We start from the raw sequence: 72,089 nt of genomic DNA, 5'->3' as shown, positions 1-72,089 counted from the left end.
GTGCCGAATTGGTCTTAGGTGTAAACACGAAAGTTGTAGGTATGGATGTTAGCTTTCTAATGCCGTTGGTCTCACGTCAATAGGATTTATAGAGTTTGAGTTATGGTCAAATTACTACACGTAGGTCACAGTGAATTTTTATGGACTTTCAGCACAACTTTTCCGAATTTAAAATAAAAACTGGTATTGATCGGTACAGAATTGGTCTTAGGCGTAAACATGAAAGTTTTAGATAATTTTGTTAGCTTTCTAGTGACTTTGGTTTGACGTGAAAATAATGTTTGGTCTTTGAGTTATGATTAAAATACTACAGGGAGGTCTTAGCGAAATTGTACGGTGACAGCATTCTCTGTTTCATGTTTTTGCGTTTTGTTCATATGTTTCTGTTTTGAATTGATCTTTGTTCTAAACATGAAAGTTGTTGATATTTGTGATATCTTTCCAGTAGCTTTGGTTTGACATGAAAATATGTTGTGGATAATTTATTATGTTTTTACAAAGATACATAGTGAATTATTGTCGATGTTTAAATACGATGTTATATGAAGTTGTTTATGATTGATGAATATGATGTTTTAAGATGTTGTTTATTATCATTTGATATTGTTATATTATGATATGACATGAATTATTTATGTGATCCATATGTTGTCAAGATGTTAAGATGTTAAGACGTTAAGATGATAAGAGTTGTTAAGTCGTCGAGTCGTTATGAAGTCATCAAGTTGTTAAGATGTTATGTTGTCAAGATATCAAGATGTTAGGATGTCATAGATGTTCATAAAGTTTCTAAGACGTAAGATGTTGAGTCCATGCATACTCATTTAAAGATGAGGGCTCATGCCCTGGAGCTTTTGCTCAACCACGACGATGGAGCTTTTGCTCAACCACGACGATGGAGCTTTTTGCTCAACTACGACGATGGAGCTTTTGCTCAACCACGACGATGAGGGCTTATGCCCTAGGAGTATATTTATGCTCAACCACGATGATGAGGGCTTATGCCCTAAAATGGTACCACATGCATTTGCATTTTCATGATGATCAAAGATGGTTTAAGACGTTAAGAGTTGCATAGTCGAGTCTAGATGCATTGTCAGGTCAAGTTGTTAAGATGTCAAGTTATCGAGATGTTAAGATGTCAAGTTGATGAGCTATTAATGAAGTGTTTTATGAATGATTATGATGCTTAAGATGATGAATGATTATGATGTGTATGATGATTGATTACGAAGTTGCTTATGATGATTGATTATGAAGTTGTTTATGATAAGATGCTATGTGATTTATGATAAGATGCTATGTGATTTATGGTATGATGCTATGTGATTTATGATATGATGCTACATGTTTACTAATGATGATATGTGATGATGTATGTGATATTATTGATAATATAAGATGACGTATATGACTAATATAGGAAGAATAGTGACACTAGTTAAGAAAGTTTAAGTTGTTAGATATGATTAATGAATTATAAGATGTTTAAGTTGTTGAATGTACTTTATATGATTTATATGCTTTATATTATTGTTTGAGAAATCTCACCCCTTCTGCGTATATGTTGCCTCGACCGTGGGTAATGTGCAGGTAATAAAGATTAGAAGTGTTCGTGAGAGGACTCCTCACTTGTGTCTAGGTGCTCTGATATGTAACGGGATGGGGCTTGCTTTCATGAACTTTTTATGAATAAACATTAACTAAAACTTATGAGATTTCTGATAAGGCCTGTGTGCCAAGACTTTTATTATGTCGAATAATTTCCGCTGCATGATTATAGATTTTGACGTTGAATTTTGAAAGATAATTATTATTATCTATTTTGTGGTTTTAAGGAAGTATGTGACATTCCGTTTGTGATTTAAATACTCTGATTTATGATGAAATTTTCAAGTTGGGAAAACGGGGTGTTACAACGTACGTTCTGCCTAAAAACTTTTCTCAACCTAACTCCTTCTATTTATAACCTCATTCTAATTTCTCTTTACACCTCTAAAAAAATACTCTTTTCACACCACAGCCCAAATTCTAATACTTTTATTTTATTTTCGTATCTTATTTTATTTAATAATAAAATAAGTCATAACAACATAACAACTCCACAACATCATATACTCCTCATAATCTTATTTATTTCTAAATTAAATATATCTCTCACAAATAACAATTATATTTCTACACCAAATGACAAATATATTCACATAAATACATCACATAAATATCACGGCACATAAACCATATAAAATCACATAAATGTTCTCACCACATAAAATCATACGAAATCATATATTATTCACACAAATATCACATCATAACACATAAATATCACAGCACATAAATCATATAAAATCATATAAATATACACATCACATCACATAATTTATATAAACATATAAGTCCTATAAATATTCACATCTCATCACATAATTCATATAAATATATATAAATATATTTCTAGGCTCAATAAATAAACCAAATAAATGAAGTAACAAGGAATAAATCAAGTAATTAAAAAGTGGGTGTTACAACTCGAGGATCGCGTTATACTATTGAATTGTATGTATAACTTAATCGAACAAAAGGTTACATGGTTTGTTTTATCGCAATATTGAAAATTGAGCAAAGTAAATATGGTTCAAATTTAATAAGAGAAAAGTGTTGGGGATGAGTTTTACTGGATGACTATTTCATGTTAACAACCTAATTATCGCTATTGAATCGACTCATCTAATTGCTACCGAATCCTCTATAAAATTCTTGCCCTAATTCCTTAGTGATAGAAACGTTAATTCTAAAATAAACACCTAATTCCTTAGTGAGTTTTAAGATCAGAATTAAGCATGAACGAACAAGGATTCTCGAATGATTCCAAGGGTTTGCATCTATTCCTAGATTACAAAGGCAAGGATTTCTTATCTCAAAGTGTTTATAAATTCCACATCCGTTTCACAAAATAAACCGTAAATCCATTTAAAGGTGATCAATCAATAAAAGCAGTAAGAACAGAGATAAGAAAAGCAATTCAATGAGTTTCATCAATAATAAAAACTAGGTCATACGACAATCATGTTCATATAGGTTACTTATCCCCAACAATGGAGGGTTTAGTTACACATAGCAATTAAACAAGAGAAAGGGATAAAAGAAAGATTACAAGAACAATTCATGAATGATTCTTGCTCAAAATCTCCTCCAATGTTGCTCTGGATCTCTCCTTATGTGTTTCTATGTCTTTTTATCTCCAAAAACGTGAACCCCTAATTCAGAAAACACCTCTTTATATTTATAAGAAGCTAAAAATCGGCCACCGCGCTCCAAAATCGGTGGCCGATTTCGTCAACACGCGTGCCCAGAATGTCCAAATTGTAACACCCCGTTTTCCCAACGTAAAAATTTCTTAAATAAAATCAGAGTTTTTCATCATAAAACGGAATGTCACATTTCTTAAAAAAACGTAAATGGAATAATAATTTATCCTTCAAAAATATAACAACATAATCTTTAAAACTTCGCAGCGGAATAGTTTGACAACTTAAATAATCTTTGGCACAAGGGCCTCAATATAAAATTTCATAAAACTTAGTTCAACATCAATTCTTGAAAGATTCATAAAGTAATACGTAAGGAACAGAAAGTAAAGACATAATCCCATCCCGTTACGTATCAGAGCACCTAAGACACACTTGTGAGGAGTCCACTCACGATCGCAACTAATCCTGGTTACCTGCAAGTTACCCATACGAAGAGCAACATTTCCAAGCAGAGGGGTGAGATTTCTCAAACAATAATATTAAGCATATAAATCATATAAAGTACATACAACAACTTAAACATCTTATAATTCATTAATCATATCTAATAACTTAAACTTCCTTAACTAGTGTCATTATCCTTCCTACATTAGTCATATACTTCATCAAGTAATCTCAATTATTATTCATAAAATATCTTATCTTAAATCATGATCATAAGCATCAATATCTAACACCAAATATAATCGTAAGCATCATCATATAATTCACATAAGTATCATTATCAAAACATAGCATTTATCGAAAACAACTTCATAATCAAGTTCATAATCAACTTCATAAACAAACATCATCATTAAATCATAATCATCAAATCACAATCAAACTTCATAATCAAACCTCACTTAACTCGACAATGCGACTCAACTCGACTATGTAACTCTTAACATCTCAAATCATCTTAGCATCTTGACAACTTAACAACTTGACAACTCGACAACTTCACATCTTAAATCATCTTAAAACTTCTTGATATGCAAATGCATGTGGTACCATTCAACAACATAAATGAGCGTAATTAGGCTCTTCAACATGTGAGCATAAAGCTGCCGGGCCTAAAGCCCCCAACGTAGTTTGAGCACAAAGGCTGCCGGGCCTAAAGCCCCCAACTTTAATGAGCACGAAGGCTGCCGGGCCTAAAGCCCCCAACTTTAATGAGCACGAAGGCTGCCGGGCCTAAAGCCCCCAACTTTAATGAGCACGAAGACTGCCGGGCCTAAAGCCCCCAACTTTAATGAGCACAAAGGCTGCCGGGCCTAAAGCCCCCAACTTTAATGAGTATGCAATGGACTCAATCTCTCCTACAACTTAGACAACAACGTGATTATCTTATACAATTCCATTAAAATGGACAACTTCTTAAATCATGACAACTTAAACCGACTCATGCAACTTCAAGACATTAACAGTCAACAACAAAAAAACAGTAGCAAGATACAGCATATAATAGTACTTGAATGCATCAACGTCATTTAAGGAATGGGTTACATCAACATAATTCACTATGTATCTTTGTAAAAACATAATAAATTATCCACAACATATTTTCATGTCAAACCAAAACTATTGGAAGGATATCACAAATATCAACAACTTTCATGTTTACAACAAAGATCAATTCAAAACAGAAACATATGAACAAAACGCAAAAACATGAAACAGAGAATGCTGTCACAGTACAATTTTGCTAAGACCTCCCTGTAGTATTTTCATCATAACTCACAGACCAAACATCATTTTCACGTCAAACGAAAGCCACTAGAAAGCTAACAAAATTATCTAAAACTTTCATGTTTACTCCTAAGACCAATTCTGTACCGATCAATACCAGTTTTTATTTTAAATTCGGAAAAGTTGTGCTGAAAGTCCATAAAAATTCACTGTGACCTACGTGCAGTAATTTGACCCTAACTCAAGTTCTATAAATCCTATTGACGTGAGACCAACGACATTAGAAAGCTAACATCCATACCTACAACTTTCGTGTTTACACCTAAACCCAGTTCGGAACTTAAACTTGTCAAACTGAGACAATAAAAACGCGTTTTGCACATTGACAGCAAAATCGAAGTTCAGCTGCGATTTCGCTTTGGGGAAATCTTTTCCACTTCTTATTCGATCCAATACTCTCCAAACTTGACCCTAATCATTACCCTATGATTGCCCTATCATTAGAACACTAATTATTCATCAACTTACTGTATGCAAATTCAAAGGGTTCTCAAATCTATTAACAACCTATTACAATTATTAAACCCTAATTCTTAAACTCACCAACATCTCATCCAATTTCATGGTTTTAACCTCAAAACTACATCCAATAATCATCCTATGGGTTATCTAAGGACTGTATACAATTTCTACATCAATTCAACAAGTTTTCATCATCTAATCATCAAATCTCTCTCAAAACCCTAATTCTCAAATTCTCACAAACTTTCCCCAACTTGTTAGATGCAATCTAATGATTTAATAACTTAATATTAATGCAAGATAGTCTCACCCTCACCTTAGATTAATTCCTGAATCAGCGGCAGCGTTCTTCTTTCCTAAGGTCTTCTCCTCTTCTCTTGACTTTTCTCTCATCTTCTCTTCTTTCTTGTTCTCCTCTTTTCCAAAAAGCGGTTTCCGGTAAACTCTTTCTAACCTAAGCTTCTCTATTTATAATACTAAACGCTCTTCCTAAATCTATTTTGGCCCAACAACTTATTCTTCTTTCTATTCTAACCCCCTTCTTATTTCTCTTACACCTCAAAACTACTCTATTCCTCATAATCTTATTTATTTCTAAATTAAATATATCTTTCCCCCACTTAATAATAATAATACACCAATAACAAATATATCTCTAACAAATAACAAATATATTTCTACACCAAATAACAAATATATCTATAACAAATAACAAATATATTTCTACACCAAATAACAAATATATCTATAACAAATAACAAATATATTTCTACACCAAATAACAATTATATTATGCTAGTAAATACCAACATATAACATAAGAAAATATCACATAAATCATGTAAATCATAACAATCATATAAATATATTCTAAAACTAATTAAAATAATTAAATAAAAAGGAGGGCGTTACAACTCTCCCCAACTTAAAAGAATTTCGTCCTCGAAATTCAAGCACAAGAGAAAATAAATTTAATTATTGTTTCTTCAAATAAATCACAAAACCACATCAATGTTAGTCAGTTAAACATGATCGCATAATAAAACATAACTACTAACTAGAAAACATGACGACACGACACAACGACTCTTCTACTTGGCCGAACGGACCGACCTGCTCTGATACCAATTGTAACACCCCGTTTTCCCAACGTAAAAATTTCTTAAATAAAATCAGAGTTTTTCATCATAAAACGGAATGTCACATTTCTTAAAAAAACGTAAATGGAATAATAATTTATCCTTCAAAAATATAACAACATAATCTTTAAAACTTCGCAGCGGAATAGTTTGACAACTTAAATAATCTTTGGCACAAGGGCCTCAATATAAAATTTCATAAAACTTAGTTCAACATCAATTCTTGAAAGATTCATAAAGTAATACGTAAGGAACAGAAAGTAAAGACATAATCCCATCCCGTTACGTATCAGAGCACCTAAGACACACTTGTGAGGAGTCCACTCACGATCGCAACTAATCCTGGTTACCTGCAAGTTACCCATACGAAGAGCAACATTTCCAAGCAGAGGGGTGAGATTTCTCAAACAATAATATTAAGCATATAAATCATATAAAGTACATACAACAACTTAAACATCTTATAATTCATTAATCATATCTAATAACTTAAACTTCCTTAACTAGTGTCATTATCCTTCCTACATTAGTCATATACTTCATCAAGTAATCTCAATTATTATTCATAAAATATCTTATCTTAAATCATGATCATAAGCATCAATATCTAACACCAAATATAATCGTAAGCATCATCATATAATTCACATAAGTATCATTATCAAAACATAGCATTTATCGAAAACAACTTCATAATCAAGTTCATAATCAACTTCATAAACAAACATCATCATTAAATCATAATCATCAAATCACAATCAAACTTCATAATCAAACCTCACTTAACTCGACAATGCGACTCAACTCGACTATGTAACTCTTAACATCTCAAATCATCTTAGCATCTTGACAACTTAACAACTTGACAACTCGACAACTTCACATCTTAAATCATCTTAAAACTTCTTGATATGCAAATGCATGTGGTACCATTCAACAACATAAATGAGCGTAATTAGGCTCTTCAACATGTGAGCATAAAGCTGCCGGGCCTAAAGCCCCCAACGTAGTTTGAGCACAAAGGCTGCCGGGCCTAAAGCCCCCAACTTTAATGAGCACGAAGGCTGCCGGGCCTAAAGCCCCCAACTTTAATGAGCACGAAGACTGCCGGGCCTAAAGCCCCCAACTTTAATGAGCACAAAGGCTGACGGGCCTAAAGCCCCCAACTTTAATGAGTATGCAATGGACTCAATCTCTCCTACAACTTAGACAACAACGTGATTATCTTATACAATTCCATTAAAATGGACAACTTCTTAAATCATGACAACTTAAACCGACTCATGCAACTTCAAGACATTAACAGTCAACAACAAAAAAACAGTAGCAAGATACAGCATATAATAGTACTTGAATGCATCAACGTCATTTAAGGAATGGGTTACATCAACATAATTCACTATGTATCTTTGTAAAAACATAATAAATTATCCACAACATATTTTCATGTCAAACCAAAACTATTGGAAGGATATCACAAATATCAACAACTTTCATGTTTACAACAAAGATCAATTCAAAACAGAAACATATGAACAAAACGCAAAAACATGAAACAGAGAATGCTGTCACAGTACAATTTTGCTAAGACCTCCCTGTAGTATTTTCATCATAACTCACAGACCAAACATCATTTTCACGTCAAACGAAAGCCACTAGAAAGCTAACAAAATTATCTAAAACTTTCATGTTTACTCCTAAGACCAATTCTGTACCGATCAATACCAGTTTTTATTTTAAATTCGGAAAAGTTGTGCTGAAAGTCCATAAAAATTCACTGTGACCTACGTGCAGTAATTTGACCCTAACTCAAGTTCTATAAATCCTATTGACGTGAGACCAACGACATTAGAAAGCTAACATCCATACCTACAACTTTCGTGTTTACACCTAAACCCAGTTCGGAACTTAAACTTGTCAAACTGAGACAATAAAAACGCGTTTTGCACATTGACAGCAAAATCGAAGTTCAGCTGCGATTTCGCTTTGGGGAAATCTTTTCCACTTCTTATTCGATCCAATACTCTCCAAACTTGACCCTAATCATTACCCTATGATTGCCCTATCATTAGAACACTAATTATTCATCAACTTACTGTATGCAAATTCAAAGGGTTCTCAAATCTATTAACAACCTATTACAATTATTAAACCCTAATTCTTAAACTCACCAACATCTCATCCAATTTCATGGTTTTAACCTCAAAACTACATCCAATAATCATCCTATGGGTTATCTAAGGACTGTATACAATTTCTACATCAATTCAACAAGTTTTCATCATCTAATCATCAAATCTCTCTCAAAACCCTAATTCTCAAATTCTCACAAACTTTCCCCAACTTGTTAGATGCAATCTAATGATTTAATAACTTAATATTAATGCAAGATAGTCTCACCCTCACCTTAGATTAATTCCTGAATCAGCGGCAGCGTTCTTCTTTCCTAAGGTCTTCTCCTCTTCTCTTGACTTTTCTCTCATCTTCTCTTCTTTCTTGTTCTCCTCTTTTCCAAAAAGCGGTTTCCGGTAAACTCTTTCTAACCTAAGCTTCTCTATTTATAATACTAAACGCTCTTCCTAAATCTATTTTGGCCCAACAACTTATTCTTCTTTCTATTCTAACCCCCTTCTTATTTCTCTTACACCTCAAAACTACTCTATTCCTCATAATCTTATTTATTTCTAAATTAAATATATCTTTCCCCCACTTAATAATAATAATACACCAATAACAAATATATCTCTAACAAATAACAAATATATTTCTACACCAAATAACAAATATATCTATAACAAATAACAAATATATTTCTACACCAAATAACAAATATATCTATAACAAATAACAAATATATTTCTACACCAAATAACAATTATATTATGCTAGTAAATACCAACATATAACATAAGAAAATATCACATAAATCATGTAAATCATAACAATCATATAAATATATTCTAAAACTAATTAAAATAATTAAATAAAAAGGAGGGCGTTACACAAATCGGCGGCCGATTTTACAAATCGGTGGCCGATTTTATCAGAAGTTTTTTTTTAGCTTAGACTGTAGCAAAAATCGGTGGCCGATTTTCAGTCTTTAACAACTTCAATTTCTTCTCCTTTTGTACCTTGTAACCCCATGAATTCCAATGAATATGACCCAAAATGATATAAAAATGCCTAAGAAAAACTAAGATGACAGAGTGTCAGATTCGAACCCAGAATAGAACTATGACACTTCCAGTTAATCAATATATTCTCTTTCAATGGTGTCAGATACCATCCGAAAGTAATTGGAAGGCATGCAAGGTCTGCCTGAACCTGTTTCCCATCCCAGCCATTACTTGAAGTATCGAACCTACAATCAATGGTTAGGTCCGGGCCTACAATAACGAAATAGCCACGGCAATTCGGTGCAAACCTTGCAACATTAGCAAAAGAATAACGTGTAGAGATATACTGCATGAATTTACTTCCCAAACAACAAGCAAACACATTAAAAAGAATTCTAAGTACAAGCTCACTGTAATTTAGGCCAACATTCATGATTGTGAGCCATGCAATTCTTAACTCCATAAACTTGAAAGCAAAGGCAACAACATTGAATTTTCCATACAAGCGGACACTAGTAGGTTCTACTGTACCAGATGTGTCAATATCATCATGTACAAAATATTCATGGAATTGCATCTCAAATAGCAAACTAGTAAGAATGAACAAAGAGGTATTGGTGTTGAGGGAACTTTTATCAAACAGATGGTGGGAATCACCCGAGGACCCAATGTTGGTGGTATGGTCATTTGAATCTTGTGTTCCATACCCCACGAATACACCAGCCCTAACTATGGGAACAATAATAGGACACACATAAATTTGTGGATGAAATTCATGAGCAACAACTCTTGCATCTTGAGTTGAATTTTTCAGCAAAATGGTAATAAATTGAGGATCAATTGTTGTTAATCCCTCACGTTCAAATTGGAAAGAGTAAGGGAGATAGCTTACGGTGGTTAGTGGTGGTGAGTCGGTTGGTCCCGGATCATATGGATAGGTGTGTCCGAGGGACGCCATCGCCGTGAAAGAGTGAGTCGCATCACCTAGAAAAGGTATAACGACGATATCTTCCATCTTCGTGTATCTCGCAACAGCTGCTACCTCCATTGAAACTGAAATTGGATCGTTTGAGGATTCCTTAGAGGTAAGGAAATAATCCGGCACCGGAAGCGCAACATTCAACAACTTCGAAGCATCAATTGCTTCCTCTACGCATCCAAAAACTTCATCATGGACGTCATGTTCCTCAATTGGATCCACAGAGGAAGGAAAATCCTCCAAGACGTGAACTGTTGATGATTCTGAATCCGCAATCACCAAATCAAACTCCGAAACAGTAGCATCAATCAATTCAGAATCTGAAAGAGCAAGGTCAGCTGCTTCTGATTCCGATTCAGCAATCATTTCTGCAAGCAACTAAGATATAATGGCCAATTGATTTTGTACTGCACGACTTGATTCCATGAACCGTTGGTGCGATTCTTCCATGAACCGTTGGTGTGATTCTTCGTAAGCCATGGACAAAGAGGAGTTCATAGATGAAAGCACCAATGTAATGATCTCAAAATTATGAGTGTAATGAAATTGATAATTGTGAATTGATTATTGATTGAAGAGTAAAATTGATAGATTAGAACTCAATTAAAATTTATGTTTTTAGTACATAAAGGATAAAGGAAAAGATAGAAGAAATTACTCTACTAGAGAGTACCAAAGAGAGAGAGGAGAGACTTTCATCATTCTTCATTCTTACCCAATGTTAATCATCCTTTCCCTATTTATGCACAAATAAACTTCCTTAATTATTGGATCACTAGCCACATGTCCATTATTCTAAACCAATTATGTTATGCCATGTGTAATTCCTTATAGGTCATTTAGAATTTTTGACAAACAGGGGAAGAAAACAAACAAAAATTTGTGAGTGAATATACATATAAATAATTCAATCATGTATAGTTATCTCGATTGTCTTCTTTTTATATAAGTGCTTGTTGAAATATTTATAGTTTTTTTTTTTTTGGTACATATTTATAGTTATTTTAATATGTATAATTATATCGAAGTCATAGTGAGAATAGGTATATGCATATATTCGATTAAATATAATTGTTTGCTTTGATCGATCGTACGGATTATTTCTTGTGAATATGATTCAATTATCTTGTTATTTTGTGTATGTACATCGATGAGTCCATATGGTTTGTATCTACCAGTAACCAAAAACCATGTATTGATGCAATTAGTTATAAGTACATTACAAATAAGACTTGAAAAGTAATATTCTTGAAATCATTATTAATTGATCATTCAAATTCTAATGAGGTTGTCCATAAAAGTTATGTTGGTAGAAGGTCTATAGCTTTGTTCATACAGGTTTGCATTTGTCTTGAATTGCATTCAGGTATAAGGGAAGGATCCATTTTGGAATTTGTAAAGCAGACAAAGTTCACAGCTGGTGTGTGTTTTGTTTGATTGGATTGTGAAGACATCAATAGTATATATATAAAGTAAGGTTTTTTATGCCACATGTCACTTCCACATTCATTCTCAATATTTTTATTATTTTTTCTATTTTATTTGACATAAATATCTCAACAAACTTTTGATCTTATGCACTCAGTATTTTTTATCTCAATAAACTACACATCAATCAATCAATCAATAGTATATATATAAAGTAAGGTTTTTTATGCCACATGTCACTTCCACATTCATTCTCAATATTTTTATTATTTTTTCTATTTTATTTGACATAAATATCTCAACAAACTTTTGATCTTATGCACTCAGTATTTTTTATCTCAACAAACTACACATCAATCAATCAATCAATAGTATATATATATAAAGTAAGGTTTTTTATGCCACATGTCACTTCCACATTCATTCTCAATATTTTTATTATTTTTTCTATTTTTAAAAACCAATATTTTATTTAACAAAAATCGGGTTTTCGGGCTACTTGATCGGATTGCTCCGAAACATCCCCAGAAAATCAGAAAAAATTCAAGGACCATGACTCCCATAGAAGGGACTTCTTACGGGACTCCGCGCCCTCAAAATCCAAAATTCCATTGTTTAGACCCATTTTTCATTTTTATTAATTTTTCATATTCTCAGAAAAATCCGAAAAAATTTCCATTAGTTTTATTTGATTTTTAGAATTTTTTGGTACTATTTTTTTATTTTTATGATTTTATTTGACAGGTTTTTAGCTTTTTTTACTTAGTTTTTTGTTGTTTTTAAAAGGAAAACTCAAAACTATTGAAATGTGAGGGAGTCTGATGGCTGATTATACATAAGAATTGTCCGTATTATAAAATCCGAAATAGTAAACATGAATCCAAATTTTAAAATCCGGAATGCACAAGGGCATTTTTAGAAATTTTACAGGGCGCGGGAGAAGGCAATAGGGTGGGAAAGTAATAGTCCATGTTTAAAGGACCCAAAACTATTACCACTTGGACTAATTCATTATTGATTTTGTTACACTTTTTATTCTTGCATTGGACATTCATCTCATTATTTATATTTATTTTTAATTTTTTTTGAAATATTTATATTTATTTTTATGATATTATTATAATTGTAAATTTAAATAAATTCAATCTAATATACTGACACGTGTATTCGTGCACACAAACTTATAAAACTTATTTAATATCTAACCCGGGCAACGCCGGGTCTCTAAACTAGTTATAGATAGAAGTAGAGTATTTGCTTTTGTTTCTTCATGTAGCATTGTGGATGCTAAAGGAGGTTTCTCTTTCGTTTTTCTATTATATAGACTATTCCATATCTGTATGTACTATGGTTTTTAGATGGTGTAGATGGAGCTGAAAACAACAACAAAAATTTGCACTGTCAGGATTTGGTTATGAAGGAACCAGAAGGGACTAATTATTTTTTAATTTATAATAATTTATAATATATAAACATGGAGAAGTGGTGGATGCTGTCCTATATGACGTATGCCAATGCCGTCGGCAATGAATGAATTGTTTAAAAACTTTTGCTAGTAAATCATTCACAACGTGTATGTTATCTTTATAACAGGAATTCAAACATGGTTTTTTATCCCATGGTATGATTGTTCTTTTATATATCTCAATTAAAATTTATGTTAAAGGTAATTTACGAGTATTTAAAATCTTCAGGATGCGAAACATATTGAAAACTAGGCAACATATTCATATTTGTTCATTATGGTGGGGGCAGAACTAATACTCTATTTGTTGTTAGGGTATGATGTTGTCTTGACAGCATATGGTGTCCTATAAGCTTCATATGGAAGTGTAAGTTAACGTTTCTTTGTATATTTTATTTTCATCAGTTTGCATAGTGAAGCTTCCTTAATTTGGGTTCCTGGGTTTTTTAAACTAGCAGCATCATATAAAGGTCGCCGTCATTGCTCTGTCCTCACGCTGCTGCTGGTGTCTAACTCGATTCAGATTAATTATCTGTAAATATTATTTTATTGGCATTTCATTAATAATCAGTTTATTACTATAATGAGCTTACAGTTTATTAAGCTAAAGAGATTATTGTATGGAACCATCTTTCTGAAATCGTGACGCTCTCTATTGCTTATAGAATAGCTTGGAAGATCTATTCAGTCTCTTGTTTTTCTTGCGTGTTGACCCAATGAAACAATAAAACAAGGATTTCATGGTATTTATAAAGACAGATTCATGCTAAGGATGAGATTACCATGTTAAGATGCATTAATTGCTTTCATTGGCCAAGTCAGAACAGTCCAAAGTAACAGACAATGTCAGTTATAATTAGGTTAAGTCATCAAATAAGTGAAACCTACAATTCAATAGACTTGCAAATTGTTCAGGCAATTCTCTAAACTAATATAAGTACTTAAAATTAGATAGGTTTTGGCAAGAAACAAGTCTGAACATTGGCCCAATCTTCGGCCAAAGAAGCTTTCTTGGCCAGAGCAGAATGATACTTAGCTTCAATGGATGACAATTTGGCCATGAGATTGGCTCCTTTTAGATATTCCTCTTTGATATTGGACTCAATATCTTCACCAGATGTCGTGTTAGTGTTCATGTCAGCCAATATTGTAGCGAGTTCCTGTTGTGCTTCCTGAAGATCACGCTGAAGAACAGTGATACGACTATTAACTTGCAATTTTCTCTGGTTGAGTTCCTTATGCTTAACATCCACATTAATTCGACGCTGCTTCAATTCTTGAATACACCTACGAACTCCTTGTTTCTCTTGTTGAACATCATTATATTCGGAGAGAGCAAGTTTAATACTTGGGAAGTCACTCTTAAAACGACCAACAGCCATTTGGACTGCAGAAAAAGTACCAAAATCAGCAGGGTTGAGATGATCTTTAATTTTGTTTAATTCATTAACCAATGAAGATATCTCCCTGACAACACCAGCGGTCGACATGATTGAATCAAGATCCTTGCTCACCAAGACTTTCAATTTTTGTAGAATTAATTCAGAAATCTTTTGGACATTTGGCTTCTGAGAGAGAGCACTAGAAGAGCAGGCAGAAACTGGTGAACCCAAATTACTGGGGGCAGTTAGTCTTGATATGAGTTCATCAAGTTGATCATTTGAATAATTGCTCCTGCTAGCAGTATTCGTATCAGCATCCTTGGTTTCCCTCTTATTAGAAACAGTGAATTCTATTTCTTCGTGCTCAGTGGTTGAGACAATTTCCGATTCTACTGTCAGATTGTCTTCGACAACCAAAGCCATGGTTCCAGAAGGTTGAGGAAGAGCATCATTTTGTACGGACAATGACATGTTTGCAATACCAATTTCAATTGCAGTCAGAGAAATGTCCTTCTCCTTGTCCTTTAATTGATTATCCTCTTCCAAAATGAGATTGTGGCAAGGCAAAACATTAGCAGCTTGTTGAGTTGATGTCTGTTTTGGAGAAGTCTCTACACAATCTCTAGTGGAGAAGGTGATTGCTGGAATGTCCTTCGAAGTTTCAGAGGACAACTGCAGCACTTTCTGCAAATAGAAACATACAATGAACTCTAAGCAAAAACAAATAAAATAAAAGAATCTACATAGGGAGTGCATAAACATGGGTTTACGTACATTTTCATCTGGCTCATACCACTGATTCTTCTTTATGTCAATTGGTTCATCATATATAAGATAAATTGTTGTTTTCTTCACAATGAATTCATTTGTAAAAACAACCACCACCTTAATTTCGTTGCCAGGTTCTATATTTGATAATACTCTTTGCCACTCCTCCTCGTCAAAAGATGCTAATAATGCGTCTATCTTGTAGACCTGAATTGTGTTCTTTGTGCAATTTATCACCAACACAACTTTAATGCCTTCTGTTGTTGTATTGTCCGGGGAAGAATAGGCAATGCACATAATTGTCTTCAAAGAACGCCCGTCTACTTGAGGTACTTCGAAAGTTACACAAGAACTGTTACTATTGAAGGTTAGCCAATCAGGATAGTTGTCACCGGGGAGAGGCATTTTCTGTAACAGTCCATGTATATTAAGAAACAATTATTTGACCATTATGTAATCTATAAACAAGGTCAAGTAAAATGGCAATAAGTCAAAATTTGCTTAATTTTATAAATAATCATAATCCAAACAATGGGGGCTAAATATATATATATGGGGTTTGCTAACTTAGACCAACAAAAAACATGAAGGTCCAAGTTAGCAAAAGTGCACCTTTTCATTAGACAAAAATAACCTTCTTCTTTATGATTTAATACTAATAACTTGAGGGTTATATATAATGAGGCGGGATATATTGACTCCAAGAGTAACTCTTTTGAGTTACTCCAAATCACATCCCTCCATTTTGTTTTAATCTAACCATCCTAATTAATTATTAAATCATCTAACATGGTCAAGCACTATTATATCAGTTCCTTGTGGTCTGCAATAAAAATGGTTTGTGTCTTCTTCCTCCCACACCGCGCAATACATAAGAAACACATATTTGAACTCATGAATTAATCCAATTCATTGGTAACTCAACTTTTATTTTTATGGATAAAATTTTCAGATCTCTTTGTTTTGAATGTTACAAAGTGAGTACTCCTCAAATTATAAATTACAGTGTCCAGCACCATACACCCAACTACCTCTCACCTTTTCAATCAGAAATTTGTAAACAAAATAAAATTTGAGAATTCTATGTTATTCAAAGATAAGAAGAATGAAATTATTGGAATCTAATTAAAATTTTCGAAAGTCATTAGATTTTTATGAAAGCAATAAGCTTTGTGGGAATCCAATGATATAAAATAGACATTGAAATTGAAGGCATGGTTGTGCAAAAAAGAAATCGTGATTATTGATAATTAACGGGGAGATCTTTGAGAGCATGTTGTGAGTATTGAAGAAGAAGACCTAACTGTGTATTCATTTTTTGTGCGACGTCGCAACAGGGAATGATTTAATAGGGTTTGATCATAGGAAGATTATTTAATATATATATATGAGTTAGGATCCATTGACACCAGGTGTCAACGGATTCGTTGACACCAAATCTCAACCATTTATTTTTTTAATCTAAAGGTCCATAATTGTTTGTTGAATTTACTAAGCTGCTCTATTTTCACTTGATTTCCATCTCAATCGTCTTTAATTCTGCCATGACTGAAAGTGAAAGTGTGTGTTCTCCACCGATCCAAGTATCCAATCACAACATAATTCTTGATTATGTTGTCAATATGAGGCTGGCAGCAATTCAATTTAAATAATTCCCTTTTACCAAAACCATAATTCTTGAACGATAATACCCTAAGATAACCTAAAATTCTAAAAATTGGAAGCAAACACATCCAATCCAAAATACTATTATATTGATATCGTTATCACAAAATTTGAAAGACAAGAGTAATTGCAACAGGTGTGTGGGGCAGGGCGTAACAAAATTTCCCGATGAAAATAAGGATTATCACGAAGCAGCCATGATTTACGATCAAATCTGAGTTTTTCATTCATCGAATGCAATTACTAATGTATGACTCATAAAAAGGATCTGCACGAAATAGAAGGGTGGATTAATTATAGACCTTTAGATTTAAAACAATAAATGGTTGAGATTTGGTGTCAACGAATCCGTTGACACCTGGTGTCAACGGATCCTAACTCTATATATATATATATATATATATATATATACACACACACACATATATATATATATATATATATATATATATATATATATACACATATATATATATACACATATATATATATACACATATATATATATATACACACACATTATATATATATATATATATATATCAAACATAAAAAAATACAAATTATTGTGAGTGATTCTTTGGTTTTAACAGTCCCTTTCCCAAGGGAAAGAGGTTATGGTAATCCGAAATTCGACCAGAAGGTATATACATATATACACACATACTATTGAGGTGCATACCTAAAAATTATTTAAATTTATATATGTGATTCAATATATGCTAACTTTGACATGTGTATCGAACTTCGAGTGAGTTTGTGTAGATGTTTGTGATGTATAAAGAAAATATAGAGATGGTTGTGTTTGTGAATAAGGGAAGAAGAAAGAGATAACCTGCAAAATATTTTCTCTAAGAATGTTGGTGACATCGCAGCTCACTCCCATTTCAATCAAAAAGGAAGTTAATGAATTTTTTGAGCTTGAAATACAAACTTGATTGCGACAATGAGTTGATGCTGAAGTCTCGATATTTGACAATCCCTCACAATTTTGAATGTTAAAGCTATACAAAATACTTGCTACAGTTTGATTTAGTTGAGCTTCTGAATCGCATTTTAACCAAAGACGTTGAATATTTGGAAGATCTTCTAAAATGGATGATAGACAATAGAAACTATTATTTTGTTCATCTGTGAGATCAAGACATGAAGTTCCTGCAAATGCTTGAACTAGGGATAGAAGACTGAATAATAGAAGGAAACACTCTACGTGCGAATCCTTCATAGCCACAAAGAGAAATATATGCAATGCTTTTTGATCTTACTACTGCAAAGGGAACTCTTGTGATAGCAGTGTTATCCGCAACCAAGGTGGTTAAAGATCTCATTTGTTCTATATCCTCTTCCAACTTGTCAATTTTTGTACATCCAGACAGAATGAGTGTTTTAAGCGAGTCTAACTTATATATGCTCCTTGGAAGTTCTCGAAGGCCTGTACAATCTTTCAAATTTATTAAAAGAATCTTTTTGAGATGTCCTATATTAGAAGAAACCGAAGACAAACTGGGACAATCCTTAAGTATTAACTTTTCAAGATTTGGCAATTTTGAAAAGTCGGGGGTATGTCTCAAGTTGTGAGAATGACTCAGATTAAGAATTTTCAGCTTCACCAGAAACTGCAACAAAAGAAAATTTGAAGACATATATTAGAGACAAAATATACAAAAAAATAAATACAAGCAACTATAAATATTGAGAAGAATTATTAAAACACAACAATTAGTCATCCTCCCTAAACAATTTAAAATATTTAGAGGACTGCTTTAGCATATTGAAGTCCACATCATTTCTTTACTTTTATTGATGTGGAATTCTTTGATGATTCTCAAATTTTCACCTTAAAGGGTGAAGTACTCCACCCATCTACAATTTTACCTACTGCTTAACTCAATCCTCCAACCTCTAGCCCTCAAGATGATAGTGCTTGTCTTTGAACACCTATCATCACTGTCCTTGTGAACATCCAGCATCTTAACTGGAATCTGCCCATTGGTTTCATTGCCCGTTTCAGCATCTCAACCTTCTCTGAAGCAATCTTAATCTACTTCAGTTCTCTGCACTTGTAATCCTCATCGTATGTATAGTTTTGTAAGTTATCGTCATCAATTTTCTATTAAATAAGCTGTTAGTCTTTCTTTGTAGTATGTTTCTATTACTAAAAATTTTTGGGAAGCTCTTTCCCATATAAGATGGCAGTAGGAAATGATTAAGGAAGTGGAAATTTTGTCCTGGATCATGGAGATGTTTTATCTCTTGTTACAAAACACTGGCTTCATCTCAAGCCCTTCCATGTTCTATAAATGGATGCCATAAAAAAATTTCGTGCATGGAGACTTAATAGAATATGTATGGAGCAAACTCTTGGATTTGTTGCCTACGAGGAGTTAGGATAGATTTGTACACTTAAAAATCATTTAGGGTTGATTTAAGCGATTCAACTTTATATAAAAGTATTCATCTAGTTTGCCTGTCCTAAGGTTTATGTAGATTATATTGTCATAACATCAAGTTATCATATTGAAATTAAGAAATATGAAAACATATATTACACCATTTTGAAACAAAATACTAGGGTCAATTAAGATATTTTCTTAGAATTGAATGGAATGCTGAATAAAAAAAAAAATCAGTAGATGATTCTTGAAGAGAGGAATGGTTTTATAAAAAAATATAAGTGTGCCCCTGATATTCTTGGTGTTTTTGTCCATTTTAGTCTATTATTATGCAGTGCTTAAATTAACTAGGTCACAAGAGCAAAACAAATTGAATTTATACCTTAGACTTTCTCCACACTCGTTCCAGATTGGAATATTTCAAGACAACAGCAACTAGAGTATCTTGATGAAAGTCTGCAGGTATATATCTTAGAGGGAATCCATGCCAACAAAGCCACCTAAGTTCTTTTGAAAGATATTTGTAATCTCCATTAAGTTGTACGCCAGTAAATTGAAGCAATTTCAGCTTGTCCATCTTCTCGAATGCTTTGGTATCCAAATAAGTTGTTGAGTCCATTTTTGACATCTTTAAACTCAGTCCCTTAACAGCTAAGGTACTCTGTGAAGCAAAATGAAATGTAAAATAAAACACATAGCTTAGGTAAGTGTAAGTGGTAGTTAAAAATCTTCTAGTATAACTATATATAATAGTAAGGTTTGAAGCCAATGATCTGTTACAAGGAAAGAAGTAGCATTAAATGATTCACAATGAATCAAATTTTAATAACGAGAAAAATAAGCCAGCAAATGAATGGTAACAGCTAATAACAGATTTATCGATATTCACTTTTCATCCATCTATATTAGAGATCATATATTTTTGTTAGAGATATAATATAAAATCATTCATATAATTTTTGCTTGAAAGCTTAAGGTACAGAGACATTTCTGTCTTTGCGGTGTCTGATACAGTGCACAGAGGCAAAACACAACACAAGCAATGTAAAAAATAAAAGCATACATGAAGATCTTACAGTATCTTTTGGCAACTCATGCACGTCCTCATAACGCCATAATCTACTAGGCTCCTTGCCCGCATCTTTTGATACCTTGCGCACGATCTCTCTGCCCATGTCTCGTAACAAATCATGCATTCCAATCTTGTTTTCTCTATCAACAGTTACAAGACTTTGTTGTACGAGGATACTTATCCCAATTACTGAAAAATGTCCACATTCTTGTAGTATCTTTGTTACGTCCTCTTGGTCCATACCAATAAAGAAAAAAGCAATATCAAGGAATATATCTTTCACATCATCATCACTTAAACCATCAAAACTTATTCTCAGCTTCTCCAACACTTCATTATTGGGTATCAGTTTGAGTTTCTCCAGTACATTCTTCCACTCTGCTTTTATTTTCTTAGTCGACAAAAAGGACCCAATGACTTGAAGAGCTAGCGGCAGTCCTCCAGAGTACTTGACAACATCTCTGGAAATGTTGGTAAAACCTTCCCTAGATGTTGATTGCTTGAATGCATGCCAATTAAAAAGCTCTAGAGATTCACTGCTATCCATTTCCTTCATTCTGTATACATGGTCGACTTCAAGCCTACTGAGTAAATCAGCATCCCTTGTTGTGATGAGTATTCTACTTCCCTTACCAAACCATTTACGATCTCCACACAAAGCATTCAATTGATCCAATTTATTCACATCATCGATTACAAGAAATATCTTTTTCGAACAAAGTCTTTCCTGTAATATCTTTTTTCCTGATTCAACTGAGTCTATCTTTATCTTTGTAGTTTTAAAGATGTCAAAAAGAAGTCGTTGCTGTAAAGAAACTTTGTCATCGTCTACTTTCCAAACATCTCTGACATTGAACAGGAAGCTCTTTGCATCAAAATCATGACGAATTTTATTGTAAACGGCTTTAGCAAGGGTTGTTTTCCCAATCCCTCCCATGCCCCATATCCCTAGTAGTAGAGGATCTTTGGATTTTCGTCTGCTCAGTAGTTGAATAACATCTCGTACTCGTGATTCTAGTCCCACTGGATGGTCAGCAACAAATAATTCTGTCTTGTCTAGCAAATGAGTAACAAGATCAACTATTTTCTTGATATCCTCGCTTTCGTCGCTGTAAAATATGATCCCAATAATAAAAAAACAGTTATACAAGCATTGCAGAACATATACATTTTCCTGTTGTCTTGTGTGATCACTTTCAGTCGTATAATAGCATATGCAATCCATTGAAAGCTAAATTTTTATCACAGATGGTTTGAAATATATCATCAATTTAAAAGTGAATGACACAATGTAATTAGCTTTTATCAGGTACAGGTGCGTTGCATTTTTGAGCAGTTGAAACAGTGATAGTGCATTTTAGAGAATCCAGTGTAACAACAACTGATGATTGATTAAAAAATTAATGGTTGAAATTGTGGACCAAGTATAATTAAATTGAGGCACTACATTTTCAGTTGACTTCAAATTTTCAAATGAGGGTTTACTAAAATCTGAGAAAGCAATGCATAATGATGGGACCATAAAACATTGTTTGTTCTTATAAAAAAAAAAAAAAACACATTGTTTGTTTGAGGTGAAAGTGAAAAAATATTGTTTTGAATAACTTAATGTAGTATTAAACTTTTTGAAAAATCAAATGGATTAGGAACACCTATTTGTTAAAGAACTTATATTCAAGGAATACAAGTACAGAAACAATTAAAAGGATTCTCCAAACTTACCTGTTTGATAATATAACAAATTAATTAGTTAATAAGTAAATTACCTGGATTTTAAGATGACAAACCCTGCTATGCCACCAACTACATGGAGTGCTGTTTTCCAATTTCTCTGTGTGTATTCATCCACTGATTTTGTTGATAGAAGATCTTCAAAAGCTTTTCCAAACTCTCCTGTCTGATGACGTACTTCCGAGGGATCTACCTCATAGAACACTGGCACAACCACCGTACCATTGGTTCTACTGATTTCCACAATTCTCTCCAACTCTGTCATACACCATTTTGAATTAGCAAAGTTTCTAGACAGAACAACAATAGAAATTTTAGACTGTCCGATAGCTTGCATTAGTGCGACTGAGATCTGATCTCCTCGTTGAATCCCATCATCGTCTTTGAAAACATAAAGCCCAGAATTTTGAAGAGAGAAATAGAGATGTGAAATAAATTTTGAGCGAGAGTCTTCTCCTCTGAAACTCAAGAACACGTCGTACATCTTTGTCTGAAACAGAAAACCAAATTACCAAAGCTTAAATATACGGTGGATGCAATTCAAATTAACTATTAGTTGAGACCTGAACTTTGATACTACTTCTTGCCTCACAAGTCACAACCTAACAAACCTCATAAGTTCTTTCAATAAATTATGAAACTAAATGTTAAAAGCAAATTCATGGTCACTCGGCTTCATTCCTTTAGAAACAAAATATGAAAATTAAGGATAAATCAAATAGAGCAGAGCATATATCTACTCACCGCAGCCATATCCATCGACTGTTGCCTTATGATTTCTCTTCCCATTGCTCGTACCAAAGTATGCATTCCAATCCTGTTGTTGCTATCTATAGTTACAAGGCTTTTATCTTCAAGGATTGATATTGCATTTTCCGGGAAATGCCCAGAGTAATTTAATGTCTGAATTACATCATCTTTGTGCATCCCAATAAATAAAGTAGCTATTTTAAGGAATACATCTTTGTCGTCACGGTCTAAGACATCAAGATTTGTTCTCAATTTATTTAATATGTGATCGTGGGGAATGGTTTTGAGTTTCTCCAGTACATTCTTCCACTCTTCTACAGATCTTTGAAACAAATAAGACCCAATGACTTCAAGAGCTAGCGGCAATCCCCCACAGTACTCAACAACATCTCTACAAAGGTCAGTGTAACTTTCTATAGGACTTGGATTCTTGAATGCATGCCAACTAAAAAGCTCAAGAGATTCAGTATTGTCCATATAATTCATTCTATACACATGATCAACTGGAAGTAAACGTTTATCACTTGTTGTAATAACTATTCTACTTCCATGACCAAACCATTTGCGACGACCACACAAAGCATCCAACTGTTCCCATTTATTCACACCGTCAAGTACAAGAAATATCTTCTTATGATGAAGTCTTTCCCGTAAAATCGTTATTCCTGATGCAACTGTACTTATATGCATATTGGTTGTTTTGCAGATGTCTGAAAGAAGTTGTTGCTGCAAAGAAACCAGCTCATGAACACCCTGTTCCCAAATCTCATTAACACTATGGAGAAAGCTCTTTCCCTCAAAAGTGCGACCCATTTGATTATAAGTGGCTTTTGCAATTGTTGTTTTACCAACCCCATCCATCCCCCATATCCCTACAATCATGGTATTTTCAGGTTGTCCGCTATTCAATAGCTGAATCACATCTTTCACCCGAGCTTCTACTCCCACCGGATGTTCAGCAATGAAAAGCAATTGTTGGTCTTCAATCAAACGAGACAGACCTTGCACTCCCACCGGATGTTTAGCATTGTATGACAATTGTTTATCTCCTATCAAATGACACAAACCTTCAACTATGACATTGATATCTTTACTTTGGCTCCTATAAAATATGAGGTCAAGATAAGCAAAAATGTACATCTCTTATATCCCTTAAATAGAGAATAAAAGAGCAATTAACTAGTAATTACTAATTAGGGAATAACAATCTATTAGAGTAATTAACTAATTTCAAAATGTAACTTGAAAAATGCTTCAATGTTTCTCTAATTACCTGAAGTTTATCATCCAAAAGTCTGAAATGGTGGCAGCTTGACAGAGCGCGTCTCTATAACGTATTGACTTGCCTTTCTTAAAGATGCTTCGTGCAATAGCTTTTCCAAACACCCCCTTCTGATTTTGTACATCGGAGGGATCAACATGATAGAACACAGGCACAACTACCTGCTTTATGGTTCTACGACACTCCAATATCTTCTCCAGTTGATGAAGAAACCATGTTGAACAATCAAATTTACTTGAGAAAATGATGATGGAAGTTCTAGACTCTTCGATTGCAGCAGCTGAATTTCTCTGACCTCCGTGATTGTTGATGTAAACAACATATCCAGCTTGTGTGAGAGCGGAATAGAGATCCAATGCAAAAGATTTACCAATGTCTTTGTCATGGTAACTCAAAAACACATCAAACGCCGAATCTTGAAAAAGAGATTTAGAAGAGGAGCTTGAGGAAGAAGACATGGTTGAATGAGTGAAGTGAGTAATATGAAAGACGAGGATGAGAAGAAGACTAACGGACTCTTTTTGTTTATTTATCATAGTAAGTCAAAGTCGTCTCCAATTATTTTTCCAAATACCTTTGTAGTGCACCACCACAACATTTTTGTTTTTCTTCGTGGCCTCACCTCTTCCACAACATCTCTTTTGCGTATTAACAATGTGTATTTTTTATTTATTCTTTTTAGGTAAAATAGAAAATATATTAAATAAAAAGACTGGGGACATCATACCTCAAAAGAAACTCAAACGGGAATACATTTGGTGTATCAACTCTAATCTATTCTAACAAAAATTCACTGATAATAAGCGTTACCCAATGAACCAGCATACAAGCGTGAACCCAAATTAAAAAAAAAAAATAATGAAAGGTGAACATTTGCTGAGAAGAACGTGTTGATAATATTTTTCATTTTTGAAAAATATTCTCTAACATGTTTATTACTTCTACTACTATCATAAGAAAATTAATATTGACCATTTTGTCTAAAATATCAATGTTATACTTTTAATCTCGTTAATTTAGTGGGTTTCGTCATCATTTTTCATTTAAATAATAAGAAAAACAAATATTATAACATAAATATAAAAAGAAAGAAGAAAAAAATCTATCTTCCTGACTTTTAGTGGTGAATGTCGTGTCTCTCTCATGGCTTCACAATTGTGTTTTTTTTTTTTTAATGATCTAAAAATTTGTGTTTTTTTAATGAAAAAATGAATGAAAAATAGGATCTCGTGTTAAATGATAAAAACTATAGACACGAGTATAAATTAAAAATCTATATAAATAGGTCCTTATATTTTATTTTTTTTGTTAAGTACCCTATGACTATAAGACCCTTTGTATATATGGCAATCTTATTCCTTTAATTGGTATGAATGCAATTAGACTACAAAGATCTTTCTTTAGAGCATGTACTGCTAAATCAATGTGATGAATAAGGACTGAGATTGGTTAAGATAATACCAAATCAATGCATGAAAAATTCAATGCATGAAAAATCATAATAATTGAGGAATCATTATAATGATAATTGAATAATAATAATTTTTAATAATTTGCCATGTTAGTTAGAGTGAAAACGATATTATACAATGAGGGTAAAAATCATTTCAAATTTTATGGGAATAATCCATTTAGTGAGGGTTGTGGACAAACAATTTTTAACTCTTCTGAAAGCAAGAAATGAAAGAGTTCTACCAGCAAAATCCATTGTGGAACATATAAAATTACTGTTTTTGGAGCTGTCCTTATTACAAACAAGTTAAAAGTTTGGAAGCATTGGTGGTGAGATTGACATGCATCGCAGCCATTATCCGTGGTGTCTAAAAGTTACTTGTTACATGCATTTCTATAGAAGCATCTATCTCTTTATCTATCTATAAAGATGAACATATACACACAAATTGAAAGTATAATTTTCAGAACCTATCTTTTTTAAGTGGAGTGTATTTCCCAATATAAGAAGACTATGAAGTCAACAATTTTCTCAGGATCAGAAAGTACTTTGATGGGTCCTGTTGAAAATGTTGCATTCCTAACAATTTTGAGATTCTTCATCTGTGCTCAAACTTAGGGATAACCAGTCAGTCACAAGGTTTTAGCAATTGAACAAACATCCAGAAAATATGCCTAACAGATTCCTATGATTATGCTAAACTTGGTTCTGAGAGAGGAATGCTGACATTGAACAAAGCCTAAAACATAATGAACGTAAATAAATAAATAAGAATAATGACGAAAATATGATTTTTATATGCAGGCTAGAGCAATATAAAGCATAAAAAATCATTCCTGTCAATTCCATATAACCACAATATATGGAGACTATGGCTTTGTTTGGGAGTTTGGAGGGGAAGGAAAGGAAAGGCTTTGACGGGTGCAAAATATGTGGAAAAATAGAGAAATCTTTCAATTTTTTTAAAAGAGTAGTTTTTTAGAGAATGATAAATTAATGCATATGATTACTTGATTTTTAATTTTAAAAATGTTATAACAACATAGATTAAATTTGAATAATTCTTATTAACCCTCCAAAACCCCCCAAAACCCTCCTCCAATACAATTTTTTAGTTCCTCCAAATGCTTTGACGGGTTTTGTATTATGAAGAAAAGTTAACCCCCAAAGCCCTCCTCTCCCATTTTCCTCTATTTCTTCCACTTGTTCCTTCCTTTTTTCCCAAGCCTTCCCCTCCCTTCCCCTCCAAACTCGTAAACAAAGCCTAAAGGTCATAGGGTTACCCTGTTGAGTGATTCTCATTAGATATAAAACATCGATTGCTTGTACAATTGCTTGTCTATTCCATTTCACCATTTACAAACAATGAATGAATATCATTTCACCATTTACAAGCAATGATTGAATAATTTATCATCCAACAGATAATATGACAAGAAGAAATGAAATCAGGACTCCATCTAATTCATAACCAGTTTTCTCAAATTTTCTCTGCCTTATAAAATTTCTCATTTAATAAAGAAAAGAAAAGCTTTTAGAGGAATGCTTGCATATATACTCTACATGTAAGGTGCACAATGAGATAATGAACCTTTTTATACTACTTTTCGTCAAGCAACCTCTGTCTCATCAAACTACTGCTTTATTCTAGCTTTAAAAGAATGCTTCCTCTAGTCCCCTCTAGTAGTATTTCCTACTGATATATGACTTTGCAAACTTAAGTAGAGAAAATTACATTTTAACAAAAAAATCTATCTTATTTTTGTTAGCTTTATGCATTGAATGAAGTGTAAAGACTTCAAGTTGGGTTAAATTTAAACATGCATTGCAGATGTGTAAAAAAAATCTCCTCAGTGAATATTTGCATTATACATTAAATGAAGCGTTAAGACATTAACTTGTAATTGCAACACTATTTATGATCATGGGGTGATTTAAATGTTTTTTATAATCTAAAAGTCTTATGAATTCATGTGCAGTAGCTCATTAATTTGAAATTAGTTTTCTTAATCTTTCCTAGTTGAAAACAGAGAAATGGAAGGAGCCAAAGTTGAAAATTAAAGAGCAAAACCTTCTTTATCCTTCAACATGCATAAACTCATCCGATTAATTTACCATATGAAACAATTTCAAGTAGTGACAATAACATACATTTACAATGCAATCCAGTTATCGAACATAAATAACATTGAAGCATACAAACAAAGAAACGAAGTTGTCAATATTTCTAACAAGAATATGATAAATAGTAAACTAATAAACATTTCATGACATAGCGGCTCAGCACATGTTACAAATGCAGCCACTCAAGAGTTCATAATACAATATGAAGGAAATGGTGAAGGAGAGCATTTCACAACCTCATAGTTCTTGTTTGTGTCATCTTCCTAAACATGCTCATTGTCACCAGAGAGTGAAAGTAGAGACTCAGTATACACGACAACTTCGGATGGACTGTTGCAGAAGGAGTGATGCCCTAAAAACTGTCCTTTGTCATTATACTTCACCAATCTAGTACCACCATATTTTCCAATAATATCACCATTTTCTGTAGAATATATAGGGTGAAAGTAGTCCGCATTTCTGGAATAATATAGAGGGTTAAAGTGGTTACTAGGAATGAAATGCTGAGGAAGAACAAGATTCTTAGTCCAAGACGAATGCACTCTGTATTCTTTCATCACCCATATTTCAATTGTATCATTATCAGTATCCTTAACCCATATACTGAGAAATTCTCCAAATACCCACAAACCAGAATGTACTAATGCTCTGTGGTCAACATTATTTGGAAGAGGCATATCAAACAATTTCCTTTCCGTTAAATCAAAGCCAACAATGGCATCCAAAGCTATATCACGACGCGAAGCCAACCAATGAATAGCCCCATTAAAAACCACGCCTTCTCCTTCTCCATAATCAACGACATAAGGGAAGTGAGCACCCTCGATTTCTTTCCAAGTATTGTCTCTAAACGAGAAAAACTCCAAATGTGATTGGACAGTAAAACCACCAACTAAGAATGGATTACATTTATTGGACAGTAAAACCACCACATAATCATCTCTAGACTGATCATAACCAAAACCATATAGAGAAATATATGTTTTGGAATTAAAATGAGATATAAGTATTTGTCTTTTCGATCCGGTGGATGGATTCCATATGTAGATGTTTGGATGACGGTACAAGAATATAAACCCTCTACATGAACCTTTAATTTCAAAGGGAAAATAAGAGTCTGGAAGGGAACAGTTGTAGTTCGGTGAAGCAGGAGCATCATTAAGAAATGCATCAAAATCAATTGATCGAATTTCAGGAGATAGAGCTGAAATGCATAAAAATCTACGAGGGTGTGTTGCAAGGTTAAGTTGGAAATGTGAATTTGCAAAGTGAGGATCAGAGATAATAGAAAACCATAACTTACAAATGCATTTGAAAAATATAAGAGACTTCACTGGTAACCTCAACAGAATTTGAATGATCAGTTCCTGAGGAAGATCCATGCTTTGAGCAACGTAATTCTTCACTCTGCTATGAGTAAACCCTAATTTTTCAAACGGTGCAGAAGACAAAATGAAAGTGAAAGACGTAATGGTAAAGATAATATATCTACACGTAATGGTAGAGAGATAGAGAGTAGTGGGATTGGGCTTTAATCTTTATAAAGGGTTAACAAAACATTTATGAAATTGCTATTTGAACGCCTTTAATTGCCCACGGGCAACTCAAAATGTTAAAAATAACTCTATCAAATTATTATTCTCGACGATTACAACCCGATATGCTCGTTTACATACAGGAACAGAAACAATATGTTTTTTTCTGTCAAATAGTCTAGTGACCGGAGCTCACCTATTTTTAATGTGGAAAAGTGAAGTATTCAGGGTTCGAACCCCGGTCCTTACATATATTATGTACATACTCTAACAAATCAAATCCCATAGTATTTCTTAAATTTAAAAAAAAAACTTAATTATTGTTTTTTGTTAATCTTTCGGTTCTCAGGAAAAGAGCTCTAAGGCTTTGTTTGCGAGTTTGAAGGAGAATGGAGGGGAGGGTTTGAAAAAATAAAAATGGGAGTAAGTGGAAGAAATAAAAGACATTGGGAGGAGAAACTTTGGGGGCTTATTTTTCTTCAAAATATAAAACCCTCCTCATTTGAAGGAACTAAAAAATTGTATTGGAGGAGGGTTTGGGGGATTTGAGAAGGTTTATATGAATTCTTCAAATTTCATATATGTGGTTATAGTATTCTTAAAATTAAAAATATATTAATCAAAAGCATTAATTTATCACTCTCTAAAAAATTGTCCGTTCAAAAAATGTGAAAGATTTTCCAATATTCCCCTATATTTTTGTACCCTAAAGTCATTCATTCCCCTCCCGTCCAAACTCCCAAACAAAGCCTAAGAGAAATTTGGTTGTGTGGTAAGTAAACTCTGACCAAGAATTGTTTTACCTAAATTCAAATCGAACTTGGGTTCTTCTGAAAAAATTCCATTAATAAAGCTCATTAATCATTTAAACTCAATAAAGTTCATTCTAACTGGTATGAAACTTGGACAACACGATGTGACTTAACGGTATGAAACTTGGACAACACGATGTGACTTAACGTGACACATCAATATATAACAGAGCTACTCAACAGAGATAAAATAAAAAAATAAAAAAAATTTGTCAAATAGACAATTTCACCTCTTAGGATGAATAAAAAATAAGATTTGAATTTCAACTCTTGCATATTGCAATGTTTCTATCAATTAGACTATGCAGACAAGTACTATGAAGAGAATATTTTAATCCTCTCAAAAAAAATGAAGAGAATATTTTAAGAATTTAGACCAAAAAACAAAATGCAGTTTACTCTAGTTTTTTATCATATAAAAAATTAATGATTACATCATTTAAGAATTTGTTTAGGATTGTAAGAGACATAACGCTAACATCTAGAGATGGTTTCTTTGTAATCCCCACGTTTTTCTGACTTTTCATGCTAAGACCATCTCTAATAGGGGGTCCTTCCCCTATTTAACATCATGTTAAATAGACACCCCCATTGTGACATCAATAAATATGGTGATTATAAAGATATGTGCTTTTATAAGCACTCTCTCCCCTCTATTACTCATGGGTTTCACATGTACAATTAATTCTTTTTTTCCCTCTATATCCAAATATTGTACTCCCTCTGTTTCAAAATGAGTGTCGTTTTAGGCTTTGGCACGCAGATTAAGAAATGGAATGAAATAATCATTAAATATAACGCTTTTACTAAACTGCCCTTACTTTATAAGAAAAAGACAAAATTAAAGTTGCATTGAAAATTGTGTGAAAGAAAAGTTTGAGTATTGGAAATGAAAAGTGACATTCATTTTGAAACAAATTTTTTTTTGCTAAAATGACACTCATTTTGAAACGGAGGGAGTATTATTTTAATATTAAAAAACAAATTATATAATAGTTGCAAAAAATAGTTAAATTATATAATGATTGCAAATAATAGTTTCTTGAATTATTAATAAAAATAAAAAAAATGTTCGCTTTTTTTTTATAATTTATAATTAAATTACTTCAATATTTTAAAATTATATAGTTATGAATGAGTATATAATTATTGTTCAAATTTAATGATATAGAGTTATTGCTGGAACCCAATTCATAATTATTTTGAGGTGCTGGGTTGGAGAGATTGGATGCTTATTCAGTATTAAATATGAAATGAATGACGTGTATGAGACCCCTTTAAACATCCAAATGGGGTGTTGTATTATGGATGATCTAAGCATTCTTTCATACAAACGGTTTTTAACAATTCCATTCACACAAACTTCAAACCTTACCATTATCTTCATCAATGGTGAATCACAACGATGATTTCTCACATGACTTATTTCTGAGTTTCAGAGGTGGGACACGCTACTCCTTCACCGATCATCTCTATCACTCTCTTCTCCGTCACGGAATCAATGTCATCAGAGATGATCAAAGCATTTTTTTTTTGTCATCGCGAGCTTAGCTCAGTTGGTATGAACAATGCATAAAATATGCAAGGTCCGGGGTTCGAACCTCGGTCACCACCAAAAAAAAGAGACGATCAAAACATCAACATCGTGATGAAATCGGAACTTCACTTCTAAAAGCAATTGAAGCTTCTAGAATCTCAATCGTTATGATGTGCCGTGATTATGCTTCTTCCACTTGGTGCCTTGATGAATTAGTTAAGATCGTTGACTGTTATGACAAAAATAGAAAATCGGTATTTGTAATTTTTTATAAGGTAGAACCTTCAGATGTTAGGTATCAGAGGAATAGTTATAAAATTGCAATGATGAAACATGAAAAGAGATTTGGAAAGGAATCGGAGAAGGTCAAAGCATGGAGGTTGGCTTTGAATCGTCTTTTTGTTCTCAGTGGATTACATTGCAAAGATACTATGTTTAAGTTCTCAAACCTTTAATTAATTATTTTTCTAAAGTAGGATAGTACACCAACAATGGAGTGGTAAAAGCTATAAAACATAGAATCCAACGTGGAGACCCACACAACACACAACACATTGCCACAGCTAATGTAAAATTCATAAGACACCAACACCACTACCTATATATTAAATTAAATATAAAATATCTAAATTGAGAATCAAATACTTACATATACATCTAACTAGAACAATTTATTTCATTGCAAAAAAAAAAAAAAATCTTATAACAAGATACAATAGTATTCAGCCGTTATTTATCCATCTACTATCGAAAATTTAAAAACGCTGTAATCAACTTTAATGTCTATAACCACATTTATCGCACATCTTTAACTCTTGAATCTACTGTGCATGGAAGCAAAGAAACAAATTCAGACAGTTGTCTGAGTTGTCCGACGCGCCTCATATAAGTGTTGTATAGGTGTTACACACTGGTCCAAGGAGTGTCGAAGTAAAGATAAAAACTACACTTGTCCAGCACGTGTCGTACGAGTGTCATAGGAGTGTCAGGCACCACTATACGCCAAATCCTACAGGTGTCCGTGCTTCATAGGGTAAAAGTATTTGAGCCTATGGTGTTTAGTGGCAAATTTTACTTCAGTGGCAGAAAAGACTATGGAAGATCCTTCCCTGAGTTCCAGGCTTTGGGATACCGAAGTCTACAACAATAGAACATGTAATATCCCGCCTGTCAGCATCGGTATATTACCCGTGATCGTGCCAGAGGAATTAAATTCATGAAAAGTAAGTTAATGGAAATATTTTATGAGATGTCAGCTTTTTACGGAAAAAGTATTAAAGTTGTTTTTAACACGCTAAAGGCAAAGGGCATTTTGGTAATTGCACGATTAAGAGATATTTATATGTTTTGGAACCAAAATATCTTCATAATCCTTTTGCTTTCTCTCTCTATAGGGTTGAAGTTGGAAACATCTCTCCCTTCCCTCTCTTCTTTCACGCCAACATCCTCTCTTTCTCTCCATCATCCTTTTCAAATATTCTTCCTCCCATGGCAAGCTTCTAAGTTATGTCCCTCCATGATTATTCTAACTAAGGGAAGCTTGTATCTTGTTTGATTTCTTTCCTATCTCCTCTCTATAGTTAGGGTTTTGGTTATGTTGGAAGTGGAAGTTTGATCTTGTGCAAGGTGTGGTTCCTCCATGAACACAGAAGATGATTAGAAGTTGGAATCAAGAGCTAGGTTTCAAGAGAAGCAAGAAAGCTAGAGTTTGGGGTTTGATTCTTGGTGAGTCCAAAGATGATTCAAGCTAGGTTTTCTTCATGATCAAGAATCATGATGTTTGAATTGCAAGAAAAGATAACAAGATAGTATGGTTTGAACAAAGGAAGCAAGTGATCACAAACTAGGGTTTTGTCATGTTTGAGCTTGGAGCTTGGAGTTGTTACAAGAACTTGTTTTAGGTGAGTTTCATAGATAGTTTTCCCACCCTTTAGGATTATGATTATACCATGTTAGATTATTATGAAAATTATGAAAAAGTCTAGGGTTTTGTAAGATGATAGTTGCCCCTTTTCTTGCCATGCATACCAAACATGTTTATACTTGCCAAATGAATGTTTTACAAAGTATTCTATGATCAAATATGTACCAATATGCTTAGAGACACTTGGTTTGAGGTTTTTGGGCCTAAAATACCATTTTTACAAGTTTTGGACTGTCATAACTCGCCACAGCGAGCTATTACTCGCCATGGCGAGCAAAACCCACAGGAAGGGGTGTTTACTCGCCCCCAACTCGCAACCAACTCGCCATTGGGAGTGAGGCAACTCGCCATTGCGAGTAAACAACTCGCCATTGCGAGTAGCAGCATGACAACATGTTGTTTGCTCGCTTCAGGCCCTTTTAACGTACTTTGTAACACCCCGTTTTACCAACATAAAATTTTCATCTTAAATCAGAGTATTTAAAAATCATAACGGAATGTCACACACTCTTTAAAAATCATAAAACATATAATAATAATTATCCTTCAAAATTTAACATCATAAAATCTGAAACTACGCAGCAGAAATAGTTCAACATGATAAAAGTCTTGGCACGCATGCCTTATTAGGAAATCTCATAAACTTTGGTTCAACATTTATTCATAAAAAGACATGTAAGGAATAGATAAGAAAGCAAGCCTCATCCCGTTACTCACGAACGCCTCTAGTCTTTATTACCTGCGCGTTACCAACATAATGGCAACATTCCAACAGAAGGGGTGAGATTTCTCAAACAATAATATTAAGCTCATAAATCATAAATTACATTTAAGAATATAAACATCTTATAATTTAACAATTACAATCAAATACATAGACATCACCATTTCATCTTAGCAATATATCATCATATAACAGTCACAAAGTAATTCGTTAAAACATCACAACTTAACAACTTGACTTGAGAATGCATCTAGACTCGACTCTTAACGTCTTAAACCATCTTGAATCATCATGAAAATGCAATGCATATGGTACCAATCTAGGGCATAAGCCCTCGTCGCTTATGAGCATAAATATACTCCTAGGGCATAAGCCCTCGTCGCTATTGAGCAAAAGCTCCTAGGGCATGAGCCCTCGTCTCTGGTTGAGCAAAAGCTCCATCGTCGTGGTTGAGTAAAAGCTCTAGGGCATCAAGCCCTCAACATAATTGAGCAATAGCTCCAGGGCATCAAGCCCTCAACTTGAATGAGTATGCATGGACTCAACATCTTAACAACTTCGACTCGACATCTTAACATCTTACAACTTGAACTTCTTGAACAACTTATATGATTCCAATAATTTGGACGACTTCTTACGACTTCACAACTTAGACCAACACTTGCAACTTAAATAAGATCAACAGCAACATATAAATAATTCATCTCATATCAGCAATAATACAACATCATTAAATGATAATCAACAACATCTTAAACATCGCATCAACATAAGCATCATAATTAACACATATAGTGCATAAATAACAATATCACATCATTAATAATCTTAGTCATCTCAATTTAGGCTTGCTGGACAGCTTCTAATAATCTAGACATCCTTCCTTTCCTACTCCAAGTTCATCTTAAAACTACACGATCTTTAAATAGCACCATCGTCAAATATCACATCTTTATATAACACATCTTTAAATAGCACATCAATACACATAATCATATAGTTCATTATTCAGAATAATTGCACTAGATCAAACATGAGCAAAACCTAAAATCTATTCATGAATTGGAACCAAATATTTCAATTAGATATATACCCAATAAAAAAGGGAATGTCGATTTTTAATTAATCTTTATTAAAAGCTACACGATTAGAATATGGACAAGGCGAAAAGGATTTAGTGCATGAATACATTAAACACATAAATCAAAAGTGACTAATTCAAAATATTTTTGTTTTTGAATTATCGGTAGCCTCTTTACGGAAGAATTTACTCAAAAATAATTCGGATAAATTTCTTAGTAACCGAAAGGGATAATCTCAGTATAGAGGAGGCAATTGGCAATTATTTCCAAATCAAATTGGTGGACAATTAGACCATAGAAATATGAAGTTATGCCACTTTACTATCAGTGAATGAGGTAATTATAATAACAAAGTATTTCTTTCTAGTATATACTCTTATATTGCAACTTATATGATCACTATGAACTTAGAACAACACGCATGCCCTTCACGTGAAATGTCAGTAACTAGAATTACTATCATGGAGAAATTCTAATATGGTCACAAGACCAAACAAATAGTGTTTGGTCACACACACATAAACAAGTATTTTTTTAATGATGAAAAGAAACTTGATAAAAAAATAATTAAATATTTTGAAGATAATATCTTCATGTGAGTGTGTTCAAATACTATTTATTTGGTCTTGTGACCATGTAAGAATAACTCACTATCATGTATCTACAAGGTTTATTTCGGCACGACAGACATGAGTATACACATAACAGTGATATCACAAATATTGCAACTATCGCAGACACAACATCATATACAGGATGTATAAACAGTACAAGCATTATGACACCTACGAATTTAAAACAGAACATAACCACAATTAAAGAATAAATTTAGCACATCAAAATCATGGATTCAGAGCTAATAAACATATAAAAAATCATAGCAACAAATTAGAACACGATTTTAACATTAATTCTTTATAAGATCATGAAAAACAAATAGAAAACAAAATCATTCACTACCCACATGTTCATACAACCCTTATGATGAATAGAGACTCCCCCCATATATCAATTCAACGGTTTTTCATCTCCTAATCATTAATTCTCACTTAAACCCTAATTCTCATAATCTCACAAAACTCATCCTAAAACATGTTAGATGCAATCTAATGACCTACATACTTAATATTAGTGAAAGATAGTCTCACCCTTACCTTAGATTGTTTTTCTGAAATCAAAAGCAGCGTTCTTCATTCCTAGGGTTCTCTCTGAGTTCTCCTCTTTCTTCTCTTCTTTCTTGTTCTCCTCTTTTCCAAAAAGCGGTTTAACGTAAAACTCTTTCTAACATAAGCTTTTGTATTTATAATACTAATCACTCTTCCTAAATCTATCTAGGCCCAATAACTTATTCTTCTTTCTATTCTAACCTCCAATTCTACTTACACTAATAATTCTCATATTCTAATAAATAATATAATAATGCCACTTAATAAAATACTAACACCTCATATATTTAAATAAATCACATAAATAAACTCTAACTTAATAAAAATAATTAAATAAAAAGGAGGGCGTTACATACTTCGGTCCAGTTTTTCTTCAAGCAGTCTTTTATGAAAGAAAACCCCTCAAATCAAGGTCCTAAATGATGATCATTGTAAGCAATATTTCTTATGATAAATGAGCAAGTATTAAGCATGTTAGTAAGGCTTGGCATACGAGAGAATCATGTCATGAATCAGGTAGTAAGTTACTCATTAATCAAGGGAAAGAACTAGAGCCTCGACATAGTAGTCGAGAACTAGCAAGTTAGCAAGAATCCCTAGATGATAAGGTGCGAAGCATGTTATCTTCGCACATGATTGAGAATAAGATTACAAGCATGTTAAGTCGTGGTTTGATTAGTTATTCTCTCCACCATGATTAGGAATGTACAAGCATGATCAAGTATGTATTTACCGCTAATCGGATCGATCAAGGTTCCGAGGTAAACATGTAAGCATGATTAGGTATAACCTATATTAATGACAAGTATAAAGTAGGTGGCATGTCTCTTGCTATCCACATCAGGGGGATACAAGGGGTTCTCATTTTGGGAAAGATTCAAGCCGTAAGGGACCCGCATGTCACCGAATACGCAAGACTAAGATTATAACCGCATGTCGGTGCTCGTGTCTCTTGTTATCCACGTCAGCGGGATAGGGAGGTTCTTGACTCAAGGGGAACGGTTCAAGCCGCAAGGGACCCGCACGACACCGAGGGAGTCCGATGTACGTACATCGGTCATGATGGGATTGTTCTCGGGGTTACTCCACCCGGGGCTCTCCATAAAATGAACCAAGATAATGATTGTATGTTCAACGCTAACATAATAATGAATGAACTTACGTACGATCATGTAGCTTATGTCTATGTTATTGCAAGAATGATTTCAAGCATGTCTAAGTTAAGAACAAGAGCATGAGATGCTATAAGAAATACAAGTCATGTATAGAACAAGTAAAGAACATGATACCAATGACGATCTTAGGTTTCCCTTAATCGTCCGGTTTAGTATCGTGCCATGATCATGATATGCTTAGGCCTTGATACGTAGATCGTATACTTGGCAATGCGGTTTTAGTTTTCCCTTCGACCGCCATGACACGTATAGAAAGAGAAGCCTATAACAAGTGAGATAAGCCTATGACGGGTCTAGCATGCACTACCATCTAGGAAGCATGACCACACACGTATAATCAACCGTCAGGTTGTATTGTAGACACATGGTGACCGTAGGTTTCCTCTGAGGTTACCTATAGCCTAGGATTTAGGGGAACTCACTGAGACATTATGTCTCATCCAAATCCTTATTTGTTTCAGATATCAGGATGGACGTCAAGGTAATAGCCGGATGGATTTTTAGCAAGTGCTCGTTCGTAGAAGGTCTATAACATTGTCTATAAGGGTCTTATCTTTGTCTACAGACTACAATAGTTTCACAGGGAGAGGATTTATCATGAATTGCATTCAGGCAACATGACTGCATTCTCATTCTCATTCTCACGTGTTGCATAGAAAACCACAGCTGCACAAAGCTAAAAAACAGAGTGTAGTTCCTCCAGGGTCTCTCCAAACATCTCCCCATGTGTAGCTGTCTCACCAACATTTTTTAAACCTTCCCGCATCATTTTTCGTTTGTGCTTCTTTTTGATAAAAATAAATATCCTTAAATTAATTTAGAATTTAAGATTTCTATTACATATTTTCTTCTCATTTTCAACAACCATATATACAACAGCTGTTTTGTCTATGTAACCAAGCGAAGCATTCAAGCTACGGGAAATGTTGCTGGCTATATGGCAATCAAGGTTTATTTTGTTTTCTTCGACCACTTTCTCCTGTAAGGTGATTTGCATATGATGGAATGCTTTCAATTTCCTCTGTTTATTTTTTTTTTCCTAATTTTATTGTAACATTAAAATGAGCAAAAGTTATTCTAGGATTATATTATATCCTACTTATTAAAAGATAATGATTGGAGTGCAAAGGATTTAGCATTTGAGTATTACTTTTCCCACCCTACTGCCTTCTCGCGCGCCTGTTTTATCTTGGTTTTCGGGTGTCAAACATTGATTACGTTTGAACCTTTTAAACCGGTGATATCTTATTTTTTCTTGGGAAGGGAAAAAGTAAGCAAAACCCTTGAGAATCGAGGTTCGGGAGTTGTTTTCGCTACGGGAAGGTGTTAGGCACCCATAACGACTATAGTATCCTATAGGAACCGTCTTTAATTTCTACGCGCGCGCTTTATTTTTAAATGCTATTTGAAAATGTTTATTTAACCTAAGAATGTTCTAAGTGAAGAATTGGAGGGAGAAGAATGTTTTTGGATTTTTATTTTAGTTGAATTGAAGGAATTTTGATTCCTTGCCTACGTACCCGTTTAAGGGATCAAATCCACCGTAGTTCTCTTCCAAAAATGTTTTTGTTTTTGTTGGTTGATTTTAAGGTTTGAAAATGGAATTTGAAGAATAGAAAGAGGCCTCAAGGGCATGAGATTGTAAAAAAGTGGGGTTGAATTAATCATTTGCAAAAAAAAAAGTCAAAGTATGATTAAAGTTCATTGAAATTTGATTAAGAAAACAAAAGGGAGAATACAATGGGACTTTGATCCCAAGGTTTATTTTGAAAATGGTTTGAATGAAGTTTGTTCATATTTTTTGGGAAAATTGATTTTTCTAAGTATAAAGCCTAAACATTCATCTAAACATACAATCCTAAACATACATCTAAACATGCATATTCTAGCTATATACCTAAAGTGGAGTGTGTGCATGTGTCGGTGCTTGTGTTGGTGTACATTATTAGAGTCCATTGTCCTTATTACATCACACCCTAGATACATTCTATGGCCCCTTTGCCAAGAAATTAAAAGCATGAAAGTAAAATATTACAAAACTTCTAAGTATTTACATTCTAAACTTGGCATGAATTGTAAAGGGTAGAAAAACAAAAGAATGAAGATGTGAGATGGGGAGAGAAATGCTCATGATGTATGAAACACAATGGAGGAAGTGGTTAGTAACATAAGGTATAATATGGTAAAGATAAAGCAAATAAGATACCATAACAAGTGCAATAGAAACCAACACAAGACAAAACCAAAACAATGCAAAATATAGCCAAAATTCAAACAAACAAAATGCAAGAATCATATGGCTTATAATTCTCACAATTCAACATATTTTCCAAAGGCACAAACTCAGGTTTTAGAAGGAGAATCGAAGCAATATGATAAGCTTTGCATTTTGAAGTGAATTTAGGCATATTTACACTATTTATTTACAAACATAACTTGTAAACCAAGCAATTAAGAAAAATTCCCACACATGCAGTCAAAATCAAATACAAACAGTAGCAATGAACGCCTTTAATTGCCCACGGGCAACTCAAAATGTTAAAAATAACTCTATCAAATTATTATTCTCGACGATTACAACCCGATATGCTCGTTTACATACAGGAACAGAAACAATATGTTTTTTTCTGTCAAATAGTCTAGTGACCGGAGCTCACCTATTTTTAATGTGGAAAAGTGAAGTATTCAGGGTTCGAACCCCGGTCCTTACATATATTATGTACATACTCTAACAAATCAAATCCCATAGTATTTCTTAAATTTAAAAAAAAACTTAATTATTGTTTTTTGTTAATCTTTCGGTTCTCAGGAAAAGAGCTCTAAGGCTTTGTTTGCGAGTTTGAAGGAGAATGGAGGGGAGGGTTTGAAAAAATAAAAATGGGAGTAAGTGGAAGAAATAAAAGACATTGGGAGGAGAAACTTTGGGGGCTTATTTTTCTTCAAAATATAAAACCCTCCTCATTTGAAGGAACTAAAAAATTGTATTGGAGGAGGGTTTGGGGGATTTGAGAAGGTTTATATGAATTCTTCAAATTTCATATATGTGGTTATAGTATTCTTAAAATTAAAAATATATTAATCAAAAGCATTAATTTATCACTCTCTAAAAAATTGTCCGTTCAAAAAATGTGAAAGATTTTCCAATATTCCCCTATATTTTTGTACCCTAAAGTCATTCATTCCCCTCCCGTCCAAACTCCCAAACAAAGCCTAAGAGAAATTTGGTTGTGTGGTAAGTAAATTCTGACCAAGAATTGTTTTACCTAAATTCAAATCGAACTTGGGTTCTTCTGAAAAAATTCCATTAATAAAGCTCATTAATCATTTAAACTCAATAAAGTTCATTCTAACTGGTATGAAACTTGGACAACACGATGTGACTTAACGGTATGAAACTTGGACAACACGATGTGACTTAACGTGACACATCAATATATAACAGAGCTACTCAACAGAGATAAAATAAAAAAATAAAAAAAATTTGTCAAATAGACAATTTCACCTCTTAGGATGAATAAAAAATAAGATTTGAATTTCAACTCTTGCATATTGCAATGTTTCTATCAATTAGACTATGCAGACAAGTACTATGAAGAGAATATTTTAATCCTCCCAAAAAAAATGAAGAGAATATTTTAAGAATTTAGACCAAAAAACAAAATGCAGTTTACTCTAGTTTTTTATCATATAAAAAATTAATGATTACATCATTTAAGAATTTGTTTAGGATTGTAAGAGACATAACGCTAACATCTAGAGATGGTTTCTTTGTAATCCCCACGTTTTTCTGACTTTTCATGCTAAGACCATCTCTAATAGGGGGTCCTTCCCCTATTTAACATCATGTTAAATAGACACCCCCATTGTGACATCAATAAATATGGTGATTATAAAGATATGTGCTTTTATAAGCACTCTCTCCCCTCTATTACTCATGGGTTTCACATGTACAATTAATTCTTTTTTTCCCTCTATATCCAAATATTGTACTCCCTCTGTTTCAAAATGAGTGTCGCTTTAGGCTTTGGCAAGCAGATTAAGAAATGGAATGAAATAATCATTAAATATAACGCTTTTACTAAACTGCCCTTACTTTATAAGAAAAAGACAAAATTAAAGTTGCATTGAAAATTGTGTGAAAGAAAAGTTTGAGTATTGGAAATGAAAAGTGACATTCATTTTGAAACAAATTTTTTTTTGCTAAAATGACACTCATTTTGAAACGGAGGGAGTATTATTTTAATATTAAAAAACAAATTATATAATAGTTGCAAAAAATAGTTAAATTATATAATGATTGCAAATAATAGTTTCTTGAATTATTAATAAAAATAAAAAAAATGTTCGCTTTTTTTTTTATAATTTATAATTAAATTACTTCAATATTTTAAAATTATATAGTTATGAATGAGTATATAATTATTGTTCAAATTTAATGATATAGAGTTATTGCTGGAACCCAATTCATAATTATTTTGAGGTGCTGGGTTGGAGAGATTGAATGCTTATTCAGTATTAAATATGAAATGAATGACGTGTATGAGACCCCTTTAAACATCCAAATGGGGTGTTGTATTATGGATGATCTAAGCATTCTTTCATACAAACGGTTTTTAACAATTCCATTCACACAAACTTCAAACCTTACCATTATCTTCATCAATGGTGAATCACAACGATGATTTCTCACATGACTTATTTCTGAGTTTCAGAGGTGGGACACGCTACTCCTTCACCGATCATCTCTATCACTCTCTTCTCCGTCACGGAATCAATGTCATCAGAGATGATCAAAGCATTTTTTTTTGTCATCGCGAGCTTAGCTCAGTTGGTATGAACAATGCATAAAATATGCAAGGTCCGGGGTTCGAACCTCGGCCACCACCAAAAAAAAGAGACGATCAAAACATCAACATCGTGATGAAATCGGAACTTCACTTCTAAAAGCAATTGAAGCTTCTAGAATCTCAATCGTTATGATGTGCCGTGATTATGCTTCTTCCACTTGGTGCCTTGATGAATTAGTTAAGATCGTTGACTGTTATGACAAAAATAGAAAATCGGTATTTGTAATTTTTTATAAGGTAGAACCTTCAGATGTTAGGTATCAGAGGAATAGTTATAAAATTGCAATGATGAAACATGAAAAGAGATTTGGAAAGGAATCGGAGAAGGTCAAAGCATGGAGGTTGGCTTTGAATCGTCTTTTTGTTCTCAGTGGATTACATTGCAAAGATACTATGTTTAAGTTCTCAAACCTTTAATTAATTATTTTTCTAAAGTAGGATAGTACACCAACAATGGAGTGGTAAAAGCTATAAAACATAGAATCCAACGTGGAGACCCACACAACACACAACACATTGCCACAGCTAATGTAAAATTCATAAGACACCAACACCACTACCTATATATTAAATTAAATATAAAATATCTAAATTGAGAATCAAATACTTACATATGCATCTAACTAGAACAATTTATTTCATTGCAAAAAAAAAAAAAAAAATCTTATAACAAGATACAATAGTATTCAGCCGTTATTTATCCATCTACTATCGAAAATTTAAAAACGCTGTAATCAACTTTAATGTCTATAACCACATTTATCGCACATCTTTAACTCTTGAATCTACTGTGCATGGAAGCAAAGAAACAAATTCAGACAGTTGTCTGAGTTGTCCGACGCGCCTCATATAAGTGTTGTATAGGTGTTACACACTGGTCCAAGGAGTGTCGAAGTAAAGATAAAAACTACACTTGTCCAGCACGTGTCGTACGAGTGTCATAGGAGTGTCAGGCACCACTATACGCCAAATCCTACAGGTGTCCGTGCTTCATAGGGTAAAAGTATTTGAGCCTATGGTGTTTAGTGGCAAATTTTACTTCAGTGGCAGAAAAGACTATGGAAGATCCTTCCCTGAGTTCCAGGCTTTGGGATACCGAAGTCTACAACAATAGAACATGTAATATCCCGCCTGTCAGCATCGGTATATTACCCGTGATCGTGCCAGAGGAATTAAATTCATGAAAAGTAAGTTAATGGAAATATTTTATGAGATGTCAGCTTTTTACGGAAAAAGTATTAAAGTTGTTTTTAACACGCTAAAGGCAAAGGGCATTTTGGTAATTGCACGATTAAGAGATATTTATATGTTTTGGAACCAAAATATCTTCATAATCCTTTTGCTTTCTCTCTCTATAGGGTTGAAGTTGGAAACATCTCTCCCTTCCCTCTCTTCTTTCACGCCAACATCCTCTCTTTCTCTCCATCATCCTTTTCAAATATTCTTCCTCCCATGGCAAGCTTCTAAGTTATGTCCCTCCATGATTATTCTAACTAAGGGAAGCTTGTATCTTGTTTGATTTCTTTCCTATCTCCTCTCTATAGTTAGGGTTTTGGTTATGTTGGAAGTGGAAGTTTGATCTTGTGCAAGGTGTGGTTCCTCCATGAACAAAGAAGATGATTAGAAGTTGGAATCAAGAGCTAGGTTTCAAGAGAAGCAAGAAAGCTAGAGTTTGGGGTTTGATTCTTGGTGTGTCCAAAGATGATTCAAGCTAGGTTTTCTTCATGATCAAGAATCATGATGTTTGAATTGCAAGAAAAGATAACAAGATAGTATGGTTTGAACAAAGGAAGCAAGTGATCACAAACTAGGGTTTTGTCATGTTTGAGCTTGGAGCTTGGAGTTGTTACAAGAACTTGTTTTAGGTGAGTTTCATAGATAGTTTTCCCACCCTTTAGGATTATGATTATACCATGTTAGATTATTATGAAAATTATGAAAAAGTCTAGGGTTTTGTAAGATGATAGTTGCCCCTTTTCTTGCCATGCATACCAAACATGTTTATACTTGCCAAATGAATGTTTTACAAAGTATTCTATGATCAAATATGTACCAATATGCTTAGAGACACTTGGTTTGAGGTTTTTGGGCCTAAAATACCATTTTTACAAGTTTTGGACTGTCATAACTCGCCACAGCGAGCTATTACTCGCCATGGCGAGCAAAACCCACAGGAAGGGGTGTTTACTCGCCCCCAACTCGCAACCAACTCGCCATTGGGAGTGAGGCAACTCGCCATTGCGAGTAAACAACTCGCCATTGCGAGTAGCAGCATGACAACATGTTGTTTGCTCGCTTCAGGCCCTTTTAACGTACTTTGTAACACCCCGTTTTACCAACATAAAATTTTCATCTTAAATCAGAGTATTTAAAAATAATAACGGAATGTCACACACTCTTTAAAAATCATAAAACATATAATAATAATTATCCTTCAAAATTTAACATCATAAAATCTGAAACTACGCAGCAGAAATAGTTCAACATGATAAAAGTCTTGGCACGCATGCCTTATTAGGAAATCTCATAAACTTTGGTTCAACATTTATTCATAAAAAGACATGTAAGGAATAGATAAGAAAGCAAGCCTCATCCCGTTACTCACGAACGCCTCTAGTCTTTATTACCTGCGCGTTACCAACATAATGGCAACATTCCAACAGAAGGGGTGAGATTTCTCAAACAATAATATTAAGCTCATAAATCATAAATTACATTTAACAATATAAACATCTTATAATTTAACAATTACAATCAAATACATAGACATCACCATTTCATCTTAGCAATATATCATCATATAACAGTCACAAAGTAATTCGTTAAAACATCACAACTTAACAACTTGACTTGAGAATGCATCTAGACTCGACTCTTAACGTCTTAAACCATCTTGAATCATCATGAAAATGCAATGCATATGGTACCAATCTAGGGCATAAGCCCTCGTCGCTTATGAGCATAAATATACTCCTAGGGCATAAGCCCTCGTCGCTATTGAGCAAAAGCTCCTAGGGCATGAGCCCTCGTCTCTGGTTGAGCAAAAGCTCCATCGTCGTGGTTGAGTAAAAGCTCTAGGGCATCAAGCCCTCAACATAATTGAGCAATAGCTCCAGGGCATCAAGCCCTCAACTTGAATGAGTATGCATGGACTCAACATCTTAACAACTTCGACTCGACATCTTAACATCTTACAACTTGAACTTCTTGAACAACTTATATGATTCCAATAATTTGGACGACTTCTTACGACTTCACAACTTAGACCAACACTTGCAACTTAAATAAGATCAACAGCAACATATAAATAATTCATCTCATATCAGCAATAATACAACATCATTAAATGATAATCAACAACATCTTAAACATCGCATCAACATAAGCATCATAATTAACACATATAGTGCATAAATAACAATATCACATCATTAATAATCTTAGTCATCTCAATTTAGGCTTGCTGGACAGCTTCTAATAATCTAGACATCCTTCCTTTCCTACTCCAAGTTCATCTTAAAACTACACGATCTTTAAATAGCACCATCGTCAAATATCACATCTTTATATAACACATCTTTAAATAGCACATCAATACACATAATCATATAGTTCATTATTCAGAATAATTGCACTAGATCAAACATGAGCAAAACCTAAAATCTATTCATGAATTGGAACCAAATATTTCAATTAGATATATACCCAATAAAAAAGGGAATGTCGATTTTTAATTAATCTTTATTAAAAGCTACACGATTAGAATATGGACAAGGCGAAAAGGATTTAGTGCATGAATACATTAAACACATAAATCAAAAGTGACTAATTCAAAATATTTTTGTTTTTGAATTATCGGTAGCCTCTTTACGGAAGAATTTACTCAAAAATAATTCGGATAAATTTCTTAGTAACCGAAAGGGATAATCTCAGTATAGAGGAGGCAATTGGCAATTATTTCCAAATCAAATTGGTGGACAATTAGACCATAGAAATATGAAGTTATGCCACTTTACTATCAGTGAATGAGGTAATTATAATAACAAAGTATTTCTTTCTAGTATATACTCTTATATTGCAACTTATATGATCACTATGAACTTAGAACAACACGCATGCCCTTCACGTGAAATGTCAGTAACTAGAATTACTATCATGGAGAAATTCTAATATGGTCACAAGACCAAACAAATAGTGTTTGGTCACACACACATAAACAAGTATTTTTTTAATGATGAAAAGAAACTTGATAAAAAAATAATTAAATATTTTGAAGATAATATCTTCATGTGAGTGTGTTCAAATACTATTTATTTGGTCTTGTGACCATGTAAGAATAACTCACTATCATGTATCTACAAGGTTTATTTCGGCACGACAGACATGAGTATACACATAACAGTGATATCACAAATATTGCAACTATCGCAGACACAACATCATATACAGGATGTATAAACAGTACAAGCATTATGACACCTACGAATTTAAAACAGAACATAACCACAATTAAAGAATAAATTTAGCACATCAAAATCATGGATTCAGAGCTAATAAACATATAAAAAATCATAGCAACAAATTAGAACACGATTTTAACATTAATTCTTTATAAGATCATGAAAAACAAATAGAAAACAAAATCATTCACTACCCACATGTTCATACAACCCTTATGATGAATAGAGACTCCCCCCATATATCAATTCAACGGTTTTTCATCTCCTAATCATTAATTCTCACTTAAACCCTAATTCTCATAATCTCACAAAACTCATCCTAAAACATGTTAGATGCAATCTAATGACCTACATACTTAATATTAGTGAAAGATAGTCTCACCCTTACCTTAGATTGTTTTTCTGAAATCAAAAGCAGCGTTCTTCATTCCTAGGGTTCTCTCTGAGTTCTCCTCTTTCTTCTCTTCTTTCTTGTTCTCCTCTTTTCCAAAAAGCGGTTTAACGTAAAACTCTTTCTAACATAAGCTTTTGTATTTATAATACTAATCACTCTTCCTAAATCTATCTAGGCCCAATAACTTATTCTTCTTTCTATTCTAACCTCCAATTCTACTTACACTAATAATTCTCATATTCTAATAAATAATATAATAATGCCACTTAATAAAATACTAACACCTCATATATTTAAATAAATCACATAAATAAACTCTAACTTAATAAAAATAATTAAATAAAAAGGAGGGCGTTACATACTTCGGTCCAGTTTTTCTTCAAGCAGTCTTTTATGAAAGAAAACCCCTCAAATCAAGGTCCTAAATGATGATCATTGTAAGCAATATTTCTTATGATAAATGAGCAAGTATTAAGCATGTTAGTAAGGCTTGGCATACGAGAGAATCATGTCATGAATCAGGTAGTAAGTTACTCATTAATCAAGGGAAAGAACTAGAGCCTCGACATAGTAGTCGAGAACTAGCAAGTTAGCAAGAATCCCTAGATGATAAGGTGCGAAGCATGTTATCTTCGCACATGATTGAGAATAAGATTACAAGCATGTTAAGTCGTGGTTTGATTAGTTATTCTCTCCACCATGATTAGGAATGTACAAGCATGATCAAGTATGTATTTACCGCTAATCGGATCGATCAAGGTTCCGAGGTAAACATGTAAGCATGATTAGGTATAACCTATATTAATGACAAGTATAAAGTAGGTGGCATGTCTCTTGCTATCCACATCAGGGGGATACAAGGGGTTCTCATTTTGGGAAAGATTCAAGCCGTAAGGGACCCGCATGTCACCGAATACGCAAGACTAAGATTATAACCGCATGTCGGTGCTCGTGTCTCTTGTTATCCACGTCAGCGGGATAGGGAGGTTCTTGACTCAAGGGGAACGGTTCAAGCCGCAAGGGACCCGCACGACACCGAGGGAGTCCGATGTACGTACATCGGTCATGATGGGATTGTTCTCGGGGTTACTCCACCCGGGGCTCTCCATAAAATGAACCAAGATAATGATTGTATGTTCAACGCTAACATAATAATGAATGAACTTACGTACGATCATGTAGCTTATGTCTATGTTATTGCAAGAATGATTTCAAGCATGTCTAAGTTAAGAACAAGAGCATGAGATGCTATAAGAAATACAAGTCATGTATAGAACAAGTAAAGAACATGATACCAATGACGATCTTAGGTTTCCCTTAATCGTCCGGTTTAGTATCGTGCCATGATCATGATATGCTTAGGCCTTGATACGTAGATCGTATACTTGGCAATGCGGTTTTAGTTTTCCCTTCGACCGCCATGACACGTATAGAAAGAGAAGCCTATAACAAGTGAGATAAGCCTATGACGGGTCTAGCATGCACTACCATCTAGGAAGCATGACCACACACGTATAATCAACCGTCAGGTTGTATTGTAGACACATGGTGACCGTAGGTTTCCTCTGAGGTTACCTATAGCCTAGGATTTAGGGGAACTCACTGAGACATTATGTCTCATCCAAATCCTTATTTGTTTCAGATATCAGGATGGACGTCAAGGTAATAGCCGGATGGATTTTTAGCAAGTGCTCGTTCGTAGAAGGTCTATAACATTGTCTATAAGGGTCTTATCTTTGTCTACAGACTACAATAGTTTCACAGGGAGAGGATTTATCATGAATTGCATTCAGGCAACATGACTGCATTCTCATTCTCATTCTCACGTGTTGCATAGAAAACCACAGCTGCACAAAGCTAAAAAACAGAGTGTAGTTCCTCCAGGGTCTCTCCAAACATCTCCCCATGTGTAGCTGTCTCACCAACATTTTTTAAACCTTCCCGCATCATTTTTCGTTTGTGCTTCTTTTTGATAAAAATAAATATCCTTAAATTAATTTAGAATTTAAGATTTCTATTACATATTTTCTTCTCATTTTCAACAACCATATATACAACAGCTGTTTTGTCTATGTAACCAAGCGAACCATTCAAGCTACGGGAAATGTTGCTGGCTATATGGCAATCAAGGTTTATTTTGTTTTCTTCGACCACTTTCTCCTGTAAGGTGATTTGCATATGATGGAATGCTTTCAATTTCCTCTGTTTATTTTTTTTTCCTAATTTTATTGTAACATTAAAATGAGCAAAAGTTATTCTAGGATTATATTATATCCTACTTATTAAAAGATAATGATTGGAGTGCAAAGGATTTAGCATTTGAGTATTACTTTTCCCACCCTACTGCCTTCTCGTGCGCCTGTTTTATCTTGGTTTTCGGGTGTCAAACATTGATTACGTTTGAACCTTTTAAACCGGTGATATCTTATTTTTTCTTGGGAAGGGAAAAAGTAAGCAAAACCCTTGAGAATCGAGGTTCGGGAGTTGTTTTCGCTACGGGAAGGTGTTAGGCACCCATAACGACTATAGTATCCTATAGGAACCGTCTTTAATTTCTACGCGCGCGCTTTATTTTTAAATGCTATTTGAAAATGTTTATTTAACCTAAGAATGTTCTAAGTGAAGAATTGGAGGGAGAAGAATGTTTTTGGATTTTTATTTTAGTTGAATTGAAGGAATTTTGATTCCTTGCCTACGTACCCGTTTAAGGGATCAAATCCACCGTAGTTCTCTTCCAAAAATGTTTTTGTTTTTGTTGGTTGATTTTAAGGTTTGAAAATGGAATTTGAAGAATAGAAAGAGGCCTCAAGGGCATGAGATTGTAAAAAAGTGGGGTTGAATTAATCATTTGCAAAAAAAAAAGTCAAAGTATGATTAAAGTTCATTGAAATTTGATTAAGAAAACAAAAGGGAGAATACAATGGGACTTTGATCCCAAGGTTTATTTTGAAAATGGTTTGAATGAAGTTTGTTCATATTTTTTGGGAAAATTGATTTTTCTAAGTATAAAGCCTAAACATTCATCTAAACATACAATCCTAAACATACATCTAAACATGCATATTCTAGCTATATACCTAAAGTGGAGTGTGTGCATGTGTCGGTGCTTGTGTCGGTGTACATTATTAGAGTCCATTGTCCTTATTACATCACACCCTAGATACATTCTATGGCCCCTTTGCCAAGAAATTAAAAGCATGAAAGTAAAATATTACAAAACTTCTAAGTATTTACATTCTAAACTTGGCATGAATTGTAAAGGGTAGAAAAACAAAAGAATGAAGATGTGAGATGGGGAGAGAAATGCTCATGATGTATGAAACACAATGGAGGAAGTGGTTAGTAACATAAGGTATAATATGGTAAAGATAAAGCAAATAAGATACCATAACAAGTGCAATAGAAACCAACACAAGACAAAACCAAAACAATGCAAAATATAGCCAAAATTCAAACAAACAAAATGCAAGAATCATATGGCTTATAATTCTCACAATTCAACATATTTTCCAAAGGCACAAACTCAGGTTTTAGAAGGAGAATCGAAGCAATATGATAAGCTTTGCATTTTGAAGTGAATTTAGGCATATTTACACTATTTATTTACAAACATAACTTGTAAACCAAGCAATTAAGAAAAATTCCCACACATGCAGTCAAAATCAAATACAAACAGTAGCAATAAACGCATAAAATTCAAGTAACATGTATCACCAACAATTATCAAGAACTTGAAGTAGAACTAAACAATTTTTCATGAATTTTGCATAAAAAAACAAGAAATGTAGCAAGAATATACACTAACATTTTTCATCAAGATTTTCAGTAACAATATGCATAAAACCATCACAAAGAATTACAAGAAATACATACAAATTTTTATAGAATTTTCTAAGGAAATTTGGACATGACCAGAGGTATAAAAAGCGAAAACAAGGTGTGAAATAGCAAGAACAATAAGAGGAAATGCAGGCTTTGCAAGAAATAAGCCCAAACCCATACACAAGAAGAAAACGGATTACCAGAGGGCACAGGGATCGTTGGATTGATCCACATGGATCAGATCCAAGATCCAACTGTTGCGAAGGCCTAAGGAGCATGGTATGAATAAGGGCGCGCGCGTAGAGGAACACAGGGGGTATAAAAGCACGCCTCATGAAGAAAGCCTCACAAAGACCTTACGTTTCTCTCTCTAACAAAGGTTAGAGAGAGAAGCTCTGCACATTAATCCCTTCTTCTCCGACGAGGCTTTGAGTGCCGGCGACGGTTTTCGGTGACGGTTTCCGGCGCCGGCGAACTCCGTTATACTCCGATCTTCAAGATTTTTACACCGCTAGATTCGTCTTTTCATGCTCTTTCCAAATCCGAAATTCATTTTTACAAAAACAGCTTAAATCGGAGTAGATCGGATCTCAAAACCTGACGGTATTTTTCTTTTTCATCTTCACCAAATCGAAACCTCACAATCTAAGAAGAGAAGGAAGTGTTACGTACCGTGTTTTCGAGCGGGGAATCTTGAGAACGAAACCAGAAAGCTTCAGACTGAAATTCTTTCACCGGCACTTTTGTCTACTTCTTCGGATTCGAACGGTAACGCTCCCAAAATCGAATTCCTCTTCTTCCTCTTTTTTGAACCACTTCGTTAATTTGAGTGTGAACGCCTTGAATCCTGTTGCTGAGAGGATTTCAGTGCGAAACTACACTGATTGTGATGTTCTGCGATGAGATTGCGGCGATTTGATACAAATTTGCGTTGACTTAAGATGAATTCTTGGACAAGATCGCGTGAATGTTCATGAAGCTTTACGTGATGTTCATATTGTTCTTGCACTTTTTGGCTTTTGATCCGTTTTCTCTTGGAGAGAGAAAGAAGTTTCTGTTTCTGAAAAGTGATTGTGATGTGGCAGTGAATTAATGGATCTGTTGAATTTTTGACTGATGACTGGGCTTTATAGGCTGATGCAGTACTGCCTGGACCAATCAGGATCTGCCATGTGGCGTAACTAACTCTTGGACAAATGAAAACCTGACACATGGCACCTGGACTAATGACTTGGACAAAGGACTAAAATGCAAATTTTAGAAATTTAGGACTTAAAAATAAAATAAAATGAATTAAAATTGGTAACCGGCAAATAACGTAAAGTGAAACGATTAAAATTGACAAAACGGACTAAAACGAACCAATGGCCTAAATGAGGTACTTTAAAGTAACCTCTCTCTGCCGAAATTTCGTGTGAAATGACCAAAATGCCCCTAGGGCTTAAAACGACTAAAAATGACTCAGATGCAATTTAAAAAAATGGATTTTTAACAGAAATTGAATCAAAGACTCATACAAGCAAAATTAAAAGACTCAGAGACAATTTTTTAGGATTTAAACAGGGTTTTGACACATGAAAAGACCAAAATGCCCCTAGGGGCAAAACTGACTCAAAATGACTTCAAATGCAATTTTTGGCAAGGGTTTCGACATGGAATGAAACAAAGACTTATTCAAACTACTTGAAAAGACTCAAACAAAATTTTGCAAGACTGAGAGACATTTGACATAGGAAATGACTAAAATACCCTTGCATGTAAATTTTGCAAATAACATTGAAATAAAATGCAGAGAAAGATGCAATTGATCAGAGACATATCAGATGACTTATAATGCAAGAAAAGAAGAATTGAACAAGTATTTTTAGGTCCAAAATTAGGGTATAACAGCTGCCCCTATTTAAGTTTCTTCGTCCGGGGAGTCAAGAGACGAAGTCTTAGAATTGACGGGACGAAGATACTTAAATATTAACATTTGCACTGCTTTTGGACATAAAAATACGTTTTCAGATTTTCAAAGACATGAATGCCATGCAACATTTCATTTATGAATGCAAGACAATCGAACCGGAATCTACGGGCTGTGTCACACCACCAAGGGATTTATAGACATCAAGGTAGAAAGAACGGGCAACAAATAGACAGGTACAAGCTGTTCTTTGGATCGAACTTGCCACTTGACCGAGAGATACAAACAGGAGATGGGTACAAGCTGTTCTTTGGATCGAACTTGCCACTTGACCGAGAGAATACAAACAAAAAATAGGTACAAGCTGTTCTTTGGATCGAACTTGCCACTTGACCAAGGAAATACAAACAGGAAACGGATACAAGCTGTTCTTTGGATCGAACTTGCCACTTGATCGGAGATACAAACAAAGGGTAGATACAAGCTGTTCTGATCGAACCTGCCACTTGATCAATACCACAACATGTAAGTAGGTGCAAACTGTTCTTTGGATCGAACTTGCCGTTTGACCGGAAACAAAACATAAGCAAAGGGTACAAACTGTTCTTTGGATCGAACTTGCCGTTTGACCGGAAACATAGACATATACGCAGGTACAAGCTGTTCTTTGGATCGAACTTGCCACTTGACCGATAACAAGATACAAATTGAAAGTCTGGTTTAACAAGATACCAATTGAGGGTAAATTGTCATTGACTTGATTTGAAAATAGACATGACCATTTTTTGTTGGCCCAAGAATAAATTGAGAGTAAATTGACATTGATTTGAACTGAATTGACAGTTGAAATTGACATCAACATTGACATTGACATTGACATTGGCATTGACATTGACATTGGCTTGGAAATTGAAATTGACATTGACATTGACATTGGCATTGACATTGACATTGACATTGACATTGGCATTTGACATTAACATTGACATTGACATTGGCATTTGACATTAACATTGACATTGACATTGGATATTGACATTGACATTGGCATTTGACATTAACATTGACATTGACATTGGCATTTGACATTAACATTGACATTGACATTGGATATTGACATTGACATTTGACATTGACATTGGCATTTGACATTAACATTGACATTTGACATTTGACATTGGCATTGACATTGACATTGACATTGACATTGGCATTTGACATTAACATTGACATTGACATTTGACATTGGCATTGACATTGACATTGACATTGACATTGACATTGACATTTGACATTGACATTGACATTGACATTTGACATTGACATTGACATTGACATTGACATTGACATTGGATATTGACATTTGACAATGACATTTGACATTGACATTGAATTTGACAGTTGACAGTTGGATCACTACAAGAAAATCTGTCATTACCCACGAACAATTACCCGCGGCCGTGAGGCCGTGGGTAATTTTTTAGAGTAGTGACGGATTACCCACGGCTAAACCGTCAGTATGGTTAAAAGCTCAATGTGAATTTTTTGAAATTGCTACCCACGGCTTAGCCATCAATAATTATAGACGGCTTTTTGCCGTCAATAGTTACCCACGGTCTAACCCTCTATATGATGCATTTATTTATTTGTTTATTTTTTATTATATTAATTCATATTCATAATAGCAAAAATTTATTTGTTTATGATTTTGGCTCCAAACTTTTTTCCCATTCCCAAAATTTCAATGATTTGGCTCCAATTTTTTTTTGCCACAACACATAGAAACAAAACAAAAGTGGCTCCAAAAAAAATTGCCAAAACACATATTGACTTAGAAACAAAACAAAACAGTTACGATAACCCATTATCCCTTAAATCTCTGATTGCACACTGTCATCTTATTCTCCACTTCGATTACCCGTTGCCCCACTTCGATTGCCCACCGACTCCCTCTCTCTTTCTCTCTGTCTCTCTCTGATTTTCGGATTCTAGTGAGAAAGGGTTCTTGTGAGATCAAAAGGGGGTATTCGTAAGGAAGAAGATTCTCTATTTAGGATTTTGGTAAGTTTTCTCACCTTCTTCATTGTTAATTACAGATTTGTATTTCATGCATGTATATTTGTGGTTATTAGGGTTTAGATTTTCATTTGATTGTGTTTTTCAATTAACTGTGATTGTGGCTTATGTGGTTCAAATTGTTCAATGTGTTTGTGCCTGATTCATATCGTTCAATGTGATTGTGGCTGATTTATATTATTAGTTAAATGTTACGTTGATTCAAATTGTTCTTGTATATAAGTCAATAAGTTGTTTCTATATGAACAGATTAAATATGGTTAAACTGTTTTTGAATAAGCTATAATCTGTTTTCATATTGGTAGATATAGCTTATATGAAAATATTGTAAAGATTGTTTTTGTTTAATTGTAAATCTCAATTAATGTTAAGCTAAAAAAATAAAAAATACCTCAACAATGCTCACTGCAGAATATAAGCATATACGAACATTTAATTCTTTCTCAATTTGCTGAGTCATTTTATTTGATTCTCTGTTTTGTTAATGTGGTTCTTGCCATAAAATTTTGATACTTAACACTTTTGATATCAACTTTTCTGCATAACAAGATTCTTAGGCCAAAAAGTTGGTTTGAGAGAATTTTTCCCTAAGCTAGTTGTACATAGACATCTTCATGGTTTCTCTTTTACTGCAGATTCTTCTATTTTTCTCTCTTGGGATCACCCAACAATATTGTTTACATGTTCTTTACCCTTGTTCTTGTCAATTCTCAAGTTTGCTAAATTTCTAGTTTTATAAGTTATATAACTTCAATGCATATACAACTAATGCTAGTCAAAGTAGTCCTCCATAATTGTTGGTCTGACCTCTTGTGTTACGGCTCTGGTTAGGTTAGAATCAAGTAAATTAGTTGGTAGTTGTGCTTCTAAATTTAGTCAACGTATAGATGTCTAATTAATCAATTAAATACATTTTCCTTATAAATTTCATTTGCATATTTAACCCTCCTAGTTTCGGAAATCCAAAACTAAATAAGAACATATTTCAAACAAGCTCATCAGCCGTGGTTTTTTCCTATAGCAATTGATAACCGTACAAAAAATAGATGAACACAAGTGAGTACTCAAGTAACAATGGTGCAGGTGAGGTGTGTTGGGCTGAGTGCGTGTGTCTCCACTCTGTTACTGTCTTATGGGTATTGGAATGGTGCTGATCCTGTTTTTTGTTTTCTGTTAGCACTTTGTTTTTGCTGTTGTGCATAGGTGTATGTTCTAGGCGTTTTTTCTGCTGTTGTGTGCCTTTCGGCCTCTCTGTAATGCTAGTTCATCCCACTTTTCTCTGTGGTATGGCTTTATTAAAAATATTTTGATGTTAAAAAAAAGTAACAATGATCCAATTCACAATTCAATTATCATCTTTTTCTGCAGAAAATCATTAATCTCAAAAAGAAAATCAGTTTGAAATTAAACAAATAAATTGCTCATCAATCTTAAGAGACATCAAAGCTATAAAAAAAGTTGCTTGGATAGATATGTTAACTTTTTCCTTCCAAGGATCTTTTGATGGCCCACCTTTCTTCTGATGGTTTTTGTTTACTGAACAGCCTTTTGAAGTAGTAAAGAGATGATGTATGTTAAATTATTTTTTTATCTATTAATCCCTCTCATCCATTTTATATGAAACAAAAGTGTCAGTTTTTTAATAATACACAAAGGTTCATGTTGATGGAAGCTAACTGATTCATAACTGATGTATGTCTCTTACAATTTTCTTGTAAATTAAGTTTGTCATCTTACTTTTGAATTTATTCTGTCTTTTCAATTTTTGTTTTATCAGATGAGCTATATACACTTACTCTATTATTAGCAATTTTTGTTGCCATTTAATGTGATTTAACTTATATAAAAACATGGCAGGAACTAAGTTTGCAAGATCCTTGTATTCACCAAATTCAGGGTTTTAAGAAAGGTGCTTTTTCTGTTGCAATTACCAGCAAAGGCAAGTATAAGTTTAATACCTATGAACTTAAGATAATACACATATAGGCCATGAATCTTCATGTATGAATTGTTTAATGAAATTGTTTCCATTTATGGCCCTGTTTTATATCAACTATGCTTTCATTTCGATGATATTTTTGATATTTGTAATGAACTTAAGACTATAAAAAAAAATCATATGAATCAATGAATGCTAGCATATTTTTGCCATTCTATTTCTGCCTTATTCTTTCATTTGAGGGTGTTTGACAGGTGCTGCTGCTGTTTTTATTTTTCTATACTGTGTTTTGGCCTTTGTTTGCGCGCGTGTTTCTTTAGGTGTGTTGAGTGCCTTGTTTTGTTTTAGGCGTTCTTGGTTTTTCTGGTGCTGTAGCCTTTTTGGCCTCTCTATTCCTATAGTCCTTCCCACCTTGCTTTGTGGGATGGCTTTATAATAATATTTTGATGTTAAAAAAAAATGCTAGCATAAATTTGATATATTTTACTCTACCTTGATATGAAATTGTAAGTTTTACTATATTTTTTAGTCAATGCTCATCTAAAGTTTGTATTTTTAATGTTTTTTTTCAGTTTATCTAATGCTAATGTATAATCTGTATATGATGTGATCCGGGATGTTTTATTGTTTAATTTTCCAAATAGTTATATGATCATTTTTTTGGTAGTATTTTAATGCTAATATGAGATGATCAACTTTGATCCAATCTTGTGTTGTTGTAATTCACTAATCAGAGTGATGACATTTCACTTTATACTCTGTTATGAAATTTAAGTTTGCTGCATTTTTTAGTCAATGATGATCTAAAGTTTGTATTTTTAATAATATTTTTTTAGTATATCTAGTGCTAATGTATATCTGTATTTATGTGATCCAAATGTTTTAGTGTTTAATTTTGCAAATAATTATGATTCAATTTTTTTCATATCTAATAGTAGTGTGATCTGATTAATTTTGCACTAACGATGAATGTTCATAATATGATTTGTATGTAGGTTTGATTTGCAATGACTATACTCATATTTTTAAGGGTGTATAAATTTGCAATTTGATAAGAAATTAGTGTGTTATGGAATAATGTTCTAACACTGTTTTTACCTGTTTTTTAGTATGGTCATTTGGTGCATTATAAAAGTTGTTTTCACTTATAAAAGTTGTCTCTCTGTTACTTCCCTTAGAATGTTAAAAAATTATCATGATGCATTACCTCTCTTTAATTAATATCATCTCCAAATATCTTTTGAATTTTGATGTATAATATGTTAAATTACTTGTCATTGTCTTGAATAAGACTACTGATATTTTTTTTTTATTTTAGATCCTTCGTTTTCGGTAACTTCCATAAAATGGATGGTTATCCTCTAGATCGTAGTTGGGTATATGATAGACACAATCCTCGTAGAGGGGGATTGAAACCAAGCTTCATAGAAGGGGTAAATGAGTTCATAAAGATAGCAAGAAAACAACGACGTAAGGTTAAGGATGAGGGTGGAATTAGATGTCCCTGTGACAAGTGCATGTGTGGTAGAGTGTCGTCTCCAAATCAAATCAAAGTTCACTTGTATAAACATGGATTCCAACCGAATTATTTGTATTGGACAGATCACGGTGAAAAAGTCCCACGTAACAACCCAAGAAATGTGTCGACTAGTAGTCAACATATGAATAATGAGGATCCCTTTGCATTAATGCAACATATGGTGGAGGATGCGTTGAGGCCTGGGTTTAACTTCCAAAGTATAGGTGATGAGGTCAACGAGGATGAGGTTGATATGGATGAGGACGATGAAGATGTTAACGAGTATGAGGGCAACAAAGATGTGGGAAACGAGGATGAGGTCGACATGAATCAGGGCAACGAAGAAGAGGTTAACGAGGATGAGGGAATAAGAGAAGAGAATAATGAAGATCCACCTGATGAGCCCACTCAAGACTTTTATAATTTGCTATCTGCCAACCTACCATTATACGAGGGTGCTTTTGAATCCAAACTTTCAGTATGCATTAAACTTATGGCTTGCAAAACAAATTGGAATGTTCCTCAAAAGTGTCTTGATTTCTTTGCAAGCATGCTTGCAGATGTGTGTCCTTCGAAAAATTCATTGCCAGAAAATTTTTACCAGGCAAAAAAATTGGTTTCCAAGCTAGGTTTGAATTCACAGAAAATTGATTGTTGTGTTAATGGGTGCATGTTGTACTACAAAGATACAGTTGCAGATCGAGAGTGTAAGTTTTGTCACAAACCCCGATACATTCCTAGTAAGACTGGGATGGGTAAGCACAAAGACGTTCCAGCTAAGAGAATGTTCTACCTGCCAATCACCCCCAGGTTGAAAAGGTTGTATGCCTCAACGGAAACCGCGAAACAAATGAGATGGCATCATCGTAATAGTTCAAGTTCAAGTTCAAGCGTTTTATGTCATCCATCTGATGGCACAGCTTGGAAGCATTTCGATATGATGTATCCAGACTTTGCGAAAGAACCAAGAAATGTGAGGCTAGGTTTATGTTCTGATGGTTTCACACCTTACATTCAGGCATCTTCATCCCCATATTCTTGTTGGCCTATTATTGTGACCCCATATAATCTCCCCCCTGAAATGTGCATGACTAAACCATTTATGTTTTTAACATGCCTCATACCTGGACCATCTGACCCAAAATTACACATTGATGTGTACTTGCAACCTTTAATAGATGAACTTCAAAATTTATGGAGTCATGGGGATTTGACTTATGATATCTCGACGAAACAAAACTTTGTAATGAAGGCAATGTTAATGTGGACAATTAATGACTTCCCCGCTTATGCTATGTTATCTGGGTGGCGTACTCAAGGTAGGTTGGCGTGTCCGGTGTGTATGGATGGCAACAAGGGTTTTACCTTGACACATGGTGGAAAAACTTCATGGTTCGATCACCGTAAGTTCTTACGACGTAATCATGCCTTCCGAAGAAATAAGAAACGATTCACTAAAAATGAGGTTGTTAGGGATAAGCCACCGCCTATATTGACAGGTGAAGAAGTATGGTGTTGGGTTCGTGATTTTCCAAGAGTGATAGATAAACAAATTTCTAAATTACCAGGATATGGAGACAAACACAATTGGTATAAACGAAGCATATTTTGGGATCTTCCATATTGGAAAGATAATTTGGTAAGGCATAATCTGGACGTGATGCACATTGAGAAAAATGTATTCGACAATGTGTTTAACACAGTCATGAACTTTAAGAACAAGACAAAGGACAACGAAAAAGCAAGAATGGACTTGGCCATTATTTGTCAACGTAGTGACCTGGAGTTGGTTCACCATGCCAATGGAAAGATAACAAAACCTAAGGCAGCTTACTGCCTTTCGTCGGACGAGGCTAAGAAAGTTTGTAAATGGATTAAGGAGCTTAAGATGCCTGATGGTTATGCATCAAACTTGGCTAGATGTGTGGATGTTGATAAAGGGAAAGTTCATGGGATGAAAAGTCATGACGGTCACGTATTTATGGAGCGTTTACTTCCATTTGCGTTTAGTTCGTTGCCTGATGTAGTCTGGAAACCACTCACAGAATTAAGTCAATTCTTTAAAGGTTTATGCAGCAACACCTTAAGACATGATGAATTAATAAAATTGGAAGAGAACATTCCAATTATCATATGCAAACTTGAAAGAATCTTCCCACCTGGATTCTTTGATTCAATGGAGCATCTTCCAATTCACCTCCCGTATGAGGCAAAGCTTGGAGGTCCAGTTCAATACCGATGGATGTATCCATTTGAAAGGTATTTTGTATACATTATAAATATTTTTTCTTTTCTCGATATTTCACATTTATTAAAATTTGTACCACTCTTGTTTTTTTAGAATGATGGGTGATTTTAAGCGTTCGGTGAAAAACAAGGCAAGAGTGGAAGGCTCAATATGTTCAGCGTACTTAAAAAAGGAGGCAACATATTTGTATTCCCTCTATTTTAAAACTGTCTCCCTATCTGCAAAAAGTCAACGTAATGAAGCTTTTGGATTCAGCAATGGTGTTACATCAACATTATCAATAAGCAATCCACTAGGACGTCCTAGTGGGCAACACCAAACACATTGGTTGACAGAAGCTGAATGGACATCTGCGCATGTACACATTCTCATAAATTGCAATGAGGTTAAGCCATTTATTAAGTAAGTATATCAAATTGATCATCACAAAGTGTATTTAACTTTCAAATATTACAACAATTATTTCTTTATTGACAGTGCTTTTTTGCAATATAACTCCATCAATGAAGAAGATCCTTCAGCTCAAGCTCTTATACATGAAGAATTCCCACAATGGTTTCAGAATTATGTAAGTGGTGGAGTTCAAATTTGTTTCAAAAGATCTTGAGCTTTATTACCCTTATTGACAATTTCTTATTTATATAGGTAACCGATGAGGCAAATGGTGTGACCGACACTAACTTGATATCATTAGCTTGGGGTCCAGAGTCAAATGCCATAAGTTGGCACAAGTACTTCATTAATGGGTACAAGTTTCACACAGAAGCATGGACTCGAGGTAAAAAAACCACAAACAGTGGAGTTTATGTGAAAGGGGTTACAGAAGGAGGGGAAGATGATTTCTATGGAGTCATCCAACATATATTTGAGTTAGAATATCATGGATTGTCTCACAAGGTAGCCTTATTTTATTGTCAATGGTTTGATCCGAAGAGGAATAGAGGAACAAAAGTACATCCCAATTACGATATTGTGGATATCAAGATGAACAGAAAGTATGATCGCTATGATCCATTCATAATTGCACAAAAGGCCATACAAGTGTATTATGTACCCTACCCAGATATGTGCACAAACAAACATGGTTGGTGTGGAGTGATAAAGACGAAGCCTAGAGGTCGTGTAGAGGTGGATGACATTGTCGAGGACACACCCTATCAAGATGATGAAATGACACACATCGAACAAATAACTGAAATTGAAGACATGACTGGCTTGCATGATGAAGCACATAGTGATGAAGAGGTCGATTTTATGTTAGTTCGAACCATGCAAAATGATAAGGGGGCAGACACGGATTGTAGCGAAGATAATGATGCAAATAGTGAAGATAGTGATGCAACCATGAAGTCGCATAGTGATGACGAAGATAGTGATTCTGATTCGTTTTGAAATGAAAATTAACTTTTGAGTATCAAAACCTGATTCAACAAAAAATCTATGTTCCAAAAATATTAACTAACTTTTGAAGAAAATTTGGTAACTGATTGTGTATGTTTTTGTGTATGTACATCTACATTTGTGTCCATTTTTTCATTTTTGTTTTGTCCTTTGTTTGTTGGTTCTTTCTTTGGTTGTGAGCGTATATTTTTTGTTAGCATATATTTTTTGGACAGATCACAATATGCTCCATTTGATTAACTTGTTGAGTGACCACATCGACTGTCATAAGGTAAAAGTCATCACCACTTCATAATATGAAAGAGATTGCACACAAGCAATCAAATTTTGATACTGATATTGTACTTAAAAAGTTCTAATACTTTTAAGCACACTAAACTATGTTTTCTTCTCTTTTGTGTATTTGTCTGAAATTAGAAGAATCAAATTTCCACCTCAATGTTTGTCTCATTTAGTGTGTTATGTTTCAACTTTCAGTCTGATTTTATTCATAGCTTTTGTTTTCCACTTCTTTAAAGTTAGCATATATTTTTTATTGTTTCTCATTATCAACTATATTCTTTTATGTTTTTTGGACAGATCATGGCTCCTAAAGAAAACTGTAAGAAGTTCAAAGGTTCACAGATGAAAAAGCGGATGATTATGCCACATAAATTGAAACAAGCTACTAAGCATCTACATGCATCTGCTGCAAAGTCGCCTTTTAGTGATGACGCTACAACACCATGGCAGCAGGATGCATATCAGCTGAATGAAGGGGAGCGAGATGCAGGGGAGCGAGATGTCGAGCAGCTGGATGAAGGGCATATGGATGTAGGGCAGTCAGATACAGGGCATCTAGATGCAGGGCAATTGAATGCAATACCCTTATCTTCACCTACCATTGATCCTTCCCCATCAGCACAGGGGTCACAACAAACACCAAATCCTAACAATCAATCAAGTTCAGTGCATGCGCACAGCAATGATGATAGGGCACAACTGTCAAGACACACTAATCATGATCTTGATAAAGCACCTGATGGAAGACCATATATTTTTCCAGATGGGAAAGGGTACATAATTAATTATTGTTAAATTATCAATTATATGATTATGTGTGTATAAGGTATTTTAGTCTTTTTTTTATAACTTGTTTGTAGGTGGAACCCATGTAGGGTGGCTTCGAGGGCCCTGACCTCAGTGATTCGATCTCAGTTTCGCAGTGCATGGTCTAGATGGGGAGAGATCCCACCTAAGAGGGTGGAGCGCATGTTCTTAAAACTTGGGGTAAGTTTGTCACTTTTCTTAGCCATTCAAAGTTTGTGTAAATTTGTCACCTTGCTTAGCTATTCAAAGTTGTGTGAAGTTTTTCACTTTGATTTTTGTTTTTGTTTATGTTGATTCTTATTGCAGAAGAAAGTTGCATGGCGGCCTGAGGATGAGTTTGAGCTTAAGATTATCTTCAAGAGCAAGGGCTCAAAGCGCCTTTCTGAGATGCTAATGGAGGCAAGGAACAAGAATGAACGCCCATCTTGGATTGGCCCGCGTTCTTGGAAAGGGCTTGAAAAGAAATGGCAATCTACAGATTATAAGGTGAAATCTGCCCGAAATAAGAATAATCGTGCTTCTGCAAAGGGTGGATCCGTCCATACAGGTGGATCCATATCCACAAATGAGTATGTCATACGAATGGTATGTTTTTTTTTATGTTAAACACTTGATTTCTTAAAATTCAACTTATAGGTTCAATATTTAATGTTTCTAACATTCATATATAATTTAGAGAGCCCACAGTTGATGAGGTCTTCTTATGGACTCATACGAGGAAGGAGGACAGATCTTCATGGGTGGACGAAAGATCCAAGAGGACATATGTAAGTGTCTATTGATGTTCAGTAGATGTAGTTTATATTTTGGGTGTTGTTGTTTTTGGGTTTCAGCCTCTTTGTTGTTTTTCGTTCAAATACACTAATGGGTCCTCTAAAGTTGATTGTTTGCAAAAAAAACATAATGAATGTTTCTGTCAAGAAAGTTATTATTCATTTCATAGACCTTTGTAAGTGGTGCATCCATTATGCATCTCTCTCTTTCTTCTCATCAGATTACATAATAGAATTAAGTTTCTGCATGCAATATGCGGAAGTATTATAATATTAAGATCAAATAATAAATGAACATGTAGGTACTTTTTATCTATCTGATGCATAATGAAATTCATTTCATAGACTAGTGTTTTATTTCAACGATAACCAATGAAGGAACTCTTGTAACTGATTAGATGATGTTCGACTACATAAGATTGAAATCTCCCTTTTTCCCTAGATTTAGTATTAGAGTAATCTCCATCCTTTGTTGGAACAAACTTACAATGGATGTCATCAGCTTTTCTAGTCATTGGTGACATGTTTTCGCACTCTATAATGGTTTCTTTATGGGAAGAGTTGTGAAGCCACACCTCATAATCACATATTTTGTAGTGACCACAATATTCACAACTAGTACTATTTTGTGCTTGTTGCTTGGGATGATTTCAGATTTATGTATAATATAGCTTATCTGGTTTATTGGTGGAAAAATTCACTAGTTGTTTCTTAATAAGAAGTTAGAGAAAAATAGAGGCAAAAAATACATAGGAAAAAAGTGTTAAATGTGATAATGTGCATCTCTCAGCGAATTTCTACTTGTTATGTTTATTATGGTGAAGTGTGGGAAACAACAATTGCTGATTTAACAGTTGATCGACAATATTTATTACATATTTGAGAACTAAGTTATTGAAGGATATATACCTACTGCAGTATGATGGAAAGTTATTGAAGGCTATATGCCTGCTGCAGTATGTATGCTTCAGTCATCATATAAAAATGTGTATGTTTGTATACTTTTGATTGCTAAGTAATTTCATACATTGTGTGACAACTTAAATGTAATATGTATGTTAATTGTTATGTTGAGCAGGAAACATATAAGGAGAAGATGAAGAAGGCATCTGATAATGGCACCAAGGAGGTTGATCCTGCAACTCAATTGAAATTATGGGCTGAATCAGCTGGGGGAAAGACTCGGGGACGTCTTTATGGTACTGGTGATATGGCAAAGCGCTACAAGCCAGGTGTATCCTCCCTGACCCAGCAGTCGCATGTATCTCCATATAGTAGCCAAGTTTCTGCCGGGATTGCTGCACAGATGGCAGCAATTGAAGAGAGAGCAAATGCAGCAGAGGATGATGCTCGAGTTGCACGTGAGGAATGTCTCAAGGCGAATAAGCGTACACAGGATTTGGAGAGACAGCTAAAGGAATTGGCTGAAAGTGTTGCTTCCATCAAGACTAGCCGACAACGTCGCCATCCAGACTATGATGATGACTCTGACACTGATGCCGACTCTGTTGACAGCGTGGAGGATTGAATTATGTTGTAGTATTACTTTGACATCCACACTATGTTTTATTGAAGACTTGTTTTATGTTTTGTTTAACTTCTTGACAAACTGCTTGCTATATTAATATTTATTTCATTCGGAGAATTGTGGATTGATAATCATTGAGACTTGTTTATGTTAAAATCCATTGGAGTTATGAAAGTTATTGAGTTTTGATTTTATTTTAGCTTTTGTTGATTACATAAAGGTCAATGTATTATATATATTGATAGGTGGTTCTAAAACTATAGAAATCTTTAAGGCTAATGTGCAATCTATATATGAAACAAAAGAACCATCAATTGAATGAGATATATTGTGTATATTATTGTATACAGGGAAAAAACATTACTGATGGCTTAGCCGTGGGTATTAATGAATGAAGCTCAAAACATATCAAAGAATTACAGACGGCTTAGGTAATTTTACTGATGGCTAAGCCGTGGGTAATATTACTGATGGTTAAGCCGTGGGTAATGTTACCGACGGCTAAGCCGTGGGTAATGTTACCGACGGCTAAGCCGTGGGTAATGTTACCGACGGCTAAGCCGTGGGTAATGTATGACCAAAAATTTGTTGTTGAAACCACAATTACCCACAAATTATCCATGGTGTGGCCGACGGTAAATACAGAGGGCTTAAATGGCCGTGGGTAACGTTACCGACGAGGCATTTTCCCACGGCCTCGGAACCCTCGGTAAGCCGTGGGTAATTAAGATTACCCACGGCTTTTTGCTCCTATAGACGGATTTTGTCCCTGGGTAATAAGAGATTTTCTTGTAGTGGATATGCAACATGTATGTATAGTATAGCAAGATTATTGGATGTATGAGCACATAAAATGCATGATTATGCATGTATGAATGCTTGAAATGCATGATTGGTTTGTAACTTGACAAGAAAGTTTCACAAAGGCAGACAAGACATTGGAAGATTGGGAACGTAGTGGCTCGTGCTGCGACATATTCATAGGGGGGAAAACCTCTTTGGAGAGACCGTCGTTGAGAGACGTATCGAAACCATGGCTGAGGGCAATAAAACTTGTAAAGGGGGACCCTTGGAAGGTTATTGGATACAGGTCGCCGTTGCTAGGCGTGTCAGTGCTGGGTAAACATTGGATGTTCGCATCTGTGGTCAATGCTTTTCAATACTTTATTTTTCATTTTTCATTCTTTCAATCCCATTTTGCCTGAACCGCCCTTTCGGGTTTTCGATTCACCGGGGAATAAATATTCTTTTCATTGCCCCATTTTTGCCTGATTTGCCTTCATAGGTTGTCAATCAGCGGGGTGCTCATTTTTGCCTAAGCCGCCCTTTCGGGTTTTCAACTTAGCAAGCTTTTTATTTTCATTTTTTTTTTATTTTTATTTTCCATTTTCATTCTGTTTTTTCATTCTTGCCATTGACCACAGATCATCCTGGGGAGTAACCTGCTTGTAACATGTATTGGAATAGACATTGACATTCATTTATTCATGCATGTTTCATTGAAATGTATCTTATTGCTCAGGTTTGCTTTCAAAATAGACAGAAAAAGATTTTTCAATTTTCAAAAAATGTTTGTTTCAGACATTGACATTATCAAATAGAAAGAAAGTATTTTGTATAAAGCATTGATAGTAGAAAGAAGATAGAATTCCAAACAGTAGAAAGGCTCAAATTGATGTATAAGAGTGAAAGTCAGCCAAAGGCACGGCTTCACGGATTTACAAAACTTGGAAAATGGTAATTTTATTGGTTGGTGATACATTGAACACGATGACCGCTACATTTCATAGAAATTTTGAATTCACAAATACAGAAGCCTCTGATGAAGACGATCGTTGACAGTTGCAGATGCCCCAAGGGGTGATGGTGGTTTGCCAGATATAGTTACTTGTCTTTTATTGACCTCATTTTTGCATGAACCGCCCTTTCGGGTTTTCGGCTCATCGAGGCGCTCATTCTTGCCTGAGTTGCGTACAATCTCAGCGAGCTTTTTCATATTCATTTTTTTGTCCCTAACTTTTGCCTGGATCGCCCTTTCGGGTTTTCGATCCACCGGGAAGCGCATTTTTGCCCAGGCCGCCCTTTCGGGTTTTCGACCTACCACGCTGTTCTTTTCTTTCTAGACAAAGTATTTCTTGACTATATCGGCATTAACAGGATTTGGAAGTTCAACACCATCCATGTGTGTAAGAATCAAAGCACCACCAGAGAAAGCCTTCTTGACAACATAAGGACCTTCATAGTTAGGTGTCCACTTGCCCCTTGGGTCGGGTTGCTGACTTATCCTTCTTTTCAATACAAGTTCGCCTTCCTTGAATTCTCGAGGTCGGACTTTCTTGTCAAAAGCATTCTTCATTCGTACTTGATACAACTGTCCATGAGCCATAGCATCCATATGTTTCTCTTCAATCAGATTCAACTGGTCATACCGACTTTGACACCATTCAGCCTCAGTTAATTTTGCTTCCATAATCACTCGAAGAGATGGAATCTCCACTTCCAGAGGGAGAACTGCTTCCATACCATACACCAAAGAGAAAGGAGTTGCCCCGGTTGAACTGCGCACCGTAGTACGGTAACCATGCAAGGCAAAAGGTAGCATTTCATGCCAGTCTTTGTAAGTAGTGACCATCTTCTGAACAATCTTCTTGATGTTCTTGTTAGCGGCCTCAACTGCACCATTCATCTGAGGTCTATAAGGAGAAGAGTTGTGATGTTCGATTTTGAATTCTTCACATAAAGCTTGCATCATACTATTGTTCAGATTGGAGCCATTGTCAGTGATGATCTTATTGGGAACACCATATCGACAGATGATGTTATTCTTGATAAACTTGACAACCACTTGCTTGGTCACATTGGCATAGGAGGCAGCTTCAACCCACTTGGTGAAATAATCAATTGCCACTAGAATGAAACGATGTCCATTGGAAGCCTTCGGTTCAATTCTTCCGATCATGTCAATGCCCCACATAGAGAAAGGCCATGGGGAAGATATAACATTGAGAGCATGTGGAGGCACATGAATCTTGTCAGCATAAATTTGACATTTGTGGCATCTTTTAGCATGTTTGTGGCAGTCACGCTCCATGGTTATCCAGTAATAGCCGGCTCTTAACAGTTTCCTTGACATAGTGTGGCCCGAAGCATGGGTCCCAAAAGTGCCATCATGTACATCATGCATCAACTTCTCAGCTTCTTGTTTGTCAACACATCTCAGCAAGACCATGTCATAGTTCCTCTTGTATAGGATTTCTCTGTCCAGAAAGAATCTACTAGCCCATCGTCTCAAAGTCTTTTTATCCCTGTAGGAAGCACCAGGTGGATATTCACGATTCTGCAAGAATTGTTTGATGTTGTAATACCAAGGCTTTTTATCATTCACATCTCTATCAGCTTGATCTGGCATATTTTCAATAGTAAACACATGAGCGGGTCTATCAAGACGCTGCACCTTGATCACAGGCACATCATTCCAGTGATTCACACGAAACATGGAAGACAAAGTAGCGAGAGCATCAGCCATCTGGTTTTCATCCCGAGGGATGTGGTGCAGTTCAACCTTTGTAAAGTATGTCAACAGACGTCTTGCATAGTCACGGTATGGAATCAGCTTCTCATGATGAGTCTCCTATTCACCCTTTATCTGGTTAATAACAAGTGCAGAATCTCCATAGATGTCAAGGTGCTTAATTCTCAGATCGAGGGCTTCTTCAATGCCCAAGATGCATGCTTCATATTCAGCTATGTTGTTTGTGCAGTCAAAGGTTATTCGAGCGGTGAAAGGAATGTGGTGCCCCTGCGGAGTTACAATGATGGCCCCAATTCCTTTACCATAAGCATTAACAGCACCATCAAACACCAATCCCCACTTGCTATTGGGATCCGGCCCCTCATTGATCAGTGGTTCTTCACAGTCTTTCGCTTTCAGATACATAATCTCTTCATCAGGGAAATCAAATTTAATTGGCTGGTAATCATCAAGAGGTTGACAAGCAAGATGCTCAGCAAGGACGCTTCCCTTGATTGCTTTCTGAGCTTTGTACACAATATCATATTCAGACAACAACATTTGCCAACGTGCAATCTTTCCAGTAACAGCAGGCTTTTCAAAGATGTACTTGATTGGATCCATTCGGGATATCAACCAAGTGGTATGATTCACCATATAATGACGCAGGCGTTTGGCAGCCCAAGCTAAAGCACAACAAGTCTTTTCAAGCATTGTATACCGAGTCTCACAGTCGGTGAATTTCTTGCTCAGATAGTAGATAGCATGCTCTTTCTTACCAGTCTCATCTTGTTGACCGAGAACACAACCCACAGAATCATCTAACACTGACAGATACATAATCAAAGGCCTTCCTTCCACTGGTGGGACAAGGATAGGTGGCTCTAACAGGTATTCTTTAATGCTATCAAAAGCTTCATGGCATTCATCATTCCATACAACAGGCTGATTCTTTCTGAGCAATTTGAAAATTGGACCACAAGTAGTAGTCATGTGAGATATGAATCTTGAAATGTAATTCAGACGTCCGAGGAAACCTCTGACTTGCTTCTCAGTTTGAGGGGCCGGCATCTCTCTGATGGCTCGGACTTTGTCAGGATCAACTTCAATGCCTCTTTGGCTGACAATGAAGCCCAGCAACTTTCCAGATCGTACACCGAATGTACACTTGTTAGGATTCAATCGCAGCTTGTACTTTCTCAATCTTTCAAACATCTTTTTCAGATACACAACATGCTGCTCTTCATCACTTGACTTCACAATCATATCATCAACATATACTTCAATCTCTTTGTGAATCATATCATGAAACAGAGTGGTCATACCTCTTTGATAGGTAGCACCTGTAACGCCCGTCGTAATTATTTAACTATTTTGATGAGTTTTAACATATATTTATATGATTTATATGTGTGATTTATATGATTTATGAATTTAAGTAGTTTACATGATTTATAGGTAAATTGTGTGATTTTCAAGATTGATGTGAAGTATGTGATTTTGTGAAGTTATAATGTTGGTGTGACTTATTTTATTATTAAATAAAATAAGATATGAAAATAAAATAAAAATATTAGAATTTGGGCTGTGATGTGAAAAGAGCATTTTTAGAGGTGTAAAGAGAAATTAGAGTGAGGTTATAAATAGAAGGAGTTAGGTTGAGAAAAGTTTTTAGGCAGAACGTACGTTTTTAGAGAAAAGGGAGAAAAAGTCAGAAAGAGAGAAGAACAAGAGGAGGCTGTCGATTTTCTTCAATTACCAGGTAAGGGTGAGACTATCTTTCACTAATATTAAGTCTGTAGATCATTAAATTGCATCTAACATGCTTTAGGATGAGTTTGTAAGGGGGAGTTTCTATTCACCATAACGGCTGTATGAACATATGGGGTTTTGTTTTTCATGTTTATTTTTCTTGAATTCATGTTAAATTTATGTTCTTTTATGTTGCTATTTAATTTACCTTTCTGAATTGTGATGCTTTCATATTGAATTGTGATTGAAAATGGTTACGATTTAAATTTGAATATGTTTGTGTTGCCTAATATGATTATATACTTCATCGTTTTGAATATTATTTAGTCGGATTGCATAAATTGTTTTGTGAGCCTTTTATCTTGTTCAAGATTCGTTTCGATTATATACGATTAAGAATTTTATTTGTGAGCAGGATCAAATTATCTCCTATATTTGATATACATAATACATCAATATGCATGTTTTACCTTTTTGAATATGATACAGCTTTTGGTCTTGTCGTAATTTGTGTTTGGTGAGTCCATGAAATTGGCATACGAAGATTATCCTGTTTACTAGAAACAAATAAAAAAAAAATTGTTTTGGATCTTCATGGTATATTAGATATCT

The 72,089-nt window shown here is 34.4% G+C and overlaps 4 protein-coding genes and 1 pseudogene across 5 annotated transcripts; 3 read left to right on the top strand and 2 right to left on the bottom strand.

Annotated features, from left to right (window-relative positions):
• Positions 1–14,412: 14,412 nt before the first annotated feature.
• LOC146926996 (disease resistance protein RPP2A-like) lies at positions 14,413–25,174 on the bottom strand (annotated as a pseudogene). The gene is made up of 8 exons (XR_015005568.1): positions 24,669–25,174; positions 23,390–24,497; positions 22,681–23,135; positions 20,919–22,023; positions 20,225–20,503; positions 18,285–19,065; positions 15,791–16,192; positions 14,413–15,700 (listed from the first exon to the last, which is right to left on the bottom strand). The product of XR_015005568.1 is annotated as a disease resistance protein RPP2A-like (transcript).
• Positions 25,175–28,202: 3,028 nt separating this feature from the next.
• On the bottom strand, positions 28,203–29,670 carry LOC146926995 (F-box protein CPR1-like). Its single transcript, XM_085700427.1, has one exon. It carries the CDS (start codon positions 29,634–29,636, stop codon positions 28,518–28,520), a length of 1,119 nt encoding a protein of 372 aa, XP_085556553.1. The 5' UTR covers positions 29,637–29,670; the 3' UTR covers positions 28,203–28,517.
• Positions 29,671–55,494: 25,824 nt separating this feature from the next.
• Positions 55,495–62,917, top strand: LOC146926994 (uncharacterized). The gene is made up of 6 exons (XM_085700417.1): positions 55,495–55,702; positions 57,575–57,656; positions 58,975–61,434; positions 61,517–61,825; positions 61,901–61,991; positions 62,069–62,917. The coding sequence occupies exons 3-6, from the start codon at positions 59,003–59,005 to the stop codon at positions 62,813–62,815; spliced, it is 3,579 nt and encodes a 1,192-aa protein (XP_085556543.1). The 5' UTR covers positions 55,495–55,702; positions 57,575–57,656; positions 58,975–59,002; the 3' UTR covers positions 62,816–62,917.
• Positions 62,118–66,408, top strand: LOC146926992 (uncharacterized). The gene is made up of 6 exons (XM_085700418.1): positions 62,118–63,095; positions 63,404–63,879; positions 63,967–64,093; positions 64,220–64,498; positions 64,590–64,680; positions 65,765–66,408. The coding sequence occupies exons 1-5, from the start codon at positions 63,048–63,050 to the stop codon at positions 64,602–64,604; spliced, it is 945 nt and encodes a 314-aa protein (XP_085556544.1). The 5' UTR covers positions 62,118–63,047; the 3' UTR covers positions 64,605–64,680; positions 65,765–66,408.
• LOC146926993 (uncharacterized) lies at positions 65,783–66,408 on the top strand. Its single transcript, XM_085700419.1, has one exon. The coding sequence runs from the start codon at positions 65,783–65,785 to the stop codon at positions 66,212–66,214; it is 432 nt and encodes a 143-aa protein (XP_085556545.1). The 3' UTR covers positions 66,215–66,408.
• Positions 66,409–72,089: the final 5,681 nt, after the last annotated feature.

The sequence above is a fragment of the Medicago sativa genome, chromosome 4, assembly GCF_051527215.1.
Source record: "Medicago sativa cultivar Bolivia chromosome 4, Bolivia_mono, whole genome shotgun sequence".
Taxonomy (NCBI): Eukaryota; Viridiplantae; Streptophyta; class Magnoliopsida; order Fabales; family Fabaceae; genus Medicago; species Medicago sativa.
The sequence above is the reverse complement of the archived record's forward strand: the minus strand, read 5'-3'. Positions and strand labels throughout refer to the sequence as shown.

Coding starts and splice junctions, on each gene's coding strand:
- LOC146926995 (XM_085700427.1), bottom strand. CDS start 29,636: ATGGATCTTCCTCAGGAACTGATCATTCAAATTCTGTTGAGGTTACCA.
- LOC146926994 (XM_085700417.1), top strand. CDS start 59,003: ATGGATGGTTATCCTCTAGATCGTAGTTGGGTATATGATAGACACAAT. Junction 61,826..61,900: donor GAGGTTAAGCCATTTATTAA/GTAAGTATATCA, acceptor CTTTATTGACAG/TGCTTTTTTGCAATATAACT. Junction 61,992..62,068: donor CACAATGGTTTCAGAATTAT/GTAAGTGGTGGA, acceptor TTATTTATATAG/GTAACCGATGAGGCAAATGG.
- LOC146926992 (XM_085700418.1), top strand. CDS start 63,048: ATGCTCCATTTGATTAACTTGTTGAGTGACCACATCGACTGTCATAAG. Junction 63,096..63,403: donor ACCACATCGACTGTCATAAG/GTAAAAGTCATC, acceptor TTTTTTGGACAG/ATCATGGCTCCTAAAGAAAA. Junction 63,880..63,966: donor ATTTTTCCAGATGGGAAAGG/GTACATAATTAA, acceptor ACTTGTTTGTAG/GTGGAACCCATGTAGGGTGG.
- LOC146926993 (XM_085700419.1), top strand. CDS start 65,783: ATGAAGAAGGCATCTGATAATGGCACCAAGGAGGTTGATCCTGCAACT.